We start from the raw sequence: 72,089 nt of genomic DNA on the forward strand, positions 1-72,089 counted from the left end.
TTATAGAAACAATGGCCCTTTTCTAACACCGCCCCCGCCCCCCAAAAATATTTTCCAAGTTGCTTATTTTGTTATCCTTGCCCAATAGTCTTTATCAACCTTTTAAGACATGACATTTTGTTAATATTCAAATACAATATCTAACTTAATGTTTATAAAATATTTATTTCACTTTTCTTTAGATTTTTACCAGTCGAGGACCAAGGTCATATGACTAACGTAACATGTGGTCAATAAAACATCACTGAATTAACTCTCTGGACCTGTTGGTGTATTATATATTATTTATAATTGGGGATACTGGTAATTGGTATCTACATAGGTAGACTTTGATTTGAAATTTAATATCATTCAGAGTTAAATGAAAATAAAGAAAAAAATACATTTTATGTTAATTTTCTTTATGCTCCTGTGAAATGTACATATAATGACTTTAGGAGTAAGAACTTCTAACACTTAAATTTGACATCGACAATTGGACATCTTAGTTTTATAATAGTATAACAGTATGAATGTTAATATTTAACAGGTGCTTTCTTAAACAGAATCAATGATGGCATGTGTATTAAAGCAGAAACTAAAAATAATTCCATTAAGTTATTTGTATATTTGCACTTTTAGTAATTGAGGTAACTGTAAACATTTGAGTAAGATCATAATTGTACAAACATACATGTTACAAATAAAATCAAAGTTAAACATTCAAGATCATTTGGTCATTCTTTATATCATTATTGATAGATTATACAAATGTAACATGTAGTTAAATACTCTTATGAAATTAGCAAAATGGTTTGATGCAGCATCTTTTAAATGGCAAACTTTTCAAGGTGTGATATTTCAAACAATTTTGTTAATTATATGAGAGAGATATAGGAATGTCAATTAAACGTTTACTTTGTCTGTATTGATACTAAAAGAATAAGTGGTGTTTGCGTATTAATACATATATTCTCAATTACACCAGTAACTGAGGTTAACATATAACTCAATGAATCAAATAAATCAATGGACTTAAGAGTTCCAGCAAATACATAAAATACTAAATCATGCTATACATTTATAATTAGAATTAAAGAATAAAACATTGATCACTTCAATCAGTTTCAATTGTATGAAACTCAGTGCATCATTTTTATGACAGGCTGAAACTGACTATAAATTCATTAATAGTAGAAAAACAGCTAAATGAACGATGCCACTAAATTTTATTCAAAGTAATTCTCTGTATTTTTGTTAAGCGTGAATAATTTCATATTTGTTTGGAGTTAATTGGATATAGTGTGTCATTATAACTTGAATCTCATTGCAATGATGTTCGCATTTGTCTGCGGTATTCGTTGACCGTGTTGTATGAAGTAAGGAGTCACACACCTGAATTGAGAATGAATCAACCCCTTGAAGTGTTGGATGTGTTTAATTGATCAGCCACGGAATGAGCTTATTAATACTTTGTAATATTTTGTTGAAATCACCATGTACTTGTTGGACCGATTTAATGAAGTTTGTGATTAAATCTGTCTTTTGCTAAAGAAGTTTATATAAAAATGTATTGTGGAAGTACATTTTTTTATAAAAAAATGATACCTCCAGTCAGACAACTGTGTGGGAAATTGACGTCACTCTATTGCATTGTGGGTCAGTTTGGTAAAATTTACCACATGTAAACATTACCCCTACCTAGTAAATTTACCGCATTGGTAATTTATTTCATGCAACGCATTTACCGGCTTGGTAATATAACCATGGAATTTACCGGTGGTTTTATTTACCTTGGTCATTATTTACCATTGTTTATACAATTGGCTGCTGGTGTTAAAACCCTCTTGCTAGCATAAGGAATTATGAGTTATACGGGCCGGCCCAGTTATCTCAGTTGATAGAGCACACAACTTGTAAGCAGGGAGTCCACAGCCCAATATGCGTAACTACCCACACTCTTTTTGGAATGGAGAACAAAATCTAAAAAAATACTAGGTGAATCGGTACAAAGCAGTCTCCCACCAGATAACTTAATTAGAGCTTATGCTTATCTTCTTGCTGCTCTTGGTATAATAAATAATTCTATTAGAAATCCTCACCCCGCCCGAGCCACCCAGTCAATATTTATAAGCCTCACGGTTGATTTGAAGTTTCTTAAGCCCATACTATGAAAGCTACAGTAATGAGCCTTCAAGCAAACATTTTTACTTTTTTGAAATTTCTTTTGTATCTCTGTCTCGAGTCGGCCATGGTCATAAAATCGTAAAAGGACTTATTGACGTCCATCTAGTTGGACTTACTTTAAGAGTGCCACGATTATCTTGAAATTAAAGGGAAAGCAAATTATTGGTACGCTGCTAAATTAATTTGCAATCTGCTTGTGAATGATGCATTGACAAATGAACTGACAACTCAATATACTTAACCGAGGGTTGTTTAAAGCCACATTGAGAACAATTTTGATCAAAATACTATAACTGATTGAGTTCTGATTATGAATGAGGAAAACGTAAGTCAAGACACAGTTAACAACACAATTACAGAATAGCTCATTACTAATTCTTAAGCAATAATACATTAAAAACGAGCAAAGAAGTCGAAAGGTCTAAAAATAAATGAATAATGAAAAAACAGGCAAGGTCCCAGACTAAAATGAAATAGATCCATAAACGTATAAGCACTTTATTCTCAGAACAAATACCAAGCCATATTTGTCTGTGCTACAAGCTGTAACGCTGAACAAGAGCTGTCATAGGACAGCGCGGTCGACTATACGCTGCTTTGTCTTAAAAATACAATGATGATGTGATATGTGTTTGTCAAAAGCAGTTAAATACAAATTAAAAAGTAAACAAGAAAAGCCGTATTGCGACGAAACCGGTTCTTCAATGATTGACAGAATAACTTATGATTCAAATTTAACAGTTTTCCCTTTTTTAGGACCAATGACCTTGACCTTAACCATATAGTCCCCAAATGCAATAACATGAAAGTTTTTCATTAACTCGTCCTACATACCAAGTTTAGTCACGATATGTGAACCTTTATTAAAGGTATTTATTACCAATGTATTTTGGTAAAGGTGGCCCTAACCTTGACCTTAGGGGCCCAAACGCTATAGGAAAGGTGTCTATGAACTCTTTCCATATACCATGTTTGGTCGCAATATGTCAACACTACCTGCAGTTAGACAGTAACAACTGTTTTTCGATTTTTTAACAGTTACCTTGGCTCTAGGAGACAAAAACGCAATCCCAGGAAATGTGTCTATAAGCTCTTCAATACCATTCTTTTCGCCAATTATGATTGCACTTTGGTGTTTTATTTACGTTCGATTCTCCCACATTATAAACAAACTCCAGGAAGGCGCCGTTAGTTAGATTTGTTTGTAGTTCTCTAGCATAATTTACCTGTTCAAATAAGGTACAATTCATATTGAAGGCGAAACAAGTCTAGATTCAATTAATCGAATATCAAAAAATGCAAGTCATCTGCCCTAAAGCATTTGTCTGTGTAAATGAAAATGCCTTTTCATTTACAATAGTATTACGTGTATTTCAGACATCTGTAAGTATTGTGGAAAAGTTAAATACCTAGCCGCTTAACATAGGCTGGGTTGAGGTGATGTTTTTGATCAAGGAATAATCGATCAAAGGCAACTGTCTTATTTCTAAAAGTCTACAGAGATGCGCCCAAAGTAAAATCTGATTGATATTTAATTTGAAGAGGATTAAATGCGTGAATTACGATTGATCATCAAAGGCCAACAATGATGTGCCCAAAGTGGACTGTGGTTGAGGCACTTGTAGAAAATGACTTAGCTCAACGTGTTACTATGTACTCTGCCTTTCAGGTTCTTTTTGCTGAAAGTATTTCATCAACAGAATATAACCGTAACCATTGTGTAGATGAGGGAACGCAATATAGGTCAGCAACACGGTACATACTTGAACGGATATGGGATTAGTCATGCGCTGTGGCCGTAAATTAAATAAATTTGAAACAGAATGCAGCAAAAATGCTTATTTCATTAACATAATGAACGTTAACCAATTTAAATTTGAGTAAGTTTTCATAATAGGAGAAACGTTTTACTTTCAACCCTGGTATGTGTTACTTGATCAAATTAATAAATAATGAACTTTCACGATTCCGGCATAATGCTTTAAACTCTAATTGCTTTTACTAAAGATAGACAGAATTTCTGTTAATTCAAATTAAAATATCATAAAGTAAATTAGGAATAAGCGCCATAACCAACTGCTGTATTGTATTGAAACAGTATCAAGCCACTTCAGGTGAGCTATATATTGCTGGTACAATGGCTTTTGCGATGGTTTTGCGGCCGTTTTGTCTGTGCACGCGTCCGTCCGGTTCTGGCTAGTTCGAGATGTAATAAGCCATGCTTGAGGGGTTTCAAAATAACTTGGTACAGATGTTCTTCACAAGATGACGGCCTTTTGCAGACAAGACCCATGTATATAATTTTTACTATTTACAATTCACATGTTTTGAATAATTCAAGCCTCATTCTTCAGTCATTGTTTTCATGTAAAGTGCAAATAAGGGTTGTTTCGTGAATGACTACTAAAAATGTGACAGAAAATGCTTCATTTTGCTGTAAAGCGTAAGTATCTATATAATATTTAATATTGAACTATTTTAACTTTTAACATGATTACAAACTATTGTTTGGTGTTTTCCTGAAAATTAGTAAAACAACTCAATGACTACAATGTGTAAAAAATCATTGTAAACATAACATTCGCTTTAGATTTATCGTATAATACGCTCTGAAGAATAACAGTTTCTGACTTAATGATAACTCGAAATTCTTAGGAGTATTAATTATCTATCATTCAGAAAATAATAAAAGAAATCAGTTTCTGAATGGTTAAATGTTTCATATGAAGAGATCATTATCGAATAGAGTCGATTAAACAATATATTAAGACATATAGAGCGATTAAGTACACATGATTCATGTAAAATAATTAGAATTAATATTCATGCATAGTAATAGTTATATCGGTTGAATGTAGAAATTCGCTCCGTGTAACATACACAACACAAATTGATCAGTATAAAACCACATTTATTCTAAATAATATATTCGTATTATGGTATGTCCGGTTACATTTCTTACGACCTGTTTATATATCTTTAAACATGTAGGAAAGAATATGGTTGCATTGTAATTATGGTTACTTGAATACACAAATAGATTTGAGCTCAGTTTTTTAATTAACCAGATAGAGCAAAAGTGTACATGTACTTTAACCCTCTATGAAGGAATTTAAAAAAAAAAAACATTAATGCATACGTAATATGCATCTATTAAACAATACGAGTCGTTGCCAAATATATATACATCTGAAATATATTTTTATAAATTTAAAAGACAATTAATGAAGTAAAAATATATCACGTTAAGGTTTATATAACTATAAGACCAATCCTGACTCATGTATATGTTTACGACCTCGATTTTATCCAAAGTACTACATATTCAGTGTTAAGTAATGTTTAAACCTCATTTTACTTCCTACATCTCGGATTTAAGATGAAGTTATGAAATCATGTTTGTCTTGTTTATCTATAGGACTTTACAAACATAATGTGGCTTTATCAGGTAAGATAATAGTTTGCTTTGTTTTTTGACTAAAATTGTACTTAAGATTCTATCAAAAGTCGCTTGAACTTATTTATTATGTATTTGAGACAATGTTTTGTAATACAAACAATCATGACGCAAAATCTTTTATAATTATAACACATGTTTTAGGGTAACCAAAGATCCACATTTAACATTCTCGTCTGTTATAAGATACAATGATTTTGCTTGTTTAATGATTACCATTAAGTTGACAATGTATGTTAATGTTTTACTCCGGGCGTCGACGCTTGCGGTTGAGAGAGGCAGCATAGCGATGATTTTATTTCTTACTCTATGGTTAAGGAGATGAATGAATAAGATACATGATGAATGAGTGTTGTTACTAACTTTTAAATTCCCGTGCTGCTAAACTGATAGTTGTACCCGTTTTCCAATAACATGTGTCTAACATGAAAACCGATCACTTTTAATCAAAATCATCACCATGTATTTTAACATTAAAACAGACGTTTGAAACCAAAGACAGTAAATCATCAAACAGTAACATGGAGATCAAAAACTCTAACTTTAGAATAAAAGGAAGTTAAATATGTATGCTTAACATTTCTTAAGGATGTAGAATAACACAAATCTACGGTCCCTTTATCAAAAGATTCACTTCCTCTTTCTTTTGCCATTTTTTAGAATTATAAACACTTTTAGTCGTAACTGGACACTTCGGCACCAAGGTAATTTACGTAGTCAACTCGGCCCGAACATATTTGGCAAATAGTAGAATCGGAACTGTAAAACTTTGTCTATTCAGCACATTAATCAAATTATCTTAATGCGGTCATGGTTGGCAAAGGCAGTTAAATTCCCTTAATTTATTCTGTTCTGATAAAATAATGAAAGAAGAAGAATAAGAAAGTTTATTTATGGAACTTTAACACACAATATAAGAATAATTATATTTGCAATAGGCCAACACGATCCGTGATCAAATTCATCGAATACAATGGCTTATGTATACAAATTTAAATAGCGAACAAGTAAACTGTCAACAAGTATTATAGTATCAAATAAATAACAGTTGGACCTGTATATAGTTTGATATACTTATGATAAATACATAAATGAACTTAACTATGAAACACTATATTTGTATCTTATTATTAACAACAGTATCTATAGAATTTGATAAACATATCATAAAAGATACCTGACCTATGTACTATATCCATGCACTGGAATAACTCAATGGAACTAATACTATAAACTTTTGCACAATAAATCAGATAATGCATAATTTCGTAATGACGTTTGAAATATTGGGTCTTTACTATAATGACTACATAATACAATATTACGACATGCATATGATATGTATTAAATATGAAGTTTAATTATTTTACAAAATGTACAACTAATGCATTATATTCTTATAAGTACAGACGTGTCTAACTTTAATGAATATGTCCCATTCCCACCCCACTAAAAAGGGCGAAAACGAAATATTAGACGGGTTTACCGGGTAAAGCTATGTCGATCTTAGTATTGTGATGCTTACCAAATAAAATGCATGGCTGTATGTCAAAGAACATTTTATACAGATGAAAGCATGCATGGTTTATTCTAATTAGAAATCTATACGTGAACATACATTTTCCTTATTTCAAATGCATTAAATATATATATACAGCTAAGTTTTTAAGATGTTTGCATTTTCAGACTTTAGCATAGAAACTACCTTAAACATGCTCGGTCTCTCCCTATAATATGTATTTGCATCGTATGTTTTTGTAGAAAAGACATTCAAATAACAGGTGGTACTCATCTTCTAACGTATTGCATGCTCTACATAAACGATCATTTCTAGGAATATTGGTCCATCTTCCAGTCTCAACCGAGAGCCGGTGTGATGATAATTTAGTTAATGCTATTTATATTTATCAATGTTTACATTCTGTAAATATGACTGAAACTCAAAATTTGCAAACAATTTATAGAACGACGCTCTAGTTGAGATGTCTTATTTGATGAACCACTTTTGGATAAAGATATCCTTAAATCGACGCTGAAAAAACTGATAAATGTTTTTTGTGTTCCCCACCCCTTGGGCAATCCAGACTTCATGGAAACCATAATAACACAACATATTTTTTACATTTACTGCCCAATTCTTTTTTCTTGGGTTATTTTCAATTTCATTTAACATCGTTTTGTACATAACCTTTGAATATTTTCTGTCACAGCAATGTACTATTTTGAACCAGTATTTAAAAATGTATGTCAATCGCATAGAATACAAATCTAGTCTTTATAATTCACTATGTACGAAATCGTTTTGTGTCTTAACCCCTAATAAGTTCTTACAAAACATTGTGTGAATTTTCTCTATATTGCTAGCACTGGAAAATCCCCAAACCTCACAACCATAAAATAAGATGGGCTTAACTAATTTATCAAATAAATCTAACACATGCTCCGTTGATATGTTGACAAAACTCTGAAGATACTTTTTCAGTTTAAATAGCCTTATTTGCCTGACCTGATAATGTTTTATAACATTCCATAAAACATATTTGGCAAATATTCGAATCGGAACTGTAAAGCTTTGTCTATTCAGCACGTGAATCGAATTATCTTAATGCGGTCATGGTTGACAAAGGCAGTTTAATTCCCTTAATTTCTTCTATTCTAATAAAATAATGCAAGTAAACATTAACAAAATAAAGATTTTTGTATTCAAAATATGTTGGCTGTAATTTCAAAAGAAAGGACAGTATTATAATGGAGCCATAGAGGTAGTATCTGAGTTTACATACATGTATGTGGGATAATATTTAAGTAGTACGTTGTCATTGTTCAAAATGTCTGAGAGCTCTGCACTAAAGAAGCTAAGAAAGCTCTACATTGACCCCTTGAAGGAATTGATTCTTTATCTTTAGTTAAATCATGTGTTTTTTTCAAAATGTTTATACAACAATATCAGCGATTATGCTATATGGTGCTGAACTTTGGGACATGACTCAAAGGAATGTTATTGAAAATGTGGACGTGTATGCTTGTAAAAAGTATTTGAATATATAACTTAAAGCTTGAAATGTTGTTTTTTGGTGATCTCGCGCGTTTTCCTTTACACATATGGTTCTAAACGATGTCTTAAATATTGGTTTAAAAGTTTAGAACTTTCCGATGATACAATATATTGAAATTGTATGATAGTCTACGTTATGAAAGCTGGGTTAGTACTTTACGCATGAATTTGTATAGAAACGGTTTTGGTTATACTTGGGAGGACAACTATGTAGAAAATGAAGGTGTTTTTCTTGCTGAATATGCAACTAGATTAAGATATCAGCATCTTTAAACATAGTATCAAACATGTGCAGAAACTAAATCAATTGTTCGTGTATGTAAAATCATGTTTAAATGTAAAAAAATATATGAACTGTATTCTTGTGATTAAGTTTCGAAGATGTATGGCTAGTTTTAGATGCTCTTCGCATCACCTGGCCATTGAAATAGGCAGACATTTTCGAATTGCTAGAGATTTAAGATTTTGTTTATTTTTTAAAACCTTGTAGAGGAGGAATACCATTTTGTTATCAAATGTCCATTGTATAAGATTATACGAGAGGTTTATATACCAGAAAAATATTATACTACTTATAGTTTTTAATAGTTCTTTTTGCTTTTTGCATCTGAAAATGAAACAATTGTTAAGAAATTGTCCATGTACTTGTTTTATGCTGATAAAGTTAGACAAACCTATGTGAGTAGCAACTTGAAAGTATTGAAGTATATCGTGGTACTGCTAAATTTCAAAATTTGTCATTTTGTCTGATACATCTCATATTTGACTTATGTGTCAACGCCCTGGTTGTTTATAATTCTTTGTATGCATATGTGCATGTAGGCTGGAGGGCTTTATGCAATAAATGTTTGAAATTAAGGCTTTCGCGATCAAGTTTTTAACGGAGGGGTTATCCTCAAAAGGTAACAAACCTGTTTGATGATGGTACGATATATCAAAAGGTCACATCTCATATATTGATCCACTAGAAATAGAACTAACAGAACGATTATTTATACTTTAATAACATTTTCTACAACATCTTCCTAGAAGTAAACTTGATTTTCTCTATGGCAGATATATTTTGATAGTAGGTCCTGCATTTGTTATGTTGTGCTTAAATCTGTGTTAACACTGTGAAACCAATATTTCATTCCTGTTTTATGAAACGTCATATTGTTTAGTGTGAGGTGCTTAAAATTTGAGTGTGGGTCACGTTGGGAAAACATACATGCAGGTCAAAAAGTAAAACGTATAATCTTGTTAACACACATTATGCATGATTGTCCACACAGCCTTGTTTGAATGCAATTGCTATTTGACTACGGTCCGTTCAGAACTTTTTCGCATTCTCATTCCTTGAATTAGTGTTCAAGTACAATAAATTAAACCCTATGATACTCAGATGAGCACCTTTAGGTTTTTAATGCATTCTTGTGTGACGTAAATCAATTACTAGTATGTTAAACACATGCACTGTTACGTTATGGAAGAGATGTGTGTCTACTCTGCGTTTTTTTTTTCTTTTGCAACAAACCTATAGCATCCTTTTATAAATGCTCAGGTTTTTAATAAAACACTTTTTTCTTTGCCAATGTCAAAATGCTTTTGTTTTCAGATGACCCTTCGACTGATATTGTTCTTGATTACCGTCAACTTTAGTAAGTATAAATTAATGAACTATATTTTTAGCCCTATGTTTAACCATGGCGTGTATTATGTATAGATTTAATGACTGCTGCAGCAACTTGAATTCACAGCTTTTAATATTTCATGCTTGTCGAAGCTTCATCACTTTTGATCATATATTGAGGAAGAAGAGAAACGCAAATGTAGATTACCCTTTTACCTCAAAATCACACATAAATTACATTTAAAAGGTTTATTATTTCTATACAATATAGCAACCATAGCAATCATAGCTACCATACTTTAAATTGAGCCAGTCTTTAGTTCTTTACTGTGTTTTATTATTTTTTTATTCAATTTGCAGCTTGGACGAGGACGGCGACTTTGATAAATTTAGGACAAGGAAGATGCGGGGAGGAAACTGAACTCGTGTGTTCCGGGACTGGCACGTTTACTTGGAACATAAGAAAAGATAGCATCATAGTAGCAGATCCAGCCCAATTGCACGACGATATTAAATACTCAGTGTCAGTGACGTCAACGTCAGTCACTCTGACTATCCACAACACTGACGTCAGTGACCTGGGAGAGTACTCCTGTGAGGTGGCCTATGATGGGAGGAGTGAACATAAACAGTTGCAGTTTGAATGTACGTACACTACACTGTTTAATGTTCAAAAATGTTTATGTCAGCATAGGTTATTATCCTAAAACATTACCCATCTAAGGTACTTCCAACAAAAGCCGTTTTTAAAATAGCAAATATCTAAATTGGTCATGTTTCATTTGAACCCGTATCTAAGGAGTATCGTTTTTAATTCATGGGTCACTGGTTCGAGTTCCACACTCGGCACATCTTCATTGTAGAGTTCAAATGTTATCGTATGAAACCCATTTGTAGCTTTTATGAAAAATTGGTCAAATGAGGGGGGCGCATGAAAATGAGTGACTGTTTCTAGTGATATAAATATATCAACGCCGACAAATCCTTGCTAGTATACTATATAAGTACTTGATGCTTTAAAGTATAATCCGATTTTATATGCCATATGCAAATATTCAAGAAATTCAAGCAACCACGCAATGATATCTTTGCATGTTTTTAATCATCAAAACAAGTACAAAAGGAACTCGAGACAAGTAGGCTCTCGTTAGAATGTTTTGTTTAGAACATTTTTGACAACAACATACAAACAACTACAATAAATGTTTTCTCTAGTATTCTTTCGCAATTATAATACATTTCATCTTTTAACCCTTTTTAGAAGTGCGAAGTGAAGCTGGTGGTAATTTGTCGGGATTTCATAGGATTTAGTTAAATATGTATATATTAACAAGCGTCAATCATTCTGAAAAGGACTAAAAAGGTAATTTGTCGCGTTCCTATGGTCGGAATAAAGTCAGACACACCGGAAAAATGCATTAAGCATAGATGTTGTTGTTTGATTTATTTACTTAACCAGTATTAATTTCAGATTTTGCATAAATCAAGAGGGTTGAAACTAATAAAAAAAGGGAAAAACAATACAGATAATGACTTCAAATATGATCAAGAGAAATTCTAACAATAGTGTACTTTTTATTGAATTGAGCAGTAAATAACTAAATTTGTTTATTTTATAAATCTTTTGTTTGTTCTGATTAAAGACCCAGGTGTACGGTAACATCAGAACATTTACTTATATAACTCTAAACTATCGGTGGTAAATAGGAATGCTCTTTTGCGTCCGTCTGTTCAACCTAAACCAAACTTACCATACACTATTTGGACAAAATGCTTTAAGTGATCACAACAACAGGTGACATAATTTATGTAGATGATTGCAAAGGGAAATTCTTCTGCTGACTCTATTTCATCATCAATAATTAAGTCAATATTTTCATTAAGTAATTTAACAGTCTCATACAATTTGGCGAATTTGCTGTAAACGTTTAGAGATGACCAATACCCACGCGCAACTTATAATGGTATTTGCTGAGTCGACATTGACCGTGCGCCTTTTTATACCTCTTTTAACAGTTAAAAATTCATCATGTGCAGATGGGGATAAAACTGCGTACTTTGATGTCGTTCATGGCATTTTACTGGTATTTAACTGTTCAGGTCAGGCAAACGCGACGCTAGCCAGTGTGACTTCCGGGAAAAGACTTCAGCTTACTGTTGACAAATTGTTTCCTGCCAGTGTATCTGCCGTCCTGTCTGTGAATGCCATGGTAAGGGTAAGTATCACAACATCGAAATATAAATGGTTAAATTTCAAATAAATCAACATAATTTAGGGAAGTATTTAACCTGTTTTAAAATATCCTACAATTTACGAAGTTTTAATTATAGTATCCAGAAAAAACAAATTTCCAAACAGTAGTTTCTTAGCATTTACAACGTTTGAGTACTTGAAATCATCTTGCTGTTTAAAGCCTGATTGAGGAACGAAGAAAATATTTCAAAATAATGCGTATATTGCAGTGTTGTGTCATAAAATTGAAAGTGAAAGTATGCAGTCAATAAAAGACTTTTAAGAAAGGGTGAATACTATTTTATCAAAAAACATCATTCCCGCGCAATGACACAGGGCCAAAGCCAAAAATACATGAAAAAAACACACACTTTCACGGACCAGAAGACAAATCAAGTGGCCAGAAATTGTTAAAAACTAACTGTTGACATTTTGGTTAAACTTTTGATATCATCGATGTTATTTTGTCTTTGAAAGAAACATTCATTTCTTGCATTACTTTATCACTATTTCCAAGATAAAAAATGAAACTTCATAGACACATTTTACCCATACAGCGTGTGAGTCAATGTATAATAATTGTCTCATTGTCCCATATTCAAGATTGTGAATTCCGTTGTATACATATTGGTAATATGTAATTATTTTGTTCTGAAGGTGCATTGTCCATTTCGATTATTAAGCAGACCATTTGGAGTAAAAAAAAAACTTCAAGTACACACACAACACTGGTCATGTACTTTATTCCGTACACTGTCTTATATTCGGACAGTTATTTAAAAGGAATACCACAATACTATTGAATATACAACTAAAAAAGATAATATTTGAATCGAGTTTAAAAAGGTACTCGGGTTACTTAAAAGCAAGTCGCATTAAGTGCTTACCGGGAATCTATCGTGTAAATGATTTTTGATTGTGAGTGTGAAAGTTAACTGAGGGGGCTACATTTATTGCGTAAGAATAACGTGGGTTACATTAAATCGAGAAGGTGCTGTGCTGCCACTGTCACCATGGTCACCGTTATGGATAGTTATTTACCAAACAGGCATATCTTGTGATGGAGCTTCGTTTTGAAATTTGGATCAGTAGACCATATTTTGAAATAGGAGTATATTTTACAGATACAACCAAGGATTACGATAATAATTACGTGGGATACATTATATCGTGAAAGTATCGTGATGTCATTTTGTATTTTTCATCATTAAAACGATTTTGATCAAATGTATTATTATGAATAACTTATATAGACATATGATAATCAATGATTGTGTAAACTTTAAACGATATTTTTGCACTTTGTTTTATCTGGGAGTTTGTTTACACGCCAATTTCAATTACGATATGTTTTGAACATTGAATAATACAATGATAACAGCGCGTGACAAAATCAATCACCCAATTATACTTCAACGAATTGCTGCATCTCGTTAGTAACGGCGTTCAAAATTCTGGTATTCAGAGACGACATACGACCAAATTGTATCAATTGCTGAAGGTTTACAGCTATCAGAATCGTAGTTTTAACATTCCTTATGATTTGCCACCTTCTCTTTCGTCATTACTTAACCTGACCAAATATTTATTTTTTAACTATAAACAAATCATTTTTGCATCCCCTAAATTGTGTCCTTTTACCATTATGTAGAACATTTCAGAGCCAAGCGACTTCAATTACAAATATGTCACATAAAACGTATACTTTATATGATACATGTAGTAATTTGCAAAACACAGCGTTTCGTCAATTTGTATGTATTATTTCAAGGGAGGCGGAGCTAGTTCAGTCCCATCACAAGTTAGCAGATTCTGTAAGAATAGCAACACATATAGGAACTATACTATCTGCAAATGGACATCCTCCTCATTACCAGACGGCCAGTACACATACAGCATTGTTGTGTCGACACCAACTAGCACTACACGTACTGGAACGTTTGAAATGTGTAAGTTTAATTACCGAGGCTCGTCTAAGCAATACACGTACAACCATGTTGTAACAACATTAAATAGGACCGCTCGTAATGAAACGTTTAACAACGCGCGTTCAAGTATTACACGTGCACTCTAGTTGTGACAATCTTTACCAGCGCTACGCGTACTGGAACGTTTTGCATATGTAACTAGTATAGCCCAGATTCGTACGAATAATACAAATACAGCCTGCTTATGACGACATTCACTAACACTCCACGTTCTGGTACGGTAATAATAGGCTATTAAGAAAGCCCTTAATTTTACTCCGACGAATCAGAAGAATCTTATGTCTTAAGGTCAGGGTAACATAGTTGTGTAGTCTACGATGTCAGCAAGCGATGTTCACTATTATCGACTGTCAAAGGCCAGTATAATTCATCAGCAACTTTTACTCACTTTCTATAAGAGACGTTGGTCTTTAGACTAAAAAAACACGATAAAATATTCCCTTTTATGACCTATTTTGCATCTGGTAATAGTCTTGTAGTTACACGTTCTTATTCGCTAAGTTGAAACTAGCTTACAGAAAGACTTTGTGAATGCCCAATTACTTTCGTCTTTTGAGAAAAATCAAATTTTGCTTATAAGTATTATAAACAATAAAAAGTTTTTCAACTGTTGATATTCATAAAAAGTATTCTACGTTGTGTTGTCATAGATAACTTAAATTAATAACTGCATAAAGGAATTTAAATAAAATACTTTATTTATGATACTTCTTATGTTTTCCACAATGCATATGCAAAGTATAATTGCGGTGCACTGATCTTCCAAATAATATAGAATTTTGTTTCATAAGATGGGGTAAAGCGAGATCGAGCACAACTGTTGCATGTTTTTGACGACGAAAATACATTTTTTTAAAGTATCTCTAGTTTATGTTTGTTTTCTCATAAGAATTACACTGTGGTTTGATTTGAACTTGGACAATCATTTCTATAAAAGATTCATGCATCTAGATGTAGAATATTTATTCTGATATTTATCAGACCCAGTCATTTGTTCATCGCAGCATTGATTATTTTATCACATGCTATATCTTGATTCATGTTAAAAAGAACCATCACGTTTTTTATCTATTACAAATATGTTATATAACTACTTCATTCCGCATGTTTATAGACAAATTTATTGGAAACAATAAAATTTTAATGCTTAATTAGGAATATCTAAGCGAGTCACACCTTTTTCTTATTTTGTACATATAAAAATGGGTTAATTTAGTAAAGAAGTTCATTTTACCAAAATCATTAAAAAAAATCGATATTTGTTTTTGATTTCATGAAAAATCATTCTTTAAACGTTCGCCACGTTCTGTTTTTTAACATGATATGCCGTCATGAACGTGTGACAAAATTATGACGTCAACTTATCGGGTGTTACGTCGCCATTTAAAAGGAACAAATTTCTTTTAGTGTTTGTGTGATTCATACTGAATATCAACTTAGTTTTCATTTTCGTAAACACTGTTTTAAAACGATCTTATCTTTATGTAGGGTAAATTATTTATGCAATTAATGTAGCGCGGGGTGTTTCATTGCTTGTTAGTTATGCAGTGTTCTGCTTATTATCAGTAAAGGTGAAGAGGGTTAGTCTTTGTTGTTTATTTTTAAGGGAAAAAAAACATGCTTTAACAAAAATCTGTTAATTCATAAGTGTGTGGTATATGACGACTGTGACAGATCCTATATATTAAAGGTCATACAATATCACATTTATATACTATAACATAAAATACATACACAAAATATAATATTACAACATTGGTATCTTTTTCGAGGTCGAGTTTTATGTAATTTAGAAACTATAGAGTTTTAGTCAGATATATAAAAAACTTAAATGCATGATATAAAAATAACGCTCAGTGTTTATACTTAATTCATATGTCATGACAACAGTATGTAAAACGTTTATAAAGATGGATATTCATAAACGAAACTAGGTATATAAAAAATTATTTAACTAGTTTACTGAGGCCAAACAAAAATACCTGTGTTTCCGGTGACCCGACCGACCCTATTTTTTCCTCGCCGACCCTAATCTTTTTTTAGACATAAAAGTAAAAAAAAAAAATTATTTCGTAAAAAATATATTTCTTCAAATATATCGTTATTATTTTCGTTGTTTGTCTTTCAATGTCCCCTGAAAATGTACGTTCATTCCTGATTATGTAATACCGAGACTGAAAAACAAAATGGCGGAGGACGGCGAACCCTGTCCGATATCTTAAAATTGGCAAACGCATGTTTAAGGTCAAAACACGTGGTTGATCACCGGAGACATATTTTGCTGTCTTTTTAATGAAAATATTTTGAAATATAGTTCGCGGTGTTATTTATCCATATCCATGTCCAAATTAACTTACTTTTTACGATAAGGCTTTGCGTATATCATGCAAGCTTCTTACGATTAGGCTTTGCGAATTCATGCAGGCTAACTGCCAGGTTCCAGTACACATTTCATTTATCGTTTTCTACTGCCGTTTTATTTACCTCCAACTTTGTTTCGGCCATGTATATTGTTCGTTTGTAACGATATACGTCATTTAATGTGAATAAATGACATTTTTTCAATTTCCATCCTGGTTTGTCAGTTACTCGAAACAAATGAACTCAACTCATACATTTAAGAGAGTACTCATAAATTAGTTAATCCGCAATTATCAATGGTTATTTATTTCTCCTTATTTAAGTCCCATCAACTGAAATCCAAACAAAAACCTGTGAAAGTTAACACATTTATTGGAATGTGTCGGCTGCAGATCAAACGGTACAATATGTGACGTCAGAGCACGAGCTGACAAGAAAATCGGCGATTTTTCTCAAGCAAATTAAAAATTTAGTTGATAATTGACTGTTTGGCTCAAACATTATCAAAGATTTGTTGAAATTGAAGTGCTGGATTTTTCTTAAAAAAACGATCACGACTTATAAACGTGTATTGTATAAAAAGCACCAGATTTCATGGGCAAAATTGGCGGGAAAATATGGTAGTCGAAGGTAAGGAAATGATTTCAGACATTAAACAATGCTGTTTTATCAGACATTTTGTAAATTAGGAAACGCGTAGATATAACATAATTGATCTGATGCAACAGAAATTTGCATGATATGGAAAGTGTAAAAAAAAAAATCCCGACCTACCGACCCCATTTTTTTGCCATGTTACCGGAAACAGAGGTACTTTTTTGGCCTTAATTGAAATGGACATACAGTAGAAAGTGAAATTCGTCCTCTACGAATCATTCACAATATGGACGATAACAATATTTTCTATATCTATAACATTTATGTATCATTTATATATTCCAAACCATATGCATACTTTTTTGAACACCCAGATTTACAACCAATATTATGATAGTATAAAAGCATTAATTCTGACCCAATAGTTCCTAAACGCCTAGCGGACATATTATACATGGGTTTTCATCCAAGGCAGATAAGTAGATCCAAAAATTTGACCATGCTAGAAATTGTTATCTTGCCCAATGGCAAAGATAAAACAAGTACCCGTATGGAACTCCCTTTTTATTGTCATCACACAAATTACCTCCCTTTTTGAAGACCATCGTCTGTAGCATCATGGAAACCTTGTATTGTGACAATATTTAGAATCCTAATTAAATATTTCTCACTTCAAATGACACCATAACAAAAATTCACGCTCCATTCAAGAAATAATGCTGAACTCTAATCAGAGCTATTTCAAGAACGAGTTGACTATTAAATTATTCTGAGTCACTGCGCGCATATCCATGACAACCACGAAATATCACATATATATATACGCATGTATTATCACTACGCACGAAAGAGTTCTAACGAAAAAAATACAAGTTTACCTTATTTTGTTTAACTGAGGTGGTAAAAAAAAGCATCTTCCATAGCCGCTCGTGTAAGATATGTTCATCCTTAGCCTCGCGCATGGAGTTCTACGGAAACTCGGTAAGCCTCGTTTCCACAAAACAACCTAAGCTCGGGTTGGGATGAACCTATCTTACACTCTCGGCCATGGAAGAAACTTACAATTTCTCTTATTCTGATAACAGTGTGATCGTTCGCTTATATTCATATTTTACGTTTTCGTTTAAAAACGTTTTGGAAGATTACTCTTAATGATATATACTATGTCTTTCAATATGACTTTTTCGAAAAACATGCTGCAATATCCAGTTTATAATTGTCGTCGCAGATTATTCAAAATTATTGATCGACTGCATCGCCGATTCCATTTTTTTAATGATCTCCGAATTAACGACACCAAACAGGATGTCCACTATACCACATGAATGCGGAAAAGTGGCGAACGGCGAGCCAGGTCTTTTTATAACCATTAAGAAAGATTATATATAAAAAATGTGTTTATTGTGTTAATTTTGCATTGGTAGTGCTCATTTCACTTGATTTATTTTCTCCCTAACAGGGATATTTATCTTCCCTCTGCTTCAAAACATCTCTGGCAGATTTCATATTCATCGATATATGCAAGTGACAACTCTGAACTATTCACCATTTGGCAATTGCTGTTTTAACAATATGTACTAATCATCAAAGCAACATCCATTCTTGTTAACAGATTATAAAACTATAAAGTCCATTTCGTCCATTAACAATTGAATAAAACTAATAATTCTCCCTGCTTTTTATTTACAATGTGACTTTTTTAATTTTCATACATGTTCATTAAACAAAATGCATATATTCGAGGACCTGTGGTTCTGTATCCTTACTAACAAGACTTTCATTTTCATTCCCACAGTTCTGGTCGTAAGATCACCTTTAATCAATATATCGTAACTCTGTTAGGTCGTTTTTCCAAGAAGCCAAATTTTTTTTTAATCCGAAGTAGGCTTATGCTCGAGATACCGGAGACATCTCAGGGTGAAATGTACAAGTACATATATTATATTCTTTCTGTTCGAAAACAAAAATGTAAACTCCTTACTCGTTAAACGTTATCATAAATGATTTACTATTTTAATCCGTTTTTAACGAAAACCAGGATATTGGAATGGGGATGTTGTTTGGCGGACGTGCGAACGTACGGGCTCGTGTCAAACATGCGTTTTCACCCAATAACTTTAGCTAACATTGATGGATAGTATTGAAAGATGGTGTTGGTTACTTATGTAAAAAGTTAGCTTGGTATCGCTTTCAAGAAGGTAAGGTCAAGGTAAAGGTCACTGTTGCTAAAAATAGAAAAATGGTTTTCGCTGAATAACTAAAGCAAGAGTTGATGGACAGTAATGAAAGTTTGTGTGTAGTTAGCTTATGTTAAGCGAATGGTTGGAATGGCTTTGAGGGGATGGTCAAGATCAAGGTCACTGTGACTAAAAATAGAAAATTGGTTTCCGTCCAATAACTTCAGTATGAATTGAGGAATAGTAGTCAAAATTATTGTGAAGATGAGCTTATGTTAGCCAACTTCGGATTGCTTTTGGGGTAAGTGGGGTCAAAATCAGGTTCACTGTAACTAAAAATAGATAAATGGTTTTTGCCCAATAACTTAAGCAAGAATTGGTGGATAGTGATGGAAGTTGGTGTGTCGGTAGCTAATATAAATAGCTAAATTGGGTTTGCTTTTGGTGTATATGGGGTCAATGTTAGGCTCACTGTTTTTTAAAACTAAATAATGGTGTCTGCCAAAAAAGAAATATGTAAAGCGCTAGTTTGGGATTGCTTTGAGGGGGTCAAGGTCAAGGTCATTGTTTCTGAAAATATTTGTTTCTGTCCAATAACCTAATAAATAAATTATTAATAGTGATGGAGGTTGGTTTTTTGTAGCTTATATAAAGAACTGGTTTGGGATAGCTTTGCTTTTGATAGGAAGAGTCAAGGTCAAGGTCACTGTTCCTGAAAAAGAAACAAAACAAACATTTGGTCATAAAACGTTAAAACAATACGTATGTCACAATTATTTATTTTATAGTTTAGTTTGGTAACAACATAATATAAAATATTAATAAAAACTAACGTTTGGTAGCTATCTTTTTAACAGCATATTCTTTTCACAGACACCCCAGGCGCTCCACAACTCGCCAACAGCATCACTGAGGAATCTAAATTAATCTTACGGGTAGATGAAGGCAAACCAGCAACAGTTTCGTGTACCTCCTCTGGTGGATACCCCGTACAAACGGTTTTGTTGTATCTGGACAATAGCCTACAGGCCTCATCTAACACAGGCGCCCTTCAAAATGGATTATATACCGTAAATGTTTCATATACAATTCTGTCTTCCCGTTCTCAGGATTTGAAGAAGATTTGCTGCAACTCTTCATATCCAGACGCAGACGACGGCTTAAAAGGACAGGGCGGTACCTGTGCTACTCTTCAGCTGTTTCGTAAGTCACTTCGAAACATAAACTCAAATCCTTACAACTGAACGATAATTAAACATAGATATATATTATAGATACTACAGAATAATCGATATGTTATGGATAAAAAGTGTTCAAAACTAATCTCATTTCAGTACGTTTTATATGAATGAAAGTCCCCTGTTATTATACAAAAATTTTGCAACTTCGAAAAAGTGAACTTTTAGTAAATGTATGTATTATATATATAAAAATTGGATTAAACATAGCTTGGTTTATTTTGTTTTTATATAAAATAGCAATTTATCTAACAAAGGTCATTGATGTTGCTGATGGTATGGAGACAATATGTTTCAAGAATTTTATACAAATAATTATGATGTCGTTGACATTTTGCTCCTAACAAAGCTGCTCACTAAACAAGCATGATCCATTTTGACAATTTTTTGTGTAAGCAAACATTATCTTTCGAGTTTATCATATCCACATTTTTGAGTTGAAAATTGTGTTCAAATGTTTATCAGACCTGTTAGGTCCTCAATTAGCATAACATGAGAACCTTGTCAGTAGGAGAAAGGTGATAAAGAATACCTGCTTATTAATTATAGTGATTTCATTAGTGGATAATTTCATTTCCACCTCTTGGTGCATACATTTGTTTTCAAAAGTTTTTTATTAAGATAAAAATATCTGCGAAATATGAAATAAAATGAAGTTATGAAATAAAAGCCGCATTTTTACGTGGTGCTTTAAATATTTAGAACTTTGTAAAACACTGCTTTCAGAACGAAAGATTTGTTTTGTTTTTGAATGAACTAAACCTACTCATTACATTCTAAGCTATCTCATATCACACGAAAAGTTTGATGATATTTTTATAAAGCTTGAAATCCAAGCTAATTAAACATATATGTTGCTTCTATCAAAGTCGGAAGTGCTGCTTTATCAGCAGAGCAACATCCCCTGCCTCGCTCACCACTGTTTAAAATAAATACAACAGCCTTAACATAAGGTGCTATTTATTGCTTCAGGCTATTATTAAATTTAAATAGAGATAAACTTGGTGTCCGAACAATTACGAGCCTTTTGCCAGTTAGACATGCATTGCTTTTTGTCTAATCTAATCGAAAACTATTTTATAAAGATTTTTACTCGAAGACCTCATCATATACCCTTAGGTTACATAACATGGCCATAATAAGTATGTTCAAAATTGGCCACTTAGCGTTGGTATCAACACATTAAAAACAATCGTGTGTAAATATTGGATAGAAAAGATTAATTGATATTGCCGTAAAACCGATTGTAGTATTTATAATAAACCCTTACAAATACAAAGGGAAACCGTCTACAAGTAGGCATGTTTGGTCTATCTATACAACTTATCTCACAATAAGCCGCATCTATTCAAAAAATAAAAACTGCTTGTTCGTTCAACAGACAATGTTGAAAAGATATTTGTATTTTTTATTACTGAATTTTATTACTATTCTCGTTCGAAAGTATTGATAAGATTGTAAGTACCGTTCAAATGTAGATGTTCTTTGGTGGCGACTGACGCCCTTACATCCCTGCTTTAAAAGACTTCTTAGGCAGTTTCAGAGGATTGCAAAATATTACGTAGAATTGTGAGATAATGTATGTCAAACTGCATTGGAAGTTTAGAACAGAAATATAAAGTCACTGGGAGTAGAGAAATTAAAATTATACTACTAAAGTGAAATACATGATGATAAACATATTTAAAAAAATAATACTTTTTTTAAGAAGAACAAAGTCTACAATTAGATTATGTGGCAACGATGATGTCATTGGCATGATACACTTTTTCTCGTACTCTGACGTTACTGCAGAACCAGTTCTGTCTAGTTTGGGGAATCTATTTTCAAATTAGGCCCGTTTGAAGAAGAATGTCTTAAACGTAAATTTGTAAAAAAAGGCTGGTTGTCAGATACTGCCTGTGAGTCCTGCATATATATATACAATAAAGAAAATTTCGTTTTTAGCAAAATTGAAAACTGTTTTTTTTTAATGTAAATGTATGATCATGTTTTAAATTATACCATTTTTAATAACGGATAAGCAATTATGGTCCGAACTTTATAGAACCACGTGATAATCACACATTATGGACATGTGGTGTATAGATTATAATCGCGACAATTTTAACCAGACCGGTTAGCTCGGTATTGATAAGACACCATATCTGATTATTTTTTAAGACAATTTATGGAGGAACGAGCCGTCTGCGGGGCCAACTTTTGTATCGTTCTTACTTCTTCATGTCTTTGTTGCTGATCAAAAAGATGTTAAGACCATCTTAATGATGATACTGCAACGCTATAATGCACTTTCATCATTACTTAATTACTTCCAAGGTCCAAGTACATTCGGAACAATGCGACCTGTCACAAGAACTGAGAGTTTTTTTAATACTTTTTAAGTGTGTTATAACATGTGATTTTTGCTAAACTATAAGTATTTAAGTTGAGAAAAACGCGTTTTTCATGAGAGGGAGATGCTGTCTCTACTGTAACATATCAATCATCAATTTTGCGCAACTCAATTTAGACTTCTTTTATATCCATCATTTGATATGAAAATAAAAAGTGCTGTAATACTATTACTACATGTTCTAGTAAAATGAATGTTATCTACCTGTAATGACAATAAAACACTCGCGTGATCATAAATGAACGTAGAACGAACGAAACAGAACATACAGATTTTTAAGACGTTAACAACAGAACATTAGAAATCATCTTGATATTTACCTTAAAATCAGAACGATCATTTTATATTAACTATGTAGAATAATACCCATCCATCCTTTTTTCATATAACGGTATGCAGTAAAACGTTCTTAATTTCAATATATGTAGTAAATATGCAGTGGTATTGAACATATTGCTTACAACCGTTACAAGTTAGAATTTGCACAAAACAGATAGAAACCATTACTTAGTGTGTATTCACAGTGTTAACAGATATTATTATACTGTAAGGTTATAAACACGTTAGCACCAACTTAATGCTTTGAATCCTTTATAAAATAAGTCCACTAAACTAGCTTCAATTTTATCAGCTCCAATTAAAATATCCTCACATTTTCTTACCGCAGTTTTAAAGGACACACAATCTTACTGGGAAGTTCAGTTTATTAAATCAAAATCAGGGATTCTACTATTGGGCATTTTTTAGTTGAACTTAGAGAACATGTTTTTAAAACAAAATTTGCTATAAAAACTGTTTCATTTTTTTCGTTTCTTAATACCTTCTATATATTTTATAAATAGTGAAGTGAAGTTTTTTGGTGAAAAGTGTAGTGTCAGAATGATATAGATAACAACATGATTTCTTGCAGAACAACTAAAAGTTTAAGGAATAGTTTATTTTCATTGCTTCAAAGAAATAGCCCTCAAATATTTGTTTTACAACAAACTGCATTGCATGAAAACGAAACGAGCAAATGCTTTGTTGCTATGTATATTTCAGTATATAAAAGTATATATTGAGAAACCGTCGCAAGTGATTGCTTCTAGAAGTAGAAGAGAAAGTCGAGTTAGCCAGAACATTGCTTAGTTGTCTGAACTGTCTGTTTATGATGAGTTACGTCTGATTGGTTTTATATTTTAGTGCCGCCGTCGCAAGTGTCTGCTTCTCAGGATGGCGATGTAGTGTCGGGTAACTCCATACGTGTACACTGCACGGCCACGGGTAGTAGGCCAGCGGCAGGACTCAGTTGGGCGTACATGGGAACGACCAGCACCCCGCAAGTATCGACCAGCGTAGATGGCACCACGTATTTATATACCGCGGTATCGAACTACACAGGAACAGTTACAGCCGCTGACAACGGACAGACGATAACGTGCCTAGCCGCACATAGACTGTTACCTCAACCGCTAATGGCTAATACCACCTTAAATTTACTATGTAAGTCTTGGATAACGTGACATATAAACAAACTGTGTTGACTGAAATGTTTTCAATTAATTTGACTATTAGTAAAATATTTACAAATAGCAAACTAATATCAATCATAATAACTTCCGATAATTTACAAGGTCATTATCATCTTTCGCAAATATTCACAAGAAGTATCTGTAGAACTATTTCAATGTACTGTCTCCCAGTGTTACGTGAATTATTAGTGCTACTTTGCATGACCGGAAATATTATACATTGCAACATAAACTCTGCATTAAAATAAGGTCGAGTCTGTTTACTTATATCAGTACCAAAATTGTGAAGCATAACTCTATGCATAAAGTAACATTTTTAATGTCACGTACACTTTCAGTTGAACCCTCGGGCATCAGTTTGACTGGTAATACTGACGGGTTCCAGGCTACAGGAAATAACCGTCTCGCAATGTCATGTACGACGGGTTCTGCCAACCCACCGTCGATAATCACGTGGCATAACGGAACAGCTTCGGACCAAGTGATATCTAACAATCACCCATACGTAAACACCACGGGGCAGTACAACGGTGTTGTAAGACAACAGAAGTTATGGATGTATCCCACCCGTTACAATGACGGACAGTCTGTCACGTGTTCAGCCACCAACAATATTGGCAGTGTTAAGTCCACAACTGTTAGTCTAAATTTACATTGTAAGTAAAATCAGTATTTAGTTAATTAACGATATTTATTTTCTTTAACATTATCTTTCAACGTATATGACTTTCAAACGTTATTATCAATTAGTTTATGTTTCATTTGTTGCACGTTTCTGTTGCAGACAGCCCCATTCTTTCATTCATGACTGACCGTACCATACAAGAAGGAGACAAGAATGTTGCTTTGAAATGTCAGGCATGGAGCAAGCCTGCCGCAACATTTCGTTGGTACAAGGGCGGAAGCTCAGTCGTTCTCCACCAGGTCAACGGGACTAGTGATGACAACTCGGGCACTTACGTTATCAGATTGGTTTCTAGGCAAGATACTGGTCGTTATGAGTGTCGTGCAGAGAACGGAGTGGGAAGCGCTGATTCAAAATACGTCAATCTGATTGTCGAATGTATGTTTTATTCCAATAATTTCCTATATATGAAAAGTTGTTTATGTAATGTAGAATGGCAAAACATATTGCTACTTGACCTACCCAAATGAGAGAAATTGCCCTTGGCATTGTCAAAAAGTCCAACGATGCCTCTACTTCGAGTGAGCACCTTAGACATTCTACGTTAAGTGTGCATATTTTTTGGAAGAAAAGGTTTCAAAATAACTACACAAAATCTGTTTGTAACGACTTTTATTTTGAAGTAAAATGTTCTCTTGGTAAAATTCTGAAGTCAGTGACATCAAACAGGTCCTATATTTTTTAGCTTAATCCTGAACTGGGTACTACTATAAACAGGTAGTAAGACACGTTATGTTTATAGAATAAGGCTAAATTAGTGTATGTGTACACATAAGAAGATTTTTATCATCGTATTCTAATGAACTGATGTATGCATTCATAAAAAACCTAAACAATACATACAAAGAAATGTAAAAATAAATGGGTTTCTTTATGTTTTCAATGCCAGACTTATACAATTTTAAAGTCGCATCATTGTGCATCCGAAAGATGTTTTGAAAAATATTATGGTTATGTTGGAAGTAAATATACTTTAACTGGATAAAAATATTATAATTATACAGAAATGTGATAGCGTGCCTTTGATAGGAAAGCTATTGAGTAATTCGTTAGGTACTTTTAAAGAAAACCACCCGAAACGTAACGTATCTGACTCATTGTAACATAATGTAATAAGGTTGATTTACAAGTTCATATCAAACAATGCTTAAATAAACCTAGTTTATATCGAAAGCTGTTATTCACAATGTGTTTTCTAGCACAGAACAATTCACCTTGAAACTATTCATCTACAATATGACCTAAAAAGCATTGACACAATGCCATTTGCATAGCACACCAATATTAAAGAACATAATGTACTCATTATCATTTAACAATACATCTAATATGCTTTTATTTTAACAAACCTATAACAATAACATTGATTGGGATGTCCGAACTAACCATATTCTGTTCTTGTGAGCTTAAAATAACAACATAACGTATCTGACGAATATTAGAATGAATAGACTGCATCAATATTGCATCGAGTAGTAGCTCTTATGTTACATTTAAAACGAACCAAATGCATTATCAATGTGCACGTGTATGTTGATATCGTTTATGTTACCATGAAACTACATACACGTTCATCAGTGTGTAGTAAATGCTTAAGTAACAACTTATGACATGAATCAGTAAAATTAAGCTAACAAGGTACAATAGTACAAGTTTAAAAACAGTTTGTCATTGAACAGAAATGCAACATTACAACAAGAAACACACAAACACTATGTTTAACTAACTAGATGAGTACAGTGTCGTACCTAACGTGTCTTATGCATATTAATTTTCTTTGTAAAGTTTAATTTTGTCAACATCAGCTTCACTGATTTTGAACAGTCTTTGGGATCTTCCAGTTGGAACTGGCTCATCAATGCAACAAATTATTTCATCTACATCAAGTTCCAAAACATCTTCATACTTTGGCCATCTGTATGTGGTAACTCTCTGGTTGTTCTTTCTTCCATAACACGAACAGTCTTATTTTCACCATTGATGTCAAGTATCTTCCCTATATACCAATCTTCCTCGTCCATTGCGGCTACGAACTGTTGACTTTGCAAATTTTCTTACAGTTATTTGCATATTTTCTGTAACCATTTGTTCGTTTTCTGTTTCCATGGGTTCATTATCTGTTTCCTTTGGTGCAAGTTCTTTGTAAGATTCTTCATTTGCTTTATCAATGTCCATGTTGTACATATTTTTGCGTCAACTCCCTGTATGCACAAGTTTCATGGTATCATGTATTGCTTTTTTAAAAGCGATACATTATCCTTTTTTGGTTTTGTGTTGCCCAACTATAAAAATCTGTTGCGTCTTGAATGTTGGCCTTGCCCTGTTTGACAGCCTCCGCCGCTTGTCTCTTTGCTGTTCCCCCTATGCCGTCACAGGGGCCCTTCCCATGGCCCGATTCAAAATAATTCCACAGGCCTTCAGTCCATAGATATCTGCATGTCTAAACACAGTGTCAATAATGTACCTATTTCTGTACTGCGAAGATGGACTATCAGTCCAGTAGTGGACGGTGTCAGCATTTGGAAACATGTGTTTGATGGTGCCCATGAGTGTGTCTATGATTGTCAAAACTGCCGTAGCATTGTGATTGTTAACATCAGAGACGAAAACCAAGTCAGTATGCTGTACTATGCCCAGTTCATTCTTAAAACATACAAATGGGTGTAAAGTAACATTCGTCACGTTCCAGTACGCGCTCTGAACTTCGTCCATACAAGAACATGTGAAATTTTCAGCAAAATCCATTTGGATTATTAAGTCATTTTCAGGCAAATTTGCCTTAAGGTCATGCACTGCTTTTTTACTCGTCCAACATGCTGCTGAAAATCTTCATACTGATTGATAGTACTTTGGCAATAAATTCTTCCTGTTGCATACTTTTCTTTGATGACTTTCATTTTCTTCTTTCCTTCCACATCTACTCTTTACCACTCGTCATATTCATTTGTTCCATCATTCAACTCGGCAAGCATGTTTTGCATATCATTCATATCTACTCTTTTACCTGTGCTTTCTGAGTTAGGAGATACTTTAAGACCAAGATTTTTCAGACATTTCAGTTTCATAGACATGTTCTGATGCTTAATACAAAGGCATTATTTTCGCGAGATACAAGATGTTAGTTTAATATTCTCTGGTCACATTCGACAGAATAGTGAAAATGACAGCTTGGTTGTTTGATTTTCAGCTTGAAATTTTAAATGAAAATGTAAAATTTGTCAAATAAATTTGCTAAATTGATTAGCATAACGTATTTGATTTCAACGTATATTTAAAGATTTGGATATTTTTAACGATTTGTTTGGTTTTGCATTATCATTTAAATGATATGAATAAAAAGTCACTACATATGGGTGTTCAGGTAAAAATAGGGCTATCAATATCGGGTAAAAAATATTGTCGCTGGTGCAACCCATGTTTTGCTTTTATTAAACGTCGCTAATGGTAGAATTTATCACTATCTTAGAAAATGTAAGCTTGTGACAGGTTAAAATCAAATAATGCACATTAAACTTAGAATTATATGACTTTCTAAGTCTGATACGAACTACTTAATATACATATTTTAAAAATTGCTCTTTTTTACTAGCACGATGCATATTATCGTTAATATATTTTCATTGAAACCCTAAAGATAATGTGCTTGTATACAATATCAGCACTTTGAATAGTAACTTTTAAAACTTCCGTGGATATTTTATATAATCTTAAACAATACAATCACAACCTTTTCTTACCTTAAAATTAAAACTTGACACCTTTGGCAATTATGATGAAAGACGTAAAAGATCTGTCACGAAATTAAATACCGAAATTATTTTAAACCAAATTTACTAGCAATCGCTTTAATAATATTTATAGGTAAAACATAATTAGATAGCATCCAGTAAGATTCCCAACATAAACACTTCACTCTTACCAATTATTAAATTGTGACGGTTAGATAACACCAATTTCTTTGTATTCGCTTTTGTCATCATCTCCCGTTTGAATTGAACAGATTTAACTTGTTGTCTTTAAGAAAGATTTTTGTAAATAATTCAAATATTACGATTATGATTAAGATGGAAAATGAATGACTTTAATCATTAATGTGAAAAACGTATAATTTACTCAAATACTACCAATTTGGTTATAACCCAGAAAACTCATGATGTTGGATCAACGTTGGATGAAGGTGAGATTCAGGTATCGTCGTCGCCGGCTTAAATACTACGATGTATCAACCTCAAAACCACGACGTCAGTCAGACATCTTAACAGACATCGATCCGATGTTGGTTTTGGTTATTATTTTGTCATAAGCTGTATTTAACCAGGTTCATATATTTTACACACACGATATGACAAGTACTTTCTCAATACTTGTTTTCCTGCTGCAAATGAATTATTTAACTCGTTCATTTTATTAATTCAAGCTGTATCCCTTGGGTTGTTCTGAAATTAGATTTTCTGCGTGGTGTCACATTTATGTATGTTGTTCTTTTCCTCTTTTTTTGAAATATTTAGTTTGAATTTAAATTGTTCAACAAAGATTTGAAAACATCTTTATAACGAAAGCTTCTTAACATGTAATGATAATTCCGAATGAAATACATGTTAACTTTTCTAAAGATTGACGCGCGCCATTTTGTTGGGTTTACGAATATTGACGAGAGAAGGAGTCAACCACTTTTCTGGAGGCGCTGCTCTTTATATATAATTATAATAAAATACAACAAGGTAAGTTGATTCAATACACGTTTAAATGTGTTTAGCACTCATTTTCTATTGATGTACACGGCTGTTTCAGTGAAAATTAAGTTCCTTGCACAATTCGCGCCGATTTGTACCATTCTGTTTCGAAATGTTTTAGTAAAATTAAATGTCTAAAGATATTTGTCATATCTGTGTAAGTTTGATCTTTTGTCAGAATCTGAAAGGCCCAAACGCGGTTTTGTTTTGTATTTTATTACGGTCCATAATATTTATTGTTAATTGAATATCACATTGTACTTATTTATTGATATAGTACCCCTCTTGAACAGATCAATTTTACAAGGCTTCTTGTTCCGGTTACCATCGGGGGAGGAAATTGACGTAAATGTGTATACCAGTTTCCAAGGAGATGGTGACTAAGGGACAAGTCTCCACAGATATTTGTTTAGCTAGGTGGAGGTATATGAATTTTTACGTAAATTTTATAGTTGTAAGAACATAAAGAAAAATATCATTTTTTTACGTTAATTTCAAGCAAAGGAAAATGATTTGAAATAACTAGAATCCGATATTAAATACGGCGCATATTTCGTGATTGCATGTTTTACCACCCTTTGCCTTTATTGCAGATTTGACATTTTTAATCGATTTTTGATTTTTCTAGAAAAGTGTAGGCAAAGGCCTAGAGAAAACGCACCTGACCTTTACTAATTTTGGTATTATATTAACCAATCGAGTCATGAGATCATCATCTTGAAATCCAATTGTTTGATATTTCTTTTAATTGTTTCAACTTATGACATACAATGATATGTATTATGAAATTCAGGTATGCCCAATGTTGTAACTAAATTAATTAACCTGACGGAGTCTTAAAGGGAAGAGTTTGCGGGTTTTCTACGTTTTAAAATGATTAACACATAAATCAATTATCATATTATGCGTAGATCGCTTTGAAAATTGAATGAAGTATACTAATCTTTTGCTAGTATATGATTCTTAAGATAAATAATAATCCACCAATACAAACTCCTGATTTAGTTCCACGTGAGTAAATATTGAGAACTGCTCTGACTTTGATCTGATGTCATCGTATCAATAAGATCATATGCGTTAAAACAAATTTGTGAATACTTCGGAAGGAGACGAGTGTCATGGCATCGGAGCAAAATTTATAGGATATATATTCCTGCTTCTACTTATAAGGTATTTTGCAGAAGATAAGTTTTGACAAAGTCGGAAATGTCAAGGTAAATGATTACGTTTCGCAAATATTCTTACTGGATGTTATTATTGGTAATTATCAATACTATTTTATCAAGTCTTTTTTCCAGTCGAGAATCTGTTCAATTTAGAAGCCTATTTGGGGTTTGGCGATAAAATAGAGTGAAACGCAATTCACCGTCTCCATTACAACAATCGCTGCTGAACATGAGGTGGATGTGTCAATTTGATCCGGTCTGAAGAACGCTCGGGACAGACGAGGAGGTGAAGGACGGAAGAAATATGTTGTTTTAACTGTTCACACAAGTTAACCTATATCATTCAACTTATATTGTTTACAGTATAATAATTTTAGAGGCTTCTAACATCAAAAAGTGTGCTTGCTTATTCTTTTCAGTAGTAATTTGTTCAATTTAAAACAAACATAAGTTAGTAAGAAGTTTCTAAAATCATATATTTCATGAACAACTGATTTGCTTCGCTAAATCCCAAGCTTGTTAAAATTGAATATAAATGCACTTTGATAGTTTGAGTAATTCCTTGTATGCACTTAAACTATTAACAGTTTCACACTTGTGCGAACGTATGATAAGCAAACCCCTTTATAGTTGTTTTGTGGGTTTTTTTGGGGCAAATATCTTTCATTTTTGTGCTGTATGCATTAATTAATCGTTCGTTTTTTTTCTTTTATGATTTACTCCACTATCTATATACACGATACACATATACTATGATTGATTCACCTGTGTTATTGCACTTTTGATTTAATTAGTACCAGTACGCATCCGAACGCATGAATGTATTTTATCAATAGAAATACAATTATTATTAAGTTTGTAAAATATGTAGCAATGGGAGTTCTAAAACTCATGATGTTTAATTTGCTCAATATGATACAAAAAATAGAACAGTGAAGGCTTGTATCAAAAAGATAGATTACGAAAGATTATGAAACACTTAATCATGTACTTTCTTTACAAACACTTTACACATATTAGGACAAATTTTCATCGCTTTGGTTTAAGTATGTCTTATTAAGTACTGTTCACATTTAGAATATGCATTATAGCCGGATTTTTAATCGAAATCTTACGATTTATAACGGTCAAAACGGGGCGGGTCAGTACATTTTTATTTAATTGTAATGAAACTTGGTCAAAATACTCGTCTTCTTGTTGTTACGAATATCTGTGGTCACTCAAAATCAGAATCAAGGTCATTAGGTCAAATCTTATGAAATATCTTACCTATATCATTTTTTTCATTGAACTTTTAACAGTTTATTTATGCAGGATATTTTAAGAAAAATATCCGATTTTCATGAAATTTTGGTTTTTAACATACATGCACAAATACACAGACAGGTGCAGACACATACAAACACACACGCATTCACTAACACTGGTACACACATCATTGACCCGTGAGCATCACAGTCAATGACTATTTTTTAAAGATCTTTATATTTTTCTTCTTTGGCGTGTGATATGGGGTCAAAACCTAGGTTTCCTGGGCTTATTCTGATATGTTTATAGAAGGGTTCATATTTTTACACACACACATAAAATATATTTTGACGATTTTGAATTTAATCAGGTTATTTGTATGAATGATATCTCTGATAGTAATAAATAGTGGTGTTCTTGTTTGAAAAACTATGCCAGTAGCTCAAATTTGAGGTTTGCATAATTGCATCTTCAAAGAAACAAAACACACTTAAATGTGACTTTGCTGCATTAGCGTCTTGCGTACGGTATAAAATTACTTTATGATTTAAATAGCCATATTTCGTATATATTCGTTGTGAAAATGTAACTTGTTCATAATCCGAATTGTTTGTTATAAAATGAATGGACGTAAATCCTGTACTGATGTTCAGTCTAGGATACTGGGTAGATATACAAGGTAAAATGAGGGGATTCTTTCTAATGATTTGATACCTGCGTGGTATGCATGGTTGAACATTTGGTTTTTGTCGTTGTCACTATGTTATTTCAAACGTCGATATTCCAACGGAGTTTAAACGTAGAAGACTGACGTTTAAAATACCTTAATTTTCAACTAGTATATAACGTCTTTCCAACGTCAGTTTTTGATGTTGTTACAACGTTTATCCAACGTCAATTGTTTCTTGGACTAGTTGTTTTATTTAATATTTTACAAGCATGCGAAGTGACATATGAATATATAATATAATATTAATGTATGACAAATAGAAATTCTGCAATGTAAACTTACACATGTAAAAAAACAGAAAAAATACTTGAAGTTTATATCTAACCGGAAACAAGGCATATCATGTTATGAATATTTTATACTGACTTTTTAACTTATATTTCTGAATAAATCTTCTTACCTGTTATTCTTAAGCTCACATGGAATATCTTTATAATTGGTACAAGTGACATCCATGATAAGAAGAATACAAAGAATGTTACAAATAAAATTGAGTAATCATTTATAAATGGCTTTGTGACGGAAACCTTATTTTAGAAGCCCTTTTTCGAAGCATTATCCGGGTTAAGGTAATAGGTCAAAGGTTAAGGCCAATGTGACCTAAACTAAAAAAATTGCTTCAGATTAGTTATAATAAACGATTGTGCAATAAAAGAAAAAAATAGTTATAACCCATATTTTGAGGTGAAATTGTAAAGTTACAGGTCGTGGTGACTTTACAAGTTAAATAATATCCGATTGATATCTCAACGCAACGAGCCAAGGTCGTTTCCTCATTTCGAAAAATAAGTAAATGCCATGTAAATGTAACCTGTTAGCTTTTGAGATTATAATGCTTTAAGTTATTTTTCGGTCGCTGTTGGTCTTGTGCTTGTCAAAACGTACCGATAAATAACTCAAAGAAGTTTAAGCCAATGGTCCTTTCGATTTAATATGACAAGTATGAGACCCTTATAGACTCTAAGGAATGAAATTATAAACAAATGCCAACAAAGACGTTTCTTATCAATCCCTCAAATAATGGTTGCTCTACTTTTAATCTAATTTCGCTCATCACAGTTGACTCATAAGGGTTCAATGTTACAGTCCACAAAGGCATGTCCATTTCCTTCCACTTATTTCTAGTTAGTGTTTGCAAGTATAAAATAAATTAGAAATGAAATAAAAGCAGCTGGAGGTTGGTCATATGAAGCACACTAACAGTTGTTATACTATTATTTCAGTTCCAGCACTGACAACAACCATCACGGGAGCAACAGGCATATATGCAAATGGTGTAAACAAGGTGACACTGACATGTTCAACTGGGTCCTCCAACCCAGCATCCATCATCAATTGGTTCCGTAATAATCAAACGATCACCAGTAACGAGTCTCTCGTGAATATGTCGGGGGAGTATGGCGGGAAATTGACGTCACAGGTTATTAAATTTGTTCCCACGCATAAAATGGACGGTCATGTGATGGAATGTAGGGCAGGAAACGGGTTACAAAGCTCAACTGCCGAGTGGGCTCGTGAGAAACTAGACCTGAAATGTAAGTTGAATAGTATAACAGCATCCTCCCAGTGTAAAAGGAAATATAAAACTATCACCCACATGTTTAAATTGGCTTTGAACATGGAAGATATCTATATCTACTTTGAAAGGAAACATGTTTAAACCTTCTTTCGACGGCCAAAAACATACTTAAGACGTAGTGTTAGAAACATATTTATTTTATCTTTTAATATGTATAATCTTACCTAGCATATATCAAAGTTTGTTTCTAACTTCGTTAAGGCGCTGTATGTTGGACGTCAGAACAGAAACAGGACACTACTACGTGTCTGACTTGCCTAGCGTTTCCAAATACATGTTTCACTTATGCAGCGTTTGGTTTGTTGTCATATATCTATTCCTGTTTTCTGTTGTTTTTTTATAATTGTCATGTATTCGACCATGCATCATCATGTGCGCAATACAAGACTAGCTTTAAAGTCGTCATCTTGTCAAATTAAAGCACTGCAATTGATGTGACAGTCGGTTATTTTAATTGTTTTTAACTATAGACAACCCAATCGTCTCTGTGAACATTGCACCAGTCGAGATAGATGAGACACAATCAGGTTCTTTATCTTGCACAGTCGATAGTAAACCTTTGTCTACAATCACATGGTCAAGATTCGACAGTGGGAACACCGTACCTACAAATAGGTTGGTTAAGGGAAGCAACTCTCTAGGGTATATGATTACTGATGCACAGAGGGAGGATGCCGGGGATTATCGATGTACAGCATACAACGGCTATGGCGGCAACAAGTTCAACAACACCCAAGTCGTCATCAGATGTAAGCATAACTGTTTTATGTGATTGACAGAATGGTGAGATGAGGCAGAATAAAAGTTGTTGGAAAAATGTTGAAAACAACAACCGTGATATGTTGAAGTTATTGTCGCTATGGTCCTTGCATTAGAAAGCAAATGACGTTAATTATAAGATGTTTGTAAAATTGCAAGGTAGCTGCATATATATATATAATGGCATAAGTTTGTTTAAGAGATCAACTTATTGCCAAAATATGCCTAATTAATTAATAGCTGGCATTATTTATCTAATAATTGTGTATCCAGATGAAACACTATAGAAATAATTTTAGAAGAATGGGGAAGATAGCAAACTTGTACAAAAATCACAACGTTCGAACGTAACGAATTATATACAGTGAGTAATTTAACACATAAAAAAACGAAAATTGAACATTGTTACAAAGAAAATACCAACACTAGTCTCTATTGACATAATTGCGATGTTTCTAAAAAAATAGATTACTAGTTTAATAGTTTAAATATTTACTGCTTCAGAGAGTATCATTCATCTATAGTAAATAGAGATATTAACGTTGCTGTCTTTTCGCCGTAAATTGAATTACTTTTCTACAGATATAAAACCTATCATTCTTTGTAAATAAGGCAAAAAACACTATTTCGGTCATACCCAGAAAAACATATTCATAAAATAAGTAGATTTGTCTTTCATATTTAACATTTTTCAGATGCAAATAACATGAATGTTAACATTTTAACGTTAAACAGGTCTGTAGTTTTCTTATATGCAAATTGACATTGCCTTTGCGTCATTGCAAGCGTCGTCGGCGATCAAAAATATTGGCTATAGCCAAATGAGTTCAGGTTTTAAAATGAATATATAATAATCGAAAATTAATATAACCAAATTTTATGTTTAAACTTTTGACTACATGCCTTGTTTCTGTAGATTTCTACACAAACATTGACGTTTATGAACAGAAATGCACATTACCTCCTAAAAAAGTAACATGTGTCATATGTTCGTGTAAATCACTGACGTATGTTGTCGTTCGCCCCTCATCGTTTTTGGTTTTATAGATATTTAATTTGAATTGCATATTTTCCATAAGAAAAGTCTTTTTAAATATTCGTTTTCTACAATATAAATGTTTGTTTTGATTTGACCTCATCGCTTTCGACATGGTATTACTATGCCTTCATTTTCAGTTTATGTCGTCCTTGTCTATAAATATAATGAAGGCAAATATGGCCGAAACGTTGTTTTCATAAATAATAAGATGGTAATGACTGTTTTCATAAGCTTTATTATTACAAAAACACGATATCCAGTGCTAGGTTAAAGCTTTTGTAATATTCACATTGTCGCACTTTTTGCACATTAGTGCAATTTAAGTAATGTTTCCCAAAGGTAATGACAATATCAGTATCACAAATGTCCACAGATTCACCAGATGTGGGGGTCGTTACACAGAATACCACTGTCAATGCCCCGTCAGTCGTGATACGTTGTAACCCAAGCGGTGTCCCAGCCACCTACACGTACACTTCCTGGAAGCAGGTGTGGCCGGGATACGGAGTGGTCAGGACATTCTCGGGTTCAGACGTTCTCACATTGACAAGTCTTACATACAAGGATAACGGAGTCTACACGTGTGAAGTAGAGAACGGTGCTCGGTACAGCAGGAACCCGAGTGCAGGACAAGGACAGGCCCTTCTTAACATATTGTGTATGTACACATATTTACCCTGTCTTAGCAATGAGCGGTGCAGGTTGCGGCCTTAGACATTAGACTGTTTTTCATCGCTGATGTAGGGGATATTATGATAGGACACTTTTCTGGTGACCGTCTTACCGTATCATGCCGAGTTCGGTGTGTAAACACGTATCCGTCGAGACGAATACATGTTTACTCACCGAACGAGACGTGATGCAGGTCATCATAGTATTCCTGTTATTACATACCTGACTATTTAATTATCCTACTATTTTATTATTTTATTCTTTTCGGTTTCAATTTGACTTCAATTTACCGCTACCTGTCAAAAATGTCTACCTGCGCGTATGAATATGTTACCTACTCTTGTGTATTGAAGCCTAGGAACGCTTTTCCGGCAAATCGAAGTTATATGTTACAGAATTCAATTTATTGGCTATTATATATTATCATTATATGCATAATTGAGTGCGTGAGTCTATCGCTATTGCTATCGATGATGCTAATTCACCTTCTTTTTTGTACTGCCGAGCTGCTCAAGTTTAGGATAATGTTATAATTTATTAACTCCGAATTGGCAAATACCTATAGTTTTCTAATAAGATTGGTCGTGTTCTCTGCTTCGTGCTCATATTCATGTTTCTTTGAAGAACCATTAAGTAATTTTATGTATCTTCAATTCGACATGTTTTAATTAGGCGTGCTGTATTTTTACCGTTGGATATGGAAACGGAAATTGATAGGCATATTAAGGATTAAATGATCGCTACAATGTAAGCTAATCAATCGTAAACATTATCGATTATAAAATTACCAGGCATTAGAATGCAATCAAAACATTATGGAAGTATTTGATAGTGATTCATATTGTTTAATTGTTATATTGCTGCATTCATAATTTCGTATGTTTTCTTTAGTATTATCCCACACTATAATAATGCAACTGTACCTTGCCGTTCAACAAGCATCTTTTACCGGTTTTTACAAATTAATATAGCGACTTCTGATTTAGAAAATAACAATAAATGCATGAATAGTATAGTATGTATGTATAAGGTAACCTTTCTTCCGATACATATATATTTTAAACATTGCATTAGCCTTTTTAGGGAATGAGCCATAGAATCTCAAGATAGGAATCAATAGTTGCGCCAATATAAACAACAAAAGTTGGTTCAATAGTGATACCATTACATGTCATATCAAGGGTCGAATTTGACCTTTTTAATGTTTAGACCCAAATAAAATTGACCCATTTTTACATAAATGAAGTGACAACTTCATATCAACCAACCTTTGACTGACAAGATGCAGGTCATCTTTTAAGGATGTTTCAACAGAAAACTTACATTTACCTGAAATGAGCATGCCAGAATCATCAGCATATAACAAGAGCTTGTTTTTAAACAAGGCTGACATATCGTTAACATCAATCAAAAAATAAAGATGGCCTAGTATGGCATCCTGAGGCACTCCACCTGTAATAGAAGCAGTAGTATAATCAGTACTAGAGTAATGTTCAAAAGAGTAGTATAAGGGTGCAATCAATATGAATGCAATATACTTAAATCGCATTACAGTCTGAAACATTTTAACATGAAGTCGTTTTTCGTTCTTAATAGTTTTCTTAAAAACACAGTAAATGTTTGATTATCTGACCGACTATATCAGTGAATAAAGTATGGTAAGGTTATGTATACGGTCAATCAAGTTCATCTGATACATGTCAGGTTCCAATATTTAAATGAAAACGGTCGATTACTGTTCCTCTTGCGAATACAAGATATGTAAAAGCATTTGTGCATTGAACATTTATTTCAAATATGATTGTTTTATCTTTACATAAGTTCTTGATACTTTAAATATCCATAAATTATTATATCGTTATTTAAGTGCGTTGATAAAACGTATTATTGTTTGGTACACTAAACTGTAAACTGAACTAACAAGAAAGAAAAAAACTATGGTGTCATAAATGCATTTTGAGTGTTTCAATTGTTATCCTGACTTTTTTATGTAACGTCGTATGTAAAGACTCTATGTGAAATAATTCTTGATAGTTCGGGTAAATAAATTAACCACAACTTAGTAAGTAACTAGGAGATAAGGCGACATAAGACACAACAGATAATAACATATATGCGGACGGGAAGAAGATGGATGTAAGATATACAATAACAAACAAGCTTGGGTTTGCAACTGTATTATTGAGAAATGTAAAGGTTGATTAGATATTTTGACTTATTGTATACTTTAAAAAAACAATTAATTTATTTTAATGACTGATGTTAGGATTTTTAAACACTTGAAATGTCAATATACATACATGTATCTATGTAATCTATGACGGGATAACAACCTTTGCTTTTGCTTGCAGCATACCCTGTTATTATGACAGTTGAAACAACAATGACGGTTGCTGTTCAGATTGGAAATGTGTCAGAGTTCTCGGTCGACTTCTTCTCCAATACACAGGATATAAAAGTTTATATTGTAAAGGAAAACAGTGAATCAAAGTCAAACATTGCATCAACATCAATATTGCCTAAACGTTTAACATACCGAGTTTTCGATCACAACATTGAAGTTGGTGGCTTTGTTGTGCGGACAATGCTGACTGTAAAGAAGGAGGAAGAGCTCGGTTCATACAAACTTACCATCGAAAATAATATTGGAAGTCAGAATCTGACTGTAATTCTTAAACCAAAAGGTATGAAAAATAGTTCAAGGGGTATATTTGAAACGTTCATTATTCAAGCAAAAACATAATGATATCTTATGAAATACACCCATAAAACTGCAGCTGAAGTGAATTTATTTTAAACGTTTTTATCATATTGCAGTCATATAATTATTATATTACGTTTACTGATAGCTTTATTTTTAAAGGTTTCGTTGGCAAAAAAACAAAGTACATGTTCACGTTCCTCCGAAAAATATATGTCCTCAGATGTTCATTAAACTATAAAAATATCCAATATTTATTTAGCGCTGATTAACAAAAATAAATATTATTCGATCCTCGTGCAATTTATGACTGTTCTTTTTGTAATTTTAAATTGCTAAAATACAGGTTTACCGTTTAAAAATTCGTCCAACAATTTCTTTTTTTTCAAATTAGTATGAGGTATTAGTTATTTGAAAATAGTATAACTATGTTTTATTGTCATAGGATGTTATTTTATTTTGAAAAATCGTGTATAATTATGATGAGAGAGAGAGAGCGTGTGTTTATCGAAATTAGCGCCAAAATGCATGTGTTCGCTATGAGGCGCTGTAGCTCAACAAATAACCGCATCATTATACAAATCTGTACAATACCTCTAACAAAATACTAATCGTCATCCGCGAGAAACGTTATTGGGATCCCGTTTGACAGTGCTATACACTGGTGAACCAGGGTAGCTGTAGCCCAGGTTCATTCTGTCAGTGCACAATGCTTCAATAACCTAATGTGACTAACAATTTTATCGGGACACTCGTCGAATTGACCTTTCCCGAGTGCGAGTATAAATTAACTTACCCACCACCTCAAGTACAGTCATTGACAATTGTTAGTACTAAGTTATTTTATGGAATTGTTATTGAATGTATCAGTATGATTTGTATTTAAAACATTTATATAAATTATATAAATGCATAAATATAACCTATATTTCTATTTGCATGACCTGAAGTTCATTTTATTCAGAGATTTCAAAACATCAAAAATATGTTTTAAGGACAAATAACTGCTAAACAAAGCCCTTCACATATAAAATTATTTAACGCTAGCTGTATTTTATGGTAAATATTTCACTTTTCATTCCTTATTAATAAATGTCTTATGTGATTTTCGTTTGATACTCGGCAAAAATTATAGACAAAACAAAGAAAGTCATTTTTGACGTTCTGACATATCTTTGAATAAGTGGCGTTCAAGATTGTGTATCATGCAATTATAAACACTAGTTTGCATAAAACACTGTCAAAAAGTAGAATATGAAACAAATTATGCGCGCCGACAAACAAACAAATACTTGGTATGTCATCTCAATGCCAGGTCCACCATTCGCCCCAACCATCATTTCCATGACCAATATACAACAAACATCAGCTGTGTTGACGTGGACTCGGGGATTTCACGGCGGGTTCAGTCAGACTGTGTATGTCGAAATCAGTGTCGACAGACAACGTTGGGATGTTAAGTTTGAAACGTATGAAGGGAAACTTGAAAACAAAACTAAAGTGAATACGATCTTACAACAACTGCAGCCTGGAACCTTATACTTTATACGAATGTTTGCCGAAAACGAAATGGGGAAAAGCGGTTGGACCAGAACATTTAACATCACAACAACAATGACGGGCAATTACCTTTTTGGTTACTGAGAACGCTTATTTAATAGATATTTTCAAAAAAGGCACTTATATGCAATATCACTAGGTAAAATAATACCTTTAAACAAACTGCACATTAAAATTACTTTTGAATATATATATAACTAATGTACAAAACGAACTGCAATTTCAGTGTATACAGCGAGTCCTGTCCCAGTCGTTGGTGGAGTGATTGGCGGTTGTCTTGGAGCGATCGTAGTTATAGCTGTCATCGTTGTCATTTTCCAACGGAATTACACATTCAACATATCCAAGAAAAGAGGTACATTTCACAGTATGAAACAGATATTGAATTTACACCAAAATAAGTGTTACCTTACGGGAAATAATTTTTTCTAATGTGGATTCTTGTAAAATGGCCGTCTGTTCTGCCGATGTCGGCTGTCCATGTGCACGTATATTTATAACTTTTCCCATATAGAGGTTTTGAAGTAATCTCAATTTAATGTTTAAGAAATAGTTGTCACTATTTATGAAGACACGCGAGAGTTTATATTGTCAAGAGCTTTTTGAAGTTTTAGGCAATGCATTATCGGGGCGGGGGGGGGGGGTTAGTAATATTTACCCATTTACCCAGATGTTGCAAATTACTTTAATGATAAATATAGATGTGAGCAGTCCCAATACGTTTTGATATATTTGTGCAATAACTATTCAAAAAGATTACCCTATTATGAAAAAACATAAAGCAAACCCCAATTGCCGAGGCTTAGGTGTAACATTAAACGAAAACAAATAAATGCTTTAAGAAGACTTCTGCAAGATAATTCTGATTCAATATGAAAATAGAATGGGGATTACAACTGATATATATATATAAATATATATGCTTCAAGGAGTATACTGCGAAAACGATAAGAATCAAATATGGAAATGGGAATTAAGTGGAAACAAAACTAGTCAATGTGTGGTGCAGATAATTCAATGCAAAACATAGACTGGAAATATTAAACAAAGTACTAGTATTAGAAAGCTGATTTTTATTGCTGACATTATTCTGAACGATTACAAGCTACAATGGGTAAAGGTTAACGGTCAAAATTAAAACGATAAACAGTACTTTAACAGCTAGGAATATATCTTAACGGACAAGGTTAAGCTTATACACTTCATGTCAAAGAATAAAAACATACACAAACGTTCGCATTTGATGCAATTATCTTCTTTTTTAATCTGATTTAGTCGTAAATTCATAACCATAAAACCTTTTTAAACGATATATTGATGGTATACATTCAAATAAAACAAAACTATCTTGATGACGATAAAAATGTTACAATACGCAAAACGGGGACTAATAACTACCGAAATATATTGTCGCCCTTTGTATCATAGAAATGGAATTAGAAAGGTATCAGTCAAATATAACACATCCACAAATATAGCTTTTCGCATAAATATAGAACCAATCTTGCCTCAAATTCAACCGAAGTGAGTTTCTTAATGATATTTATGAACAAGATTTCCTTCAATATGTAGCACTTGATAATTCTCTACCAGCCTCATTTAAAACAAAATCGGAGTTAGAAACTCTCAAACAAACACAACCAGATAAACTTCAACTGAAGAATAACAAATATAGATGACATATCGATGTGATTATCGAAGTATTGACTAATTGTCTGGAAGAGTACTATGGATTTTAGTATACTTTTATGGTTGTACAAATATAAAACTAAATCACATGCCGATTGTAACTGCATTTAGCCTTTAAAATAAAAGGCTGCGAGATTTGCAATCCGTCTTCAACGGCAGTCTTCCTTTTCACATTACAGACTCGTAAGGTCTACCTGCCCACTATATCAAAAAGCCAACATCAAAACTTCTAGGCAAATTTTATATTAATATCTATGTTTTGCAATAGCTTAAGCTGATGGATACTATTCGCAATTGTCCGAATGATTAACACTTAGCAATTATGGTATTTCAAGAGAACAATGCATGCTTTATCAAGTAAATCGAACAGTTTTATTTCAAAACATACTTTAAAATGTCCTTTCCGTTACACATTTCGCTGCTCCGGATGTATTTAGTATACATACCATGAATTGGAAACGACAATGTTGTTTCTTATAGTATGGTTCATAACGGTACAAGAAGAAACATCCTTCCTGAATATCGAACTCTCAAATTTAATTTTATCGCATGAATGTCCTTTACTGGATGGCATTTTATGTTTCAACATTTTACGGAAGCTATATCCAACTTGTCCTCAAAAAGCAAGACCATTTTAGATGGAAAATATTCTCCGAATAAACCATTCCTTCATATCAGTACAGTTTTGAAAAAAGTGTTTTTTGTACAATTTGTGAATTGATTCATGATTTAGTACACACACTTTTCAAAGGTAGATTTCATAGACAAATTATGTATCATCAATTATATTCAGTGAAGTTGTGTCATTTGCGAACGATTTGATCCGAATTTGAAAAACTCATTTTGAAAGAAATTTAGGATTTTTAAAAAATTAAACAAAATGGTTATGAATGACATTAACAATAAACAAGTGGTTAATTGAAAATTGAAATGCTTCCTTTTCTACGTATTTTTTTGCAATTTGACCGTAGACGTCAATATTTATAGTCTTCCACTATCTCAATAAAATTATTAATTGTTAACGTCGGAAGATTTTGTCGTTTACTTCAATATGTAAGTATAGCTCTGGTCGATCAAACCTTGAATTGCTTTTGAGAGGCTTGAATGACACTAGCCATTTATCGTGAATAATTTACATTTATTAGCAGAAGAAGTACAATAAAATCAACCTGAGTTTACACTTCCTGAAATATCTCACTGCTTTTTAATCTTCACCCCTGTCGTAAACTTTCGGTAAGTGTGTATTTCCCCGGTACCCCTTGTACTGCAACACGGAATGTCATTAACGGTTTAACTAACATTACTTTACTTTCATCGATAGTTTTGTTTAAATCCTATAAAAAGCTTGCAATGGTCAATTTGTGTCTACCCGTCGGACACTTTCTTTCGTAACAATGACCTCAGTGATGCAATTGCTTGTTTTCGTCGGGAAATTATTGTATAATCACCCTCACTTCTCGTGATAATCACACGAGTTGAAATGATATAATCGTTTTTGCGGGAATAATTTACAAAGTAAAATGTAACTATATATAGTAGCGTGTGAATTATGTTTTTTCTAAAGTACGAAACATTAAATCAAAGATAGAAAATGGCAAGATTCCCAATTTACCAAGTATACCTTCGAATGGTAATATAGTTTTAAACTTTCACATGTATTCAGGTAATAGTATTGTAGTTCTCATCGACAATATACTGACATAAAGACGTAAACTACAAACGATATTTAGAAAGTCAGACACTAATTCTGACTTTATACGTCTTATATGAACTATTGTTACATTTAGTTTGTTTTATTAATATGGCTCTTCCACCCATCTCTATACAAAGTTATATTCTTCTTATTTGATTATTGAGTATTTCGCTGAAATAACTGGGAGAAAATCAATAATATTATCTCCCTTCGAACCCTCAATGTTGCTTAAATTAAATATAACCCATTGTCTGCAATCCCTTACTTACCTTATGAGTTCACTCTACGTATTAACATGTATCTGAACTTGCTCAAGTTAAGGAAAGATATTCGATACCAAAAAAGGTGCTACAATAATAACTGTTTGTGTATTCTTTTGCAGAGGCTCCTGCTGGACCATTCATGTACGTAGGCTTTGTTATGTTGTTGTTATTTCATGTTAATGAGTTTATGTTAATTTCGTTTTTTACACCAGTAAATATAATTGCGTCCTCCGCATTATCTTTATATTTCCATACCAAACAATGGATATGTATTTTGGGTCGGTTAACATGAAATCTTTCTCTTATTGCCTGGCTTAACCAGGTGTAAAACTACACAATTATGAACTACGACTTTACATGTAACAGGTTGTTTTTATAGAACCGAATCTGAAAATCCTGGATATGACGCTGGCAGGCCTTATGAAGATGTGTCCATGACAACAGCTACTTCGGACTATGCTGCTCTTGGTATGTACTCATCAAATTAAAAGTGTACATTAAATATATTGTAACTAAATTTGAGATACTTTAAAGCGCTACGTTCAATTATGCGATAAGTTGTAAGTTGAGACTGAATCCAGATGTGTTTTACTAAAATAAATCTTTTTTTGAATGGCTCACTTATTCATCCGTTATATGTTGAAATAAAAAATCACATTTAAACGAGCTCTTTGAATCAAAAATAAATCGTAGAAAGTCAAATCAAGTTTAGAAACACACAGAATGTACTAAATACTTTCTATGTTGTTGTTGTTTTCGAAAATAAAGTATTGGCATCCTTTGAAAAATAAACCTCATAACAAGAAAACAAGAAGAAGATGTCTGCTTTTAACTAAATATAAAAATAATAAGACATTATAAGACATGTGACTATTATGTATTGAAACATTATCTCCGGCTATTATTATACTATATACATGATTATTCTATTAAGTTGACTGTCAATGAAAACAGGCAATATATCATTATCAATATATTCAAAATAACATCATGTATTTAAGATGGTGTTTTAAAGCATACAATATACAAGTGTTTTATCATTACGTCATAATCATGTTTATCTAAATTAATATATGTTTACGTAAAATAAAGTTATTATCAATAACAAGGAACTTCGAGGGAAAGACAACACACAATGGCATGCAGACTCTTAAGTCTTATTTAACTAATTGTAGTTGTTTCCTTTCATGAAATATTTCCACAGAAATGGGACCCTGTTCTGCATTCATAAACTGTCAGTCTGTCCTACTGTTTGTCGTGTAAACACAGCGGGAAATAAGATATTTTTACAATCTCAAACGTTTCGATACTTCAAAAAGCTTATTTTAGATCCATCTTTTCCGAACACCCGAAAAAAAATCATTTGTTTAAAAAGAATGTAGTCTTTTGTCTGCATAATGCTCTAAAATGTTTCATTTTCAAATTTGCATTCATTGGAGCGGTTTTTTGTTTTTTTGGTTTTGCGGATCCTTGTTTTGTTGTTTTAAAGAATACTTATATGGCACGTCAATAATATGTAGCTATTACATTGCTAAAACACACAGTACTGATTTCCTGAGTCAAAATTGCTTTGCCATTTGTTTCATAATCGTATATTATGAATCCAATTAAAACAGTGAACTGTGTTTTAAAATTACAATTAACATGCTCTTCAATTATAATCCATTATCAATATTTGAGTAATGCCAGCGAAATTCATACTGAGATTTGGGGATGTTGCTGAATATGCATAGAATGTAAATCGTTTGTTAATAATATGTGTCCTTCCTTCCCCATTGTGTTCATTTAAAAACCAAAAATATGATACATCTGTTTCCAGGGTTCTTCTTCTTTCATCTTCCTCTTCAAGTTAATATCAAATAGTAAATATGTTAACTTTGTAAATCATACAAAACAAGTCAAATATATGTTAATTATTTATTTCAATTAACTCCATGATAACCAAAATAGGTATATTTTTTTTCCTTTTTTCAGGAAATGTTGACACGGGGTAAGCGACTTTACGATATCAAGATATTCAATTGAATGTATGAATACATTAATCTTATTAGGTGTAAATTATTTTCTATTTTCGTTGATTAAGAATGCATTTCTGCATTTGTAATGTAAACACAATTTAGAAAACAAGTTACTCTTGAACGAGACTAAGACTTAAATCTTATAGATTAACAACAAAGTTATATTCAGTCTTATTCCACTGAAAAACTACTAGTATAAATATTCGAACACGTTAAAACAGTGTGTAATCGAGTTTTTAGAGTATTCGACCATGTGTCCAATGAAAATTTATACTATTTTATTTTTTTCAGACCCGAAAACGTTCATGTGTACTCGTCTTTAGATACGTCTAATCGGAAGCCTCATCCAGTTTACGAGAACTTCGAAAAGAGAACAAATGGTAAGCTGTCTTATAAAGCTGCTTAAAAATTCATTAAAAAAGCAATATATTGATATTCATAATAAAAATGCTTATTAGTTGATTGTTTATACTGTCTTGTAACAATGAAAATATTTTTGCAGAGGACCTTGTTTGCAACAACGCGGTGCAGAAGAGCCCAGTAGAGACAGTGCTTAATTAAATTGTGCATACTGCTCCAGTTCATATGGCCTATAAAACATTCGCCTCATATGTTAATGCTAGTATTCCATATATATATATACTTAGATGTGTGTTCACCCTTTTAGTTATGTCATACTTGTTTTAACATCTGAAATAGAAATAAAAAGACAAGGATGTAATATAATAATTCAAATTATAGATGATGTTTTGTTTAAGATGGTATCATTATTGATATAACTAAAATTTAATACACTAGTATGTATAAAATTCCCTATATTTATGAAATGTTTTGTGAGTTATGTTCCTGTGGTGTGACCCGAACCACGCATACCATAAATGTACGGGGACAATAAAAGGTAACACACTAAAAAAAAAAAAATATATATAAAAAATATATACTGACAACGATTTTACATCAGACAACATTTATAAGAATGCGATGCGTGTTTACCGAATGAATATTTGCATGTCGGAAAAGCTTTGTCTTTTTAAAGCCAATTAAGTTAGATGAACAACAATTATTATGTACTGCAGTGCTTTCATGATGGAAGTGTTGTATGATATTTCAAAACGTCCTTTTACTATTTTGCCGTTAGTATTTAAAAATGAAAAATGTCAGTCTAAAAATGAAAAAAAGCTGTATTCGACATCGGTCTTTGAATTGTAGGCGTACTCATTGATTAACTCAGAGGTGGACATAATGAAACAGTTACATCATTTCTAGCTTTATGTAATGGTGTGAAAATGATAAATGAATGATTAAAATGGTATAGCTACAATTATTGAAAACTAACGGTCATTAGCAGGAACCATTTTTTATAATACCATAGACACTGACCCCAAAACATTCGTAGCCTTCCACGGAATAAGTTTTTTCGCCATCTATGCATTTGAATTGAAGGATTTGAGACTGTTTATGGGAAGCTCTGCTCCTGTGATCACTCTTGTCCACGTTTATAGTTTTATGCTTATTAACAACAGTATTAGCTGTCAGGTAGATTGATATATGGTTAGTTTGCAAAACAATCGTGTGAGGATACGCAAACAAAATGATTTGTATAATGACGCTCAAAGTATTACGTTCAGAAAAAAAATAGTATTGCAGTACTACTTTTCCGTTTCCTATGAATGCTACTCATATTATCATTTATTGATGCTAATTGACAATGTTTATTATTATTGTCAGATCGCATATATTATTAGAAGCTGGTAATTGTGTCTAGTGACACCATCTCTGGTAAAGGTAATTGTGAATTATTCAGACGTTTATTCGAAACAAGCCAAAACCATTTAAATAACTGATATTAATGGCTAGACGGCTGGTACAGTATTTTACCTCCTCCTTGCAATTTGTCTTCGATAGGAAGATGACCATTACGTAAACCATTTACATCAGATTGACTGGTACTAATTAAAAGTTATTTAATTAATCAAAAACGCCACTGCATCTGTATCGTCAAACATTGCTTGCATTTTGTCACGAATGTAATCACCGCCATATGATGCTATAGGTATTGTAATTCCCAATTCATGGAAGAAACCTCATGCATAAGTCGTATAGCACATGCAGCAAGAACTGTACGGCTTCGGCAGTTTGTTTATTGTACTATGGAAATATGGAACTGACGCGGAAAATATTGTTTTCGTCGTATATATTTTCTTGAAAAAAAACTATTGTCTGGCCAATAAGTAAGGCTTGGAAAATTACAACGAAAACGTAGTCTAACTCATCTATGTCTCGCGAATGCATGGTAGAAAACATTTTCTCTTAAATGTCTGTTTAAATCCCACAAATTTGTTCGTTAACCTTTTACTTATTATTCCATTTCTCTTTCACAAACATATATTGTAGATATTAGTAAAGCATTAGAAAATTAATATGATTTAGCAAAATTTACCTTTAAAACTAACTTAACTAGAAGGAAAGTTACCATGAAATGGAAATACATGTATTTGCAATTCTGAATTTTAAAGGCTACCGCCGAAGGTTACGACTGCAAATACATTGAGACGTCGGCAACTGTCTTAGCGACAATTGATACAAACATCTTGTCAAGCTGAAAACCAGTCAGAAATTTACTTAAGTAAATATGTTTCGGCTCAAAGAGAAGACAGCAAGACAGAAAACCTTACCGTTTATTGACACTTGATATATATGCTAGTTGTAAAATGATAAACATATATTTCTATAGGGATCACTATGGGATTTAACACAGTTCAGATCTCATATAACTACGATAGTGTCTGGCATCTTGATGGATAAATGGAATGCGGCGTTCCAGTCCAGCTCGATAAAACGGCACCTTAAAAGGTCTTGTAATTTTCCAATTAGCGTACACTCCACTATATGAGAGAATCATGTTGACATTGATTTTTGTTTACTTAGTAGTTCACTTTCTTAATGGAATTACATCTGTGGGAATAACCATATATTTCAACAAAATATAATGACAATAGTACGAATGTTTAAGGTATGTTAAAGATAGCCTGTTCTTTTTTATTTATTCATAAATAATTTATAACTAATTCATGTAGATATGCGAGGGCTATTTAAGAGCTCTAGATTTAAAAACTTACATGTGTGTATATACTTCGATAAACACTGAAAAGTTATTTTTTAACCTCACATAAAAAAACCATTCCAAACATGATACAAGTTAATACTTTTAACAGTAGGGTGTCGCACCTCATTATGAGATTGACATTAAGCATACACAATGATCTTCCAACTCATACACGGGTAGCTATTGTTTTCCACATTTTGTACCCTAATCCATTTAAGTGATTTTACAGTAAAATAAACAAGAGGGCCAAATGGCCCTGAATCGCTCACCTGTCATATATTGCACATTCTTCCATTATATACAAATATTGAAAACCTAAGCCTATGAACACGGGGCGTGGCCAATTTTGACCCCAGGGCTAAAGTTTGAACAATCTTAATAGTGGTCCGATAAACAATGCTTCATACCAAAATCTAAGGCCTTCGCCTTTTGGTTTCGGAGAAGAAGATTTTATAAGTTTTCATCATATACATATATAAGGAAACCCATGACCGCCCGGGTGGGGCCATTTTTTGACCCCAGGGGCAAAGATTGAACAATATTGGTACAAGTCAACTAGATGATATATCATGCCAAATATCTAAGCTCTTGTCACTACTTGATTTTACGTGTGTATCTATATATGTATATTTGTTATTAATTGTTGTATGTGGCCCATATTGAAAATTGGTATGTGTACTAAATATGTTATCCAGTTTAAATTAAGACGTTACTTGTCTTTGTGAGTTCGGAGAAGATTTTTTTAAGTTTTCACTATAACACATATAGAGAAAACCCATCAGCCCCGGGGTGTGGCCAATTTTGACCCCAGGTCCATAATTTGAACAAACTTTGTAGAGGTCCACTAGACGATGAATCATGCCAAATATCTAAGCTCTAAGCCACGTAAGTTCAGGAGATGATTTTTGAACTTTTCACTACAAACATATAGAGAAAACCCATGACCCTCCAAGGGGGCGGGGCCAATTTTGACCCCAAGGCCATAATTTGAACAATCTTTGTAGAGGTCCACTAGACGATGAATCATGCCAAATATCTAAGCTCTAGTCCAAGTAAGTTCAAAGGAGAAGATTTTTGAAGTTTTCACTATAAACATATAGAGAATACCCTAACCCCCTCGGGCGGGGCCAATTTTGACCCCAAGGCCATAATTTGAACAATCTTTGTAGAGGTCCACTAGACGATGAATCAAGCCAAATATCTAAGCTCTAAGCAACGTAAGTTCAGATGAGATTTTTGATTTCTTAAACAAATAGAGAAAACCCATGACCACCCAGGGGTGGGGCCAATTTTGACCCCAGGGCCATAATTTGAACAATCTTTGTAGAGGTCCACTAGACGATGAATCATGCCAAATATCTAAGCTCTAGTCCAAGTAAGTTCAGAGGAGAAGATTTTTGAAGTTTTAACTATAAACATATCAAGTATACCCATGACCCCCCGGGGCGGGGCCAATTTTGACCCCAAGGCCATAATTTGAACAATCTTTGTAGAGGTCCACTAGACAATGAATCATGCCAAATATCTAAGCTCTAGTCCAAGTAAGTTAAGAGGAGAAGATTTTTGAAGTTTTAACTATAAACATATAGAGAAAACCCATGACCCCCCGGGGCGGGGCCAATTTTGACCCCAAGGCCATAATTTGAACAATGTTAGTAAAGGTCCACTAGACGATGAATCATGCCAAATATCTGAGCTCTAGTCCAAGTAAGTTAAGAGGAGAAGATTTTTGAAGTTTTAACTATAAACATATAGAGAAAACCCATGACCCCCCGGGGCGGGGCCAATTTTGACCCCAAGGCCATAATTTGAACAATGTTAGTAAAGGTCCACTAGACGATGAATCATGCCAAATATCTGAGCTCTAGTCCAAGTAAGTTCAGAGGAGAAGATTTTTGAAGTTTTAACTATAAACATATCAAGTATACCCATGATCCCCAGGGGCGGGGCCAATTTTGACCCCAAGGCCATAATTTGAACAATTTTTGTAGAGGTCCACTAGACAATGAATCATGCCAAATATCTAAGCTCTAGTCCAAGTAAGTTAAGAGGAGAAGATTTTTGAAGTTTTAACTATAAACATATAGAGAAAACCCATGACCCCCCGGGGCGGGGCCAATTTTGACCCCAAGGCCATAATTTGAACAATGTTAGTAAAGGTCCACTAGACAATGAATCATGCCAAATATCTAAGCTCTAGTCCAAGTAAGTTAAGAGGAGAAGATTTTTGAAGTTTTAACTATAAACATATAGAGAAAACCCATGACCCCCCGGGGCGGAGCCAATTTTGACCCCAAGGCCATAAATTGAACAATCTTTGTAGAGGTCCACTAGACAATGAATCATGCCAAATATCTAAGCTCTAGTCCAAGTAAGTTAAGAGGAGAAGATTTTTGAAGTTTTAACTATAAACATATCAAGTATACCCATGATCCCCAGGGGCGGGGCCAATTTTGACCCCAAGGCCATAATTTGAACAATCTTTGTAGAGGTCCACTAGACAATGAATCATGCCAAATATCTAAGCTCTAGTCCAAGTAAGTTAAGAGGAGAAGATTTTTGAAGTTTTAACTATAAACATATAGAGAAAACCCATGACCCCCTGGGGCGGGGCCAATTTTGACCCCAAGGCCATAATTTGAACAATGTTAGTAAAGGTCCACTAGACGATGAATCATGCCAAATATCTAAGCTCTAGTCCAAGTAATTTCGGAGGAGAAGATTTTTGAAGTTTTAACTATAAACATATAGAGCATACCCATGACCCCCCGGATCGGGGCCAATTTTGACCCCAGGGCCATAATTTGAACAAACTTTGTAGAGGTCCACTAGACGATGAATCATGACAAATATCTAAGCTCTAGGCCAAGTAAGTTTAGAGGAGAAGATTTTTTAAGTTTTCACTATAAACATATAGAGAACACCCATGACCCCCCGGGGCGGGGCCAATTTTGACCCAAGGGCCATAATTTGAACAATCTTGGTAGAGGACCATTTGGTGATCCTACCTACCATATATCAACGGCCTAAGCCTTGTGGTTTGGGAGAAGAAGATTTTTAGTTTTTCCTTTCCGTTGCCATGGCAACCAGAGTTCTGCATGGAATTCAATTCTTTGAACAATTTTCAAAGGGGACCACCCAAGGAACATTCCTGTGAAGTTTGGATGAAATTGGCTATTACTTTATGAGGAGATGTCGTTTAAAGTAAAAGTTTACAGACGGACGCCGGACAAATTGTGATCACAAAAGCTCACCTTGTCACTGTGTGACAGGTGAGCTAACAAGACTAATAATTTGCTTGCACTATTCATTGTAAGCAGTTTTTTTTAAATCAGTTTTGCTTGTTTTTTACCCCAAGATATAACTGAATGGTTTAGTTATTAAACCTTTGATCACCAATAAGAAAGAAGAAACTGGGAAAATGTCAGGCTATCAGACAATAATGGAACATTCAGGTTAACACAGATTTGCTAAAGGATAAAACCTTCATCCTGCCATAAAAAAATGTCTGATGCAGAAATCACGCCAGGATGTTACACTTCATGTTGACCTAGTGACCTAGTTATTGACTGCGGATGACCCAATATCGAACTTGACCTAGATTTTATAGAGATGATCATTCTGACCAAGTTGCATTGAGATTAGGCTAAAATTGTGACCTCTAATGTGTTCACAAGGTATTTCTACTAATTGACCTACTGACCTAGTTTTTGACCCCAGATGACCCAATATCGAACTTGACCTAGATTTCATAGAGATGATCAGTCTGACCAAGTTTCATTAAGATTAGGTCAAAATTGTGACCTCTGTTGTGTTCACAAGGTTTTTCTAATAATTGACCTAGTGACCTAGTTATTGACTGGGGATGACCCAATATCGAACTTGACCTAGATTTTATAGAGATGATTATTCTGACCAAGTTGCATTGAGATTAGGCTAAAATTGTGACCTCTATTGTGTTCACAAGGTTTTTGTACTAATTGACCTAGTGACCTAGTTGTTGACCGCGGATGACCCAATATCGAACTTGACCTACATTTTATAGAGATGATCATTCTGACCAAGTTGCATTGAGATTAGGCTAAAATTGTGACCTCTATTGTGTTCACAAGGTTTTTCTACTAATTGACCTAGTGACCTAGTTTTTGACCTGGGTTGACCCAATATGGAACTTGACCTAGCTTATGTTAAGATGATCATTCTGACCAAGTTTCATTAAGATAAGGCTAAAATTGTGACCTCTATTTTGTTCACAAGGTTTTTCTAATAATTGACCTAGTGACCTAGTTATTGACTGCGTATGACCCAATATCGAACTTGACCCAGATTTTATAGAGATGATCATTCTGACCAAGTTGCATTAAGATTAGCCTAAAATTGTGACCTCTATTGTGTTCACAAGGTTTTTGTACTAATTGACCTAGTGACCTAGTTATTGACCGTGGATGACCCAATATCGAACTTGGCCTAGATTTTATAGAGATGATCATTCTGACCAAGTTGCATTGAGATTAGGCTAAAATTGTGACCTCTATTGTGTTCACAAGGTTTTTCTAATAATTGACCTAGTGACCTAGTTATTGACCGTGAATGACCCAATATCAAACTTGACCTACATTTTACAGCGATGATCATTCTGACCAATTTGCATTGAGATTAGGCTAAAATTGTGACCTCTATTGTGTTCACAAGGTTTTTCTACTAATTGACCTAGTGACCTAGTTATTGACCGCGGATGACCCAATATCGAACTTGACCTAGATTTTATAGAGATGATCATTCTGACCAAGTTGTATTGAGATTAGGCTAAAATTGTGACCTCTAATGTGTTCACAAGGTATTTCTACTAATTGACCTACTGACCTAGTTTTTGACCCCAGATGACCCAATATCGAACTTGATCTAGATTTCATAGAGATGATCAGTCTGACCAAGTTTCATAAAGATTAGGTCAAAATTGTGACCTCTGTTGTGTTCACAAGGTTTTTCTAATAATTGACCTAGTGACCTAGTTATTGACTGCGGATGACCCAATATCGAACTTGACCTAGATTTTATAGAGATGATTATTCTGACCAAGTTGCATTGAGATTAGGCTAAAATTGTGACCTCTATTGTGTTCACAAGGTTTTTGTACTAATTGACCTAGTGACCTAGTTGTTGACCGCGGATAACCCAATATCAAACTTGACCTACATTTTATAGAGATGATCATTCTGACCAAGTTGCATTGAGATTAGGCTAAAATTGTGACCTCTATTGTGTTCACAAGGTTTTTCTACTAATTGACCTAGTGACCTAATTATTGACCGCGGATGACCCAATATCGAACTTGACCTACATTTTATAGAGATGACCATTCTGACCAAGTTGCATTGAGATTAGGCTAAAATTGTGACCTCTATTGTGTTCACAAGGTTTTTCTACTAATTGACCTAGTGACCTAGTTTTTGACCCCAGATGACCCAATATCGAACTTGACCTAGATTTTATAGAGATGATCAGTCTGACCAAGTTTCATAAAGATTAGGTCAAAATTGTGACCTCTATTGTGTTCACAAGCAATTGTGAACGGACGGACGGACGGACGGACGGACGGACGGACGGACGGACGGACGACGGACGAAGAGTGATCACAAAAGCTCACCTTGTCACTACGTGACAGGTGAGCTAAAAAGGGCATTCATACCTGATGCAAATCCTCGAAGAATGCGTTATTGGAGTCTTGATCTATGCTAAGCAACTAATGACATACAAGCGTAATTTTCGAGACCTAATTTTGTTATTATTCTTTCAATATAATATTTCTGTTTAGAAACTTTATAGAAAAGGTTATTTAAAACAAATCATTATAATAACATTTCTTATTATTTGGTCACTTTTTTCAAGTTGTAGTGTATCAACAGAGTGACAAAGCTCAGTTGAATACTGGCACTTTGACGTTCTGTATTTTCAGTGAGATGCCAAAAAAAGCACAAAAAGCAAACATTTAACTTATTGATGAGTTTGTCAAAATGAATAAACCTATTTTACCATGGATAAATCATAAGCTTTATCATAGCAGAAAATAACCCCGCACTTACATTTGACCAAATCGCATAAGTTTGGGTACATTTGATAAAAGGTACACAGATCCATCGAAAATTCAACCTTTTATGGTCTTCACTCATATAGTTAGTGGACTAATAAGAAATAAGTATTATTCAAATTTCGTATTCCATACAACGCATGGTCTCTTTTTCCATGATTTTACTTGGAAATAGACAGACGTTTGCAGTTATCGTCGGACCCGTACTGTGTGGCTAGTAGTCCGCAGCTGTCCCGACTAAGCTATCGAGGAATACTGATATCGGTAGTGAATAAAATGTCTTTGTGACGTTAATGACCCGGTAACGTGCTTCGACCCAGACGTTTGAATAAAACTTGTGTATGTTGTGAACACGCCGGTATTCTAGATTAGTGTACTTTCGAGTGGAACCTTACACACCATCAAATCATTTGATAAGGCCAAATAAAAAATAGGTGCGTTTCAGGTAACGCTGCCAAAAAAATAGGGTAGGTAGGTCGGAATATATATATATTTTTTTTGATATATTGATTTCAGTAACTGTTGACTCTGAATGTAACAAAAATAAAAGTCATCAATTTTCAGGTTAATTAGTAGTTTTTAAACATGTGCCATGCTTCAAAGGAAACACTCTTTATTTGTCTGGTTAAATACTTTGACAATGATGGTTTGATTTCAACTAAGTAATGGTACACCACTCTGCTATTATTTAAGACTTTCCAGGAACGGTTTTACTTTTCTTTATGCACCCTTTTGCTTTCAATCACACTCTGTAGAATGCTAACCTCCCTGTAACATAATTACATTAAGAGTTGGACAGCAAATTTACCATATAAGCCATCAGCCAAGGATACCTCATTGCTGTCAAGAGGACCTGGGGGTTCAGGTTTGAAGAACAAGTAACATGCAGGTTTTATTGCCAAAATTGCAAACTTAAGTCTGCCATATCAATTCAAAAGTCAGTATCTGACACATTTGTATCTGACAAGAAAATATAATTCAAGAATTGAAATATACCTGCCACACAAGCAAACTACCCGTAATTCACCTTAGAGTTCGGACAATCTAAAAAATCGGACATCCATTATTATTTTCAAAAATAATTTATTTTAGGTACCTAATTTTCGGACACCCAAAGGACATCGATTGTAACTTTTACAGTTACTAAGTCTCACAGACAAAAATTATTGATCTTTACCGTTACAATGCCTGGTTAGATTACCTAACCGTATACATCACTATTATAAGTTATTTAGTTACTACCCATCCTAAACGATTTATTGCCTGTTGTAAAGGATGTGTGATATATATAATGGAGGATTAAAGAAACAACAAGGGCAATGAAGAGATTAAGAAAACACAGACATGACATGTTTGTAAAACGATCCGCAAATAAACTTTTTAAGGTGTCCGAACTCTAAGGTGAAGTACGGTAAATACATTCAGAAATCCAACTCTAATATTGTCAACTGTATGTACATACATTTCGTAACAAATGCTTTTCGTACCCAAATCACATTTTTTGCAGGGAAAAATAGGTTAGGGTCGGCGGGAAAAAATAGGGCCTGAAACAGACCTATTTTTTTATTTGGCCTAATGACAAACGAGAAACTATATCTAAACTGCATTACCAAAGTTAGTAATATTATTTGGTCTAATGTCAATTTGATAATATCATTCTACATTAAGATAAATCGCAGTCTTTTGTCAGCTGAAATGGTATTATAGAAACTAATTCAATCTTTCCACGACCCTCTCCTTACATAATATTAACCAGCTACAAATTGAGACCTGATTTATATTCAGCAGTGTTATATAGCAGTTCCAGTAAAGAGGACGAGGCTAGATTCATAAGATTCTTTCATGGACAACTTAGTAAGATAGTTGGATTGTCGTGAGTTCAGTACCATGTTCTTGCGGTTAAATTTAAATGAAGCTTGGTATTATATAAACAAAAATATGTTCTCCTTTCTCAAGCACAATATCTGTTTCAATATATTATTTTGACCAATTCATGATATTCGAATTCTAGGAAGCGTTAGTGTTCAAATAAGTGAGTTTATGTACATTTAGATGGATAAGGTATAAAATATATACATTAACGTTGTGTTATTTCTAAAGGTCTAAAATGTTCAATAAATGCTCTTATAATGAATCTGGATGTTAATAATTATTAAGAATAAAATTCGTATTCGTAGAAGCAATTACCGTTCTTTTAAATCAAAGCATAATGAGAACCTTTAACAGAGTACATGAGTATTTCATAGAATAAACAGCGATACTAATACTAATTCATAAAATACGAAATAAATGAAGCATTGGCAAACGAGGCTTAAACTATGTGAATAAAAAAACACAATGTAATCAGTTTTGTAGATGTACATATCAATGAGAACAACTCTTTCGGAGGCACAATTTCCATCAAACGTAAAACCTAAACACGATCACACATACATCTTGAAAGGCAGCAATGCGACAAAACCAGTTTATTCTGATTGATTCAACAGGAACTTTAGTAATGTTTGTGACCTCCATCTTCCTTCTACCACCCGCAAATCTATTTGAGTTTACTTTATACAAAGTTTAATCACTGCTGATCAATTTTATGGAAAGTCACTGAGCCAAAAAAGTCAATTCTTGGCATTTGCCTTGTCCCAACGAGCCCCAATTATAATTACAGGTTGCGTTTATTCGCCATTAGTTTTAATGGCAATTGCGCTCAAAGGTGAAATTCCTATTTCGTTAAGATATGAAACAGCAGCATGAGAATTAATAGATGCGAAATTATTTCTAATTGATTTATGAGAATATCGATACAAATGTAGTAAAATGCTTCATTCGAAGCGAGCGTTTCAGTAATACCTATTTGCCATGTCAAATATCCCCTAGAAATAATGTGTGTTCCTTTTTTGTTTGCATCGTTGATAAAGGTAATTGTGAATAATTACACATTCTGAAGAAGATAATGAGATCAGGTTTGTCTTTAAAGTATGTGATATAGTACTCAAACCGTTACTGATATTATTTGCTCTGGTCCTAGACGAATGGTACTGAATATATGTATACTGCTTGTAGTTTGTCTTGATTATGCAGATACATCTCGAACCAATTACAATGTTGAGGATGGATTTCTACCAATAATGAAAACGTTATCAAATAATTTTAGAGGATTGTGCATAAATAAAAATACCATTCATATGATAGGAAATATTTTATGTAGTATAGTTTGTTTTGTACGCACAGACATGATAATGTTTTTGTTTTATATCATATGGAAGCATATAATTATTTCGAGATATCTCTGCCCAATATAGGTTCCCAGCCTCTGTTTTAGATGTTGTATGAAATCAAAATCAAATAAGGTTTGCGCTTATCATTTCCATCCCAGATATTAGTTGACCATCGATAGTCTTAATATCAATGTGATGTGTGTTGCCCTATGTGTCCCTTATTGCTTATCCGGTAGACCTTGACGTTTGATCATTGTACCATTAAACAAGATGGTTTTTAGACTTGTGGACCCAATGATTAAATTTATGTAAAGCACACGACTTTAACAGACGTTCTGCTCTCTGATTGGATTGATATTTGTACCGTCCAATCGAAATACAAGATTGAAAAAGGAAGTTAAAGATGTTTTCGTCATAGAGGTGTCGTTTAACTAGCCCTTGACAAAAACAACGTTTAACCAGACAACAGTTCATGTTAGTGTAAAAATCCAAATATACTGGCCAAATGTTTTCATACACCAATAAACGGTAATACTACAACATTCAATTCTTATTTAACTCTTTTCGCCATTTAACCTACTTGGTATAGTTTTTTTACGAATGGCTGCTGTTGATAAATTGGTTGTAACCTTTCCAGATAATATTGTTATCCAAACGTGTCATTTATATTCACTGCGTATCGACATATTTTGCCTAGAAATGGCATTTTCCATAATTATTTTAAAGAAAATGAACTGTGAATTTCTTCTGTTATATAGTCTCGCGGACATTGAAAGTGTTAACTTTGTGCGTCATATATTGTATAAGAGGTATTAACGTGGCAGAAAATGGAATTGGATATTTGGAGCTTGACTTAGCAGACATTTTCAAACGAGATGCTGTCAGTTTCTGGTATGGTTTTGCTGTCATGGAAATTAATGGAAGAATTAAACAGATTTGAAATTATTTTCGCCAAGATGATATATATTCGAGAAAGTGTGGCTCAGACGGCTAAACCATTCAGAACCATTTTTAAATTGTATCCCTCAGAAATTAGTTGTGAAAAGGGCCTTTTTATTCGTAAAAAAATGAAAGATAGAATATTGAAATATTGGAATATAATCATTTATGCGTGATATAATGTAGTAATACTTATTAAGCTATACTTTATTCAATAGAGGTTAAATGAAAAACTCATTATGTAGTATATCTAAATTCATTTAGCTGTTGGAAAATTGTAAAATAGTTGCGAAAGAAAATGTGAAATCTAAAATCTCATGTTTGCATTTGCTATTCATTAATGTGACTCTGTATTGTAATTGTCTGTAGAAATTATCAAATACTGAACCTTAAATTGAATCGTTATTAGTTCGGCTCAAACACGCTTTTTTATAAATCCAAAAAATACTGATTATAACTTCTGAATGAACACACTTTTATAAACATTGATGCATGTTTCTACCGTTTGATCTTCTCCCTCCTATCTGCATTGTTAAGTGTGCAACTCGAAATTAACCTATCGATCTTCTTCTTATATTGTACATCTTACACTGTATCTTTTTCATCTGCGTCTTATCATGTAAAATTAACACTTCACCCGTTCTATCTGCATCCTATAGTGTACATCACGCACTTAACCCGATTCATCTGCTCCTTGTCTTGAACAACTCTTCTGTTCATGTACAATTTACACTTAACTCTTTTCTTCTGCGTCTATTATGGTATTGATATTATTAATACCACTCCCTGTAGTTTCTAATTTATGGTCGATGCATAACAGTGTTAACGTTTTCTCTCATAAAGCAATACTTATATCCTCGTGACCGTTCTAGCTACAGGGCTTGTCCATTTTTTAGTGCTTGGGCATGTGGTCTCTATCATTTATAAACACACCTATCTGTAGTGCAGTATATAAACCCGAGAAAAATCAAGAACAACAATAAAAACTGCAATGTTTGAAGACTGCACTGATAGCGCAGCAGGTGTAAATGATAACAGATGTGATATTGCACTAACCATTGTTTGCTTTTTTCTGCACTGTCTTTCCACAATCAGCTCATTGATCATACAATTAATGAGAAGCAAAGGCAGTTGGTTTGTTTTAAATAAAACGGATACTGACGTACAACCGTTGCCAAGAAAAAACATGTTTTTTTTACCTATTTTCTATACCCCTTTGACTATAAATTGCGGTTACTCTATGATATATTATACACTTTTATGTTTTTATCCTGATACTGATGAACAACCGTTGCCAAGAAACAGATATATTGTTTTTTACTTTTTTTCTAGACCATTTTGACGGTAAAAGGCGGTTTTTCTATACTTTAATATTCAAATGTGCCGCCGTAAGCTACCAATATTAGTTATTTGTCTTAATATGCAGTTTTTTTTCAGATTTATTTAAGAACTGATTTGTTGATCCCTAATATGTTGCCATGGTAACGTTTTGTTTGTTACTGTTGTTATTATTTGTAAAATTGCATTTAGTTATAATGTGTTTTTGGGTTAAGTGATAAAAAATTTAAAACAACATGTAAAAAACAGTATATACAGTTAACAGTTGTTAAGTTTATTGTTATTTTACTGAATTTTGTAATTTTTTGAAAGGATATTATGTATAATGAGCATAGCTTCAACATGCATAAATACAAATCAATTCTTGATAATTGTACTTCTTCTTCTGAATATTCCGATTATTTAAGATTTTTTTGTGCCCAACACTGATCCACTTTGGACTCAAATCAAGATAGCAATGAAGGTTTAAATAATTCCGACTCTTTTTTCAAAAGTTTATTTGTAAGGTGACTGCCTATACTATGGTAATTTGAGGTGTTTTTTTTTAAGAGCCGTATGTTTGAGCTCTAATATGTTACGTATTAAAATGTATTGTGATGTGGTTGACATGGTAACATTTTATTTGCCATCGACACTATCATCATGATTTTACTAGAATTTTGTCACCTGTTAAATAATATGTTAATTTGTGTATGATATATAAATATAAGTTATATAAAGGCATGAAAAACACGTTTCGGAATGTTACTATCTCTAATCAATTCTGCCGTTTTTTACATATTCACCGAAAAAATTATAGACCCTTCCGCTTCTTTAAAACGGCATAACAACAGAACTACTTAAGATTTTGAACTCAAATATTCGCCGAAATGTTTCTAATGAAGTACTCTTTTAATTACTCCCAATACATTTCGGATTTGTTAACAATACACTGTGCTTATACATTACCATAGTACTATGAATAACCCGACGTATGTTATCGTATTTAATAATACTGCATGATTTTTAAGTGTGGTAATATATGGTTAATACACCTTTTTGAGGTCGTAACCATCTGCAAACGCCCTCAAAATGATTTACAATCCGAGTGCGTATCCTTCAAAAGGTGTATTATCACTATTATCGCATAAAATACATACAATGAGTAGCTTTTGTGTTTCAAAAAGGTGTTAAATGTCTCAAAAAATGAAAAAAAAAACAGTTAGTTAAAAATAACATCCATAACATGAACTTATGTGACGAAACGAGCGATGTCATTGAAAAAAATTACATTAAGCTCAAAAAAGGCCGCACCATAACTCGACAGTTGCATTTTTGTTTCGACGCCATCTTTTTCTGTGTTCAGTCGATTGTTGTTGTTTTTATAAATTGACTGGATAGCTTGGATTATTAACACACAATACCTATCGGGTAATTGATTTATTACCGATTTATTCCTGCTTTCAGATCTATATGTTTTGGCAACTAATCTAAACTCGAACAATTTGTTAACATGTTCTGGATAAAATGTACAGCATCTTTAGCTTCCGAGAAAATACGACGTATTGAAATCATGTCCAAATAAATCGTTTGTTTTGAATGAAATCGAAAAAAATAACTCAAGTTGGGAGAAGTTAAATGTTTTAGACTTAATTTAGTGCCGTTAAAGCAAACAAATAGTCAAAACAACTGCAGAAAGGAAACAACCTCAGCTTGCCAGGAAAAGACAACTCGGAAGTTAAATGTGGTTTATATCATTTCTTTGATATTTGTATACAGCTTCATATGCTGAATTTTGTTTTAGTGCAAAAGTTTGCATCTGAGACCAACTTCTTCAACCAGGTCTTTCAGTGGCCATTATGATGATGTGGGCCCTGATAGCGCTTATGTAAAACAAAAAGCCGGTCATTGGCACGTGAATTTACTGAATAATGCCCGTTTACAACTGATAACGGCCCGGGGTTTTGCGTTTTAACACACCACAATAACGGACCGAAAACACACAATTCATGCAATAATAACTCATTAATGATAATAAACGCTATATTATGAATAAAAAATACTTTTTCATTTCCGGGAAAATAAGGAAATATCCAAACTGTGTCTAGTATTTACTAGAATCAATACCAAATACTGCTAATATTATAATATATCTAACTATGTTATAAAATTACATTTCTTTTCTTTCTTTAGTTATTTTATGCAACACTGGCATTTGCCATTGGTGAATGGTCCAAACTACAATCAGAAGATACCTCTAAATATTTAGTTTCAACACAATTAATCATTCCAAACTCAGGATTTTGAACATAAAAGGATGTTAAATATGTTTACACCAAGAGTTCGGTCGCACCAACCCCTTATTTGATCCCAACAATAACAGTAACTATGAACTCGACTTCATCGACTACTGAACAATGTTCTGTTTATTGTTTTATTAGTATATATATATCCTAAGTGTTCATAAGTAAATTAGTCAACTTGACCTTACTGACTCTGAAACCAAGTCCTAGGCTATGGCATGTTTTCGCATCAGTCCCTTTTGTGCATTACATTTTTTATCGCATGAGCTTGCTGTATTCCAAGTTTTGTAAATAGTACGTCATTCTTAACTCCAGTTATGAAGCAGAACAACGTTTTTCTTTTGTTTAAGTAATAGTTTCCCTTCTAACTCCTTATTCCAGTCCCATGGTATGATTTCACATCAACCACTGTTATATACCAAATCGTATAGCTATAATTCATTGTAAACTAACGGCCATAAGCAGGACTATGTCCTCACATAGGCTTTCCACTCAACAAGTTTCATCACCATCAATGCATTTGCATGAAAAGAAATGAGCGGAAATAACCTGTCCATGAGTGGAAGCTTCATCGTTCCCAGTGTTCGTTCTTGTCCGCGTTCATAGTGTGATGCTTATTTATATCAAGGTTATTAATATATGCTGAGGTGGCAATATCCTTTTTTCGTATAATGATCACGTTAACAAACTGATTTAGACAATGACCTTAAAAGTATTTCTGTAGTTTTGCATATAAATATTGCGTTCAAAAACAATTTTAATATTGCAGTAATATTTTTTTTTTCGAAAGTGTAATTCAGATAATCAATTATCAATGTTAATTGACAATGGTTACTTAAATTGTCAGAGTGCATAGATTATAAGTAGCAGGTGCTAGCGGTTCATGGTTCTTTGTGTATTGAGCAGGAAAACTAACAAGTATTTTTATACATTTGTCGAGAACATCTATTTTTCAGTAAAACCTAGAATGTACATCCTTAACGCTGAGTTCATTAATTAGTTGACAAATGTATAACGATCTCTGGAAATAGTTATTGTGAGCTATTCAGACGTTTATTCGAAACAAGATACTAGGATTAAAATAACTTATATTATTGGCTAGACGACTGGTACTGTATTTAGCCATCTCCTTGCAGTTTGTCTTCGTTATGAACATACCTATTACATAGACCATTTACATAGGATAGGCTGGTACTTATTAAATGCTATACAATTAATAAAAAAACGCCACCGCATCTGTATCAACAAACACTGATCGCATTTTGTCACGAATGTAATCAGAGCAATATGATGTTATGGGTATTTTAATTCACGGTTCCAAGAAGAAACCTGATACATAAGTCGTATAGCACACGCATCAATAACTGTAAGGCTTTGACATAAAGTCTCAGACATGGAAAAGTTTTTCGAATATTTGAACAAATAATGTAGAATTTATACTTATGTGAAGATGTGACGGATAAGGATTCATTTCAAGGTAGAGTGTTAGCAACAAAAATCTGAATGTACAAAGCTTCATTTGATAAACATGATTAAACTAAGCTGCTGTCAGCTGCTGACATGGTTTTGGTTTTAAGTAGATAAATTGAAAGACTCAAATTTTGAAACGATTGGCGGCAACGTGAACCTTTTGAGAGATTCCAAATGTTGCCAAATTGATCTGGTTCACCAGACATTGAACAAATGTAAAAACACATACTCTTTACCATTTACACAATAAAATCTACAACACGAGTTTCGTATTACCCTTTTTATTGAAAAAGATTGCATCAGCATGAATCAGTTTTACGGATAAATATGTTGTTGCACTGCAAAATTTGAATTATTAAAATTTCACAGCTTGTCATCAGGACAAACTATAATAGCTATAAAATATAAAAAGGTGCTTATGTTTGGGGTTCGATCTCGAATTGAGAGGTGCACAATAATCAATATTAATGTTGTAGCGAATGACAAACTCAATACCGATGATAACATTTCATTTTCATAATTTTGTTCGGCCCACGATACGAGATGAAATCTACATGGATACATCTGCCGGTCTGAACCATCGAGTGGGTGGGCTAACGATGGAATTAACAAATAAATCAGGCAGAAATTCCCGTCCGTATCTAGCAAAGATCAAAACAACCATGTTGCCAACTAAAAATGAAGGGAAACCACTTTGGAAAGACAAGTTGACTTTGAAATTGACTGACATTTGATGCCTAACACATGTGCTATTTATAACAAAGATTCTTTGTCATTCTAATGGGACCACAAATGGATTTATCACGGTTCGTGTCTCCGCTTATATGTATTATGACGTATTGTACAATTTGAATAATTTGATAAATGAACAAATTAAGGCATTCTGGCGTCTTAAAAACTCAATAAATACGAATGTGTGTGAAGTTGGCTCAGCCATCGGCAATCGACAATCGACATTCGATATTATATAGCAAATCTTCAAATGTCGAGCTGGAATGTCGAGCTGGACGAAACTCTAGGTCGACATTCGATATTATATAGCAAATCTTCAATGTCGCACTGCAATGTCAAGCTGGATGGAAACTTTCATGCCGTGGCTTATTTTTGGTCTGGAAGGAATCAAACTTCGGCATTCGATAAAACAAAGTGAATTTTCAATGCAGAACGGCATCCTAGGTCGACAACCGATGACTTATAGTCTGTTGTTTTTTTAAGTGTTGAGCTGTAACGTCGAGCTCCACTGAATTTTAGATCGACATTCGGTGTTATACAGTAACAATGTTCCGCTGTACGGAATCATAGCTCAACAATCAATATTATGGTGAATTTTTAATCACAGCACGATAGGAGTGAATATTTACAAGTCAGAACAGTTTTGTCCTTAAACCCATGAGGTTATATGAAAACAATATGAAGCACGTGTTGTATGATTTGTCAATACGTCCTTATATTATTTTAGTTTCGTGGCATAAAGGGTAATGTTATGTTTAGCTAGAAAGGTTACTTGGTTGACAAATGTGCTCGAAACAACCGATCATTGAATAGTTCAAGTAGATTTTGAACTGCTGCAATACCATAAACTATCCTTTGATCGGTATCCTGCTTATTATCAGTGGTAGGTGTACTTGTATAATGTAACTTAATGTACACATTGTGAATTGTGCCTATGTTGTTTCTTAAAAATCTTTCGGATTAAAAATCGACAAATACCATGATAAAAGGTCATCACGTAAACATAAAGAAAACAAATATATATAATGAAATGGTATTATGATGCATTTGCATTTTTTATATTGAAAAAACAGCACTTTCATGTTTTCTTTAAGGTTTCTGCAAGTTGAATCAAAGTAGTGTGTCGCCTGTTTTTGCCATATTGTCTTGTTCACTTCTCTAGTCATGATGATGAACAGTCTCCTGATTTCACGAATGGGGTACAAAAAACCTCTTTATTCCATTTCTCTTGCACAAAATTATATTGTAGATATTAGTCAAATATTCAAATAATAATAATATGATTAAGCAAAGTTTACCTTCAATACTGTATTAGAAGGAAAGTTACATTGAAATGAATATTTTGCAATTTTGAGTCTTAAGGCTGAACTCAGACTTGAGACTGTTCGTAAGCATGGCCTTTGGTTACAGATGCGCTCTGATATGGCTCAAACCTATAATCGTGTCCGTTCCAGCCTTGATATAAACTAGAGGCTGTATTCACAAACCTAGATTTTGTCTCAAGCAAGAAACATAGGGAGAAAAATTTGGACAATAACTACCCTTCCAAAATTATCTTAGATATTTCTTACAATATAATGATATTTTAAAATTTGATACATGGGCCTAACTTTGAGGAAGTGTCTAAGAAACTATAACCTTTCACTGAGTTACTTTAACAGATAAAACCGTTTGTTGATTTTGACCTGTTTTGACACTTTGGATCCCCATTTATGGGGAGACATATTGTTTTTGCCCTGTCCGTCGGTCAGTCTGTTCGTCACACTTTGTTTCCGCTTAATAAATAAAGAACGCTTGCACCCAGGAACTTCATACTTGGTATACTAGTCGGTCATGACTAGTATATGATCCCTATTAATTTTGAGATCAGTAGGTCAAAGGTCAAGGTTGCCGTGACCTTGAGGTGAAGAACAGTTACCGCTCAGTAACTAAAGAACACTTGCAATCAAGAACTTAATTCTTGGTATGCAATTTGGTCATGTAGATGATCCCTCTTGATTTTGTGATCAGTAGGTCAAAGGTCAATGTCACGATAACTTTAAGCTGAAAAATAGTTTCCGATCAATAAATGAATAACGCTTGCGCCCAGAAACTTCATACAATGCAAACTTTGTTTACATTTTCCAAGATTAATCACACTTTTTTCTCTTCACTATTTAATACGGGTGAATAAACAAAACTTCACTGTTGGTTCGTGTCCAGTCCAAAATTACAAATTTCATGCCCATCATTTATTTTTTCTCAGCTACGACCACACAATAGGGGAGACAAGCGCTTTTTCAAAAAAGCAAACTCTAGTTTAAAGATGTTTTTTTTTTTTTCTAGAGAAAAACATGTTAACGGCAGTAAATTGCAAACAAAATCACTCCGATTCCAAGATCCAAAACAGAGACCAATTAGGTGAGTGGGGGTCAACTGTTAGTTATAGTTCACCACACTGCCGGCGCAATACCAAAAGTTATCACTAGTTTAGGGAGGTGAGTTGCCGCTGCCGGTTACGATTGCAAATATATTGAGACATCGGCAACTCTGAATCATTGAGTGGATGAGCTGTAAGTCGACATTCACAAGCAATTCATGCTAAGAGTCCAATCTGTCTAAGTGAAAATCGATACAAACGTCTTGTCAAGCTGAAAACGAGACAGACATTTTCTTTATCAAGTATGTTTCGGCTTAAAGAGAAGACAACAAGACAGAAAACCTTTACGTTTATTGACACTTGATGCCTTACATATGTGCTAGTTGTAAAAATGATGAACATATATTGCTGATGGGATCACTATGGGATTTATCACAGTTCAGGTCACACATTATTTCGATAGTGTCTTGCATCTTGATGGATAAAGTGAACGGAGATCTTGCGGCGTCTCAGTCGACCTCAGTAAAACGGCACCTAAAAGGGTCTTGTAAATTTCCACTTAGCATCTACAATACACTTTATGAGAAAACTGTTGACAGTGATTATCTTCCCCTTAGCGTCTACAATACACTTTATGAGAAAACTGTTGACAGTGATTATCTTCCACTTAGCGTCTACAATACACTTTATGAGAAAACTGTTGACAGTGATTATCTTCCACTTAGCGTCTACAATACACTCTATGAGAGAAACATGGGGACAGTGATGATTTTTGACTTAGTAGTTCACTTTGTTAATGGAATAACGTCTGTTGAAATTACCTTATATGTTATCAAAATATAACAACAATAATACGAATGAATGAGGTTACTTTATAATAATACGTTATATTCCTTTTGCATAAGTTATTCATTAATACTGAATAACTAAATCATGTGTGGACTAGTAAAGAGGTACCATATTTAATGACGTATGTACATAAAGTGTGACCATGGTAAACATTGAAATGTTCTTTTTTAACTTACGTTAGGAACATTCTAAAACTGATATTTTGCAAGTAGGAGTAAAAGTAAATCCATTTAACTCTAGGGTGGAGCGCCCCATTATGAAACTAGCATTAAGCATACGTAATGATTTTATCAATCGTACATTGGTAATTTTTTCCATTTTTTACCCTAATGCATTTTAGTTATATTACAGCAAAATAGAAAAGGGACATTCATACCTTATGCAAATCTTCGAGGAATAAATTATTTAAATCTGGATATATGCTAAAGATCTAATGACATAAAAGCGTATTAGAAAAACTTAATATTGTTTAATTTTTTACAATATCATATTTAAGTTTGAAAAAAAAGGTTATAAAACGCGCTAATTTGTTGGAATAATCCCAAACGAATAAGTGTCTTAACATTTGTAATTATTTGGTCATTTCTAGTTGTAGTTTTTTCAACAGAGTGACAAAGATCAGTGGAATACTGGCATTATGACGTTTTGTATTTTCAGTGATATGCGCAAATGGAACAACTTCAAAACTTTAACTTAGCTGATGACTGTATTTTTTATGTATGGTTATACATTAAGAGAAAGTGAAAACTGTTTTCGAAAATAAGAACATATACTATTGTTACGTTTACGATTAAAAAGATGAGTTCGGCTCGACAGAAGCATTGATCATTTGACGTGATTTTGGGTGCGACCCTTGCTATAGAAAATTTAATATGCTATGGTCAGTAGAATCCCAGATTTGTAGATGCAAGAAGATCATAACGTTCTGTACGATTGAAACAAAGAACCCTCTGACAAGGATAGCATATTGTCTTATTTCTTGTATGGGTTTCTAAGCTGAATACATATGATTTCAATAAAGATGCCTCCTCATATTACGTGCAGTTTTGTCCTGTGTTCAATCCGTGTGTGTGTGGGGGGGGGGGGGTGTAGGTTAGTGCATCATTTTCAGTGATAGTTCAAGCGATGTATGTCTTTAAGTTTGGCAGAATTAAATGATGTCAACCTGTATCAAGGCTGCGTGTGGCCAGTATCCTCATCACTCCTGTAATAGCTCCATGATAAGTTTGCTTTTGATGACAAGGAACAAGTTTGAGATCGAACGCTTGAAAACAGATACAACTCCCTTCTTCAAAAACTGTTAAACTGTTTTACTGACCGTTCCAATTCGGTTACCTCAGAAGAGTTCATAGTTAATGGATTTATATGAAAATATTTGCACCAATATTGAGGAACTGCACGACATCAGGAATAACTCAAACTTTGATTACAAGCCATGATTGATCTATCACATCCAAATAAGTTTTTTAGCGTTAAAAACGTATACAATGCATTGTTATCATTATCTTTTTATAAGGTTTGCAATTGGTCACACATTACTGAATAATGCATTGTTCATTAGCAAAAATACTTTAAAAACATAACCAAACAAAGAGAGATTCATATTTTAAATGCAAGTTTATTTCCCCTTCATAATAAACACTTTTACATTTAGTGTGAACGTCCACTGAATGGTCCTAAAGTGTATAATTCAAAAGGAGGAAAATACTTTGAACAATAGTACATAATTAGTTAATCAAAACTAAGCATAACTGAATTTTATTTCACCATTTATAACCAACAGTTGTACAAACTTGTCTAATACAATGAGTCGATTGAATTATCTTAAATGTATAATTCATTGAAAGCTTACTGGCATTGAACACAATAACTTATTGATGAAAAAAGTAATAATGATAAAAATTATACCCTTATTACTATGTAGAATAGTATACAATGTGATGGTATCTAGGTAAAACACATATAAACTTTATGCTTCTTAATTAATCTAAAATGTATGTTTATTATAACGCATACCAAAGTATAGAAATAACACTTGTGTTAGACAATTGATAATTCAATTACACAATCCAGTATTCCCGTGATGTCATTAAGTCTCAGTTAATTTGATAAATGTTGACTTGGCAGTATCATACGCTACTTATTTGCTTATAAAACTGAAGACAACACACTTTGTTTTTGATGACTACGAGTAGCAGTCAAGTCTTTCTGTTGAACAGAAAGGTAGTTGTTCCGATCCGTCCCATGCCGATACGGTTGTTTACACTCGAACCTGCAAAATATCAAATAATAATGCCAAGATGAGAGGTTTGTCCAAAACACATCCCTTTGTATTTAACGTGTTTGTCTACTTTGAAATACTGATCATGGGTGCAAAGCTTGTAAAACATCG

General features: G+C 33.3%; 2 protein-coding genes across 7 annotated transcripts in view; one reads left to right on the forward strand and one right to left on the reverse strand.

Annotated features, from left to right (window-relative positions):
• The first annotated feature begins 5,507 nt into the window (after positions 1-5,507).
• LOC128245124 (synaptogenesis protein syg-2-like) lies at positions 5,508-48,313 on the forward strand. 6 transcript variants are annotated; one of them, XR_008263060.1, is made up of 20 exons: positions 5,508-5,614; positions 10,276-10,318; positions 10,651-10,935; positions 12,391-12,506; positions 14,295-14,472; positions 20,520-20,849; positions 24,462-24,761; positions 25,129-25,446; positions 25,575-25,853; positions 34,576-34,887; positions 35,402-35,680; positions 37,103-37,387; positions 39,753-40,085; positions 41,418-41,723; positions 41,889-42,017; positions 45,427-45,448; positions 45,687-45,775; positions 47,282-47,334; positions 47,617-47,705; positions 47,828-47,869. XR_008263060.1 is itself a non-coding variant. In XM_052963362.1 (20 exons), exons 1-20 carry the CDS (start codon positions 5,600-5,602, stop codon positions 47,884-47,886), a joined length of 3,777 nt encoding a protein of 1,258 aa, XP_052819322.1. In that variant the 5' UTR covers positions 5,508-5,599; the 3' UTR covers positions 47,887-48,311. The 6 variants fall into 6 exon arrangements, 5 of the variants coding, with proteins under 5 accessions (XP_052819322.1, XP_052819321.1, XP_052819323.1 ...); XM_052963362.1 differs by having other exon boundaries at positions 12,391-12,500; positions 47,282-47,297; positions 47,828-48,311; XM_052963361.1 differs by having other exon boundaries at positions 47,282-47,297; positions 47,828-48,310.
• Positions 48,314-71,295: 22,982 nt separating this feature from the next.
• LOC128244470 (uncharacterized) overlaps positions 71,296-72,089 on the reverse strand; it is a 10,280-nt gene continuing 9,486 nt past the window's right edge. The window contains exon 6 of the mRNA XM_052962472.1: positions 71,296-71,969. Coding sequence (XP_052818432.1) covers positions 71,896-71,969 — 74 coding nt within the window. The 3' untranslated portion in view covers positions 71,296-71,895. The remainder of the gene's footprint in view (positions 71,970-72,089) is intronic.

The sequence above is a fragment of the Mya arenaria genome, chromosome 8 (genome assembly GCF_026914265.1).
Source record: "Mya arenaria isolate MELC-2E11 chromosome 8, ASM2691426v1".
Taxonomy (NCBI): Eukaryota; Metazoa; Mollusca; class Bivalvia; order Myida; family Myidae; genus Mya; species Mya arenaria.

Coding starts and splice junctions, on each gene's coding strand:
- LOC128245124 (XM_052963361.1), top strand. Junction 34,888..35,401: donor TGAGAAACTAGACCTGAAAT/GTAAGTTGAATA, acceptor TTTTAACTATAG/ACAACCCAATCGTCTCTGTG. Junction 35,681..37,102: donor CACCCAAGTCGTCATCAGAT/GTAAGCATAACT, acceptor AAATGTCCACAG/ATTCACCAGATGTGGGGGTC.